This window comes from Lonchura striata, chromosome 13 (genome assembly GCF_050655825.1).
Source record: "Lonchura striata isolate lonStrDom1 chromosome 13, ASM5065582v1, whole genome shotgun sequence".
Lineage (NCBI taxonomy): Eukaryota > Metazoa > Chordata > Aves > Passeriformes > Estrildidae > Lonchura > Lonchura striata.
Genome location: NC_140715.1, coordinates 13,236,757 through 13,307,691, shown reverse-complemented (window position 1 = coordinate 13,307,691; position 70,935 = coordinate 13,236,757). Strand labels below are relative to the sequence as shown.

General features: G+C 41.0%; 2 protein-coding genes across 4 annotated transcripts; both read left to right on the top strand.

The window, feature by feature from the left end:
- Positions 1-11,932: 11,932 nt before the first annotated feature.
- Positions 11,933-29,324, top strand: GFPT2 (glutamine--fructose-6-phosphate transaminase 2). The gene is made up of 19 exons (XM_021552154.4): positions 11,933-11,986; positions 16,414-16,521; positions 17,126-17,224; positions 17,920-18,045; positions 18,616-18,674; positions 19,175-19,309; positions 20,721-20,782; positions 21,985-22,064; positions 22,343-22,460; positions 23,073-23,236; positions 23,757-23,852; positions 23,951-24,048; positions 24,390-24,510; positions 24,680-24,837; positions 24,975-25,089; positions 25,710-25,837; positions 26,477-26,644; positions 27,075-27,236; positions 27,837-29,324. The coding sequence occupies exons 1-19, from the start codon at positions 11,980-11,982 to the stop codon at positions 27,879-27,881; spliced, it is 2,049 nt and encodes a 682-aa protein (XP_021407829.1). The 5' UTR covers positions 11,933-11,979; the 3' UTR covers positions 27,882-29,324.
- A 734-nt stretch (positions 29,325-30,058) lies between these two features.
- On the top strand, positions 30,059-56,399 carry MAPK9 (mitogen-activated protein kinase 9). 3 transcript variants are annotated; one of them, XM_021552277.4, is made up of 12 exons: positions 30,059-30,208; positions 33,986-34,160; positions 38,009-38,138; positions 39,276-39,334; positions 40,206-40,344; positions 40,566-40,731; positions 41,975-42,046; positions 45,875-46,057; positions 46,567-46,691; positions 47,211-47,274; positions 48,756-48,827; positions 49,546-56,399. In XM_021552277.4, exons 2-12 carry the CDS (start codon positions 34,039-34,041, stop codon positions 49,686-49,688), a joined length of 1,275 nt encoding a protein of 424 aa, XP_021407952.1. In that variant the 5' UTR covers positions 30,059-30,208; positions 33,986-34,038; the 3' UTR covers positions 49,689-56,399. The 3 variants fall into 3 exon arrangements, with proteins under 3 accessions (XP_021407952.1, XP_085447438.1, XP_021407951.1); XM_085591312.1 differs by having other exon boundaries at positions 49,541-56,399; XM_021552276.4 differs by lacking the exon at positions 41,975-42,046 and adding an exon at positions 41,685-41,756.
- Positions 56,400-70,935: the final 14,536 nt, after the last annotated feature.

The following is a 70,935-nucleotide window of genomic DNA, read 5'->3' as shown; positions in this document are numbered from 1 at the left end:
AGGCTTGGATATAGCCTGGCCCAGAGCTGATAAGAAGCAGTTAAACCCAAGAATGCACAAGTCTGAATAAGAAAGAAAGAAATAGGCTTCATCTCTTTATCCTCACTTATTTCAACTCAGGGGATGATCCAGAGGGTACCCCTGGGGCCAGGCTCAGGACCTGCAAAGCCACAGCCAGGTGATGCAGGGGCACAGCCACCGGAGCTGCTCCCTTTGAGCCAGCTGGCAGCAAGGCCTGATGGATGCAACGCTCACAAATGCAGCTCATGCTTCCAAAAGCTCAATCTCATCCTAGCTCCTCAAACCATCTCTGTGGAAAATAGAACTAAGGTTCCCAAAGCAGCTGGGGATCTCTCCTTGAAAAGCTGGCAGTCTCCACCTGTGAATTAACTCAGCTGCTGTAGATCAGGTAAATCACTTCTGCTGTGTGGCTGAACTTCTCTTATTCATGGTGACCCTTAGCTATATTTTATTTATTTATGTAGTCATCACCGGTTTTACCTGACTGATTATGTCTATGAAGGACAAATATTTATTTTGCTGTTTGGTTTTGTGGGTTTCTTTGTATATTGAAAATCCATCAATTTAACGGATAAGAAAGAAGATTAAGTTGATTAAGTATTAGCAGATACCAGGTTCAGGGCAGTGAATAAGCTGTGGTTTACACCATTAACACAGTACAGAGCAGAAGATTTAGTATTGCAGTTTGTATTTTGCTAGTCAGAAAAATAACCAAAATTATATTTATTTCTGTTCATGGAAATTTACAGGAGCTTTGTCCCTAAGAGGAAAGATATGCTCTATTCAGAGTTGTGCTTTTTCCCAGTCTATCTGGAAAAAATATCTTCATGTAGGCTGTAACAATGGAAACACAAGCTATTTATGCATTGATAGGTATTTCTGACTTGAAATATTTGACAGTCTCTATGTTAAATATCTGGTTTCAGTTTCTAAATGTCTCTCTCAAAGCTTATCTTTCCCCTGTGCCTTATTAAAAAAAAAAAAGACTGTAAGAAATGAAGTGAGAAAACTTGAAAGTTAAAAACATTCTAGCAGTATGTAGGAAGCCTTCCAGTGTATCGACCCTCCTTGACCCCTAATTAATATATTGAGTTTCCTATATTAATTTTCTTGATCAATTAGTTTGTGTTTCTTTTAAAATGATAGATGCTTCTAGGACTTTTTAAGACAGAAGTTGGCATTAAGGACAGAGCTCTGAAAGATATCAGAATCAGACTTACCCAAAATTTTATTTACTTCACAATATTTGCCTCTGCAGCCGATGAGGATGTGTTTAATGGGCTGAAGGTGAGCAGCAATTGCTTCAACTGTGTCTGTCTGAAGAAAATTTTGTTAGAGACCACTTTCCAAAGGCAAAAAATAAACCCCTGACCTATCAAGAGGAGCAGCAGGCTGCCTGCTGTGTTTTGTGGTGGGAAGGGCTGGCTCAGGTCGGTGCCTTTGCTGCCGAGTGCCACTGATGCCACCCAGTGTGTGAGCAGGAACCCTGTGCTCCTGGAGCTGGAGCTCCTGGTGTCTGCAGGAGGGCACAGGAAGGTGGGACTGAACCTCCCAGAGTCCCTGAAGATCCTAAAGAGGACAGGGCTCAGTGCAGATGCTGATCAGGTTCTTCCCACCAAATGCTGCGATGGGGCTGGGGCTGATGGCTGCTGCTTTTGCAGGGGTGCTCCAGCTGCCAGCAGCACGTTCAGGGAGCACTCCAAACTACTGCCCTGACTCTGCACACAGCCATGAGCAGGCTTGGATGTCCCTGATGGCAGCAGAGCTGGATGAAACCATTTGTCTTGTTTGCAATTATTTGTTTTTTTATGGAGACATCATAAGCTCAATGGACCTTCTATTCACAGTTACTGTCTCCTTGGAGCTGCTGGGCTGCCTGGACAACAGCAGAAACTGAGCTATTGAACACCAGTAATGTGCAGCATCCCAATTCCTGCCTCCCAGGCTGGCTGGCGGAAGCCCTGGTAGTGTGCTTTGCCATCCACTGGATCTTTACTGTAAGAATTTTTTAAAACAATGAAAATGGTTCACCTATGTAACCTGTCTGTTTAATGTGATCAGGGTAGTGCTGCTGATTTTTGCAAAGTTAAGGGTAAAGCCTTGCATTGGACCTGGTGGGTTTCTCTGCTATTCTTCAATAACCCTGCGAATCTGGGGGTGTAGAAACACAAGTAACTGCAATATTTTGTTACCCTTCATACAGCTGTGCTTAGTTGTTGACAACATGACTTGGGAGAAAGCAGATGGTTTTGCAGTCCAGAAGTCTGGAATTCATTAGTGGAAATTTTCAGACGTGGGTTATTTTTCTGGAGTTTTTTAAAATTATTTTCTGGCTGAGCTACAAAAAGTCAAAACAAACAGAGCTGAAAATTCATCATGAAGGGTGCTAAAGAGTTTCTTTGCTCTCTTTCACCAAAGAAGTGATTGGACAGGAAAATCACTTGAAAATTACTTTTTCCTGGTTTGCTTTATTTGTGACAGCAAACCCTTTCCTGAGAAGAGAAGCTGTTAAGTTTCTCTTCCAGTTAAGAGGAGCTGCTCTGGAATTCAGGTTTATTTGTAGAACATCAGCTAAAGCCTGCATTTTGTACTAACCTCAGAAGGGAAAGGGGAGGAGATAGAGAAGTGATGTTAATTTATTCACTGAAGAATTCAAACTGTGCAGTTTTTCCCCTCCAAGGAACTTTTTCTCCTGCTCAGGAACAGAAACTGCTCAGCAAATGTTAACCTGTGACATCCTGACTCGAGACAGGAGGGGATTGCTTTGAGTTTGTTTTCTAGTGAGAGCACACTGCAGCATTTCAATACTGCAACGGCCTAGAAGAAGATGAAGGTGGAATTTGTTTGGCAGGAGTGAAAAATTCTTTGCCTGAGTAAAAGCAAAGAAGTGCTGAGTCCTCCTGGGGCAGCACCAGCCTGGCTGCTGGTCTGGCAGTGTTCTTGGCCAGGTTCTGCCTTGAGCTCCCTTCTCAGTCTCATACCTATTTCTTCCACTTTGTAGGCTTTTCCTCCATTTCCACCATCTAGATTTGTTGCTCTAGACTCCCTGTCTTTAGGGGCAAAATGGCATTGTCTCAGCTCCTGGCAGCTTCTTTCTGGAGTTTTTCAAGAGATCCTGTGCTCCAAGGCTGCCCCAGCATCCACCCTTCCCTGCTGTTCTACTTCCCATTATCCTTCAGACAGCAAATATTTCCTGTCTTGTTACACTCCTGTGATGCTGAGCCCTGGGAAAGGCTGGGCTCTGCTCCAGGGCCAACAGCTTTCTGACAAGCACAAGCAACCCCCTAACAAATAATGGGGCTTTGGAGAGCCACCTTTCCATAAGGAAACGGAGGTGGAGGGAGCAATCAGGCATGGGGAACCTCTCCTGCTCAAATATTTCAGCACACACTGGGGATCTGCTGCAAAGGATGTTTCAACACCAGCTTCTGGAAGCTGTGCTGCTTGTGAATCACGAGGTGGTTTACACACCCCTTAGTCTTGGAAAGCCTTTAAGCCTTAGGTAAATACAGGTTAACAAAAGTTACACTGCCTGGTACTTCAGAAGTGTTAGGTAAACTCTGGAACTGGGGGAATTGGTTGTTAAAAAAAAAAAAAATTAAAAATGCCTGTTTCTACTTCACATTTTTGGGCCTCTTGGACATCCAAGCTGATTTAAGTGTTACCCTCCCATGCAGACAGGGAAGCAGATTTGGTGTGTCATAGCAGCCTCAGAGCAGAAGTGATGTCATAAGAAAGTTTTGCCCCAATCCAGACAGGATGATGACTCTCTCTGGTTGGACTAAGGACTAGCTAAGCCCCTGGCAGCCCTCCTCTCACATCTAATACATAGAGAAGGTGCTGCAGCTGTTATTTAACATCTGTGCTCCTCGCACTCAGCCAGTAAACGATGTGACTAAGACACAACGAAATTGGATTTTTTTTTTTTTAAACTGTAATGTGTAATTATGGCAGATGATAATCCCCCGTTTCTTGGAAAACGGAAAAGTTCCTATGTGGGACTTTCTTAGTGTGACACAGTTCAGGAAGCAAATGACCTTCCACAGAATTCCCTGCAAAAGTAGCAAATTTCTGGTCCTTGGTGCCAAGGATGCTGGTTCTTGTGAACTGACATGCTTCCTGTCGGTTTCCAACATGGAAATTCTTGTTGCAACTCCAGTGGCAGATGCAGGGCAGACTGTGAAGCTGTTTCTTCTGCCTTCTTTTACTGCTGCTTTTGGTAAATGAACTCAGAAGATATGTGATATAAAATACAATGGTTCCTTATTTGAAAATTTTTCATGAATTTATTATATTTTTAGCACATTCAAGTTAAAACTGCATTCATTTAGGTTGCTTAGAAGCAATTTAAATTTTTCATTATAGGTGGATTCATAAATGTGGAGACTAATGTTAAATGTTTCCCATTTAATTCAACACCTATCTGTGTTTGAGATAATTTAAAATGGAATCAAGCTGTATTATAACAAGATATCCAAACTTTGAGCCTGGATTGACTGGATTGCATTCAAATCTCCCTTGCAGCAAGGCTGTGCCTGTAGCTGTACAAGCACCAACTTAAACCATTGCTGTGGTTAGAAGACTTTAGCAAAACTTCTTCTGAAACATGGGCAGAATGTTGTAGGCTGTAAGGACAGAGGAGGCTTGTGACCATTCCAGATCCTGCTGCAGGACCCCGAGGTTACTGCCTGGATGTAGAGTTGATGTCCTGCAACTTGATCATCTGAGAGGGGTGGAGGAGAGCCCAGTGCCTGCAGCTGTACAAATAAGGGATTTAGCTGCTTGGGTTTCAAGTTTGCCAGCCAGTTTTGGTCAACTGAGTTGAAAACTGACTGTCTTTGCTGTCAAAATGTACAGCACAAAAAAAAAAAGGTCTCAGACTTGAATTGAAATTAGATGTTTTGACTAGGGCAGAATATTTTTTAAGAGTAAATCTCTTCATTTTAAGATGTAACTCAAACACAGAAAACAGAAACGTCTATTCCTATTTAGTTTTCTAGCAACCCCCAGCTCTTGCTTAAATTTTGTCCAAGTTACCATGAGTTAGTATTTTTTCCTCTTTAAATTGCAGAAACAATAGGAAACATTTAAGAAGTACATGTTCAGTTTCAGCACACAGCTCAAAGAAGCACAGTTAAAACTGGAGAATCAAAACCATCATCTTGTCTCCCACTTGTCCAGCTAAAATGATGAGGTAAACTGTAGGTTTACTAAAAGCAGAAAACTCAGTTTTAAAGCAAAACATTGTCCTCAGCTTACCCCATCTGGTATGTTCAGACCAAAGTACCCAGAGCCCAATGACAATACCACAGGAACTTCATTTGCCAAAGGCAACTTCGCAGTGCAAGAGCATAAACACCCCCACAGGGATGCCATCCTTTCATGCATCCCATGGGATACTCTAAACATGAAGTTCTAAATCCATTCAGCAACTGGAGCAGTTAGGACTAGATAGAGACCATCTGAGTAAGAGAAACCAAAAGAAGATTTCTAATTTTACTGTAATACAAGTTTCTGTGCTTAATAGAAGAAAACTATACTTAAAACCAAAAAAGGAAAAAAAAGCCCAAAAAAACCCCAGAAAATACATGGAATTTTTACTGGCAGTAAAACAGTGCAATTCATAGCTTGGCTATGAGAGCTGTTTCACTGTGTAGCTGAAGTGTCAGGACAGATTTACTCTGCAGCCCGAGGGGCAGTGGCAGCAGGGGAGGTGCTGTGGGATGTGCACTTGAGGTGACACCGTGGGGGAGCTGCCATTTCACTGCACAACTTTTCCTCCATTCCAGGCTCACTTAAGGATAACATCCTGCCCACTTGCACAGGTTGTAGAGCACTGTTTCTGTTAATTATCTACTTGTGGCTTCTACTCAGTGGTCTCTATCGCCCTGTTCTGCAGCAATGCTGTGTGTGTAGTAAACAAACAGATGCTCTGCATTTTTTTCAGGTGCTTCCTAATCTCTAGTACAGAGGAACTGCACAAAAACTGAACTGGTTTTGCATATGGCTGGTGATAGAAAAGTTATCTTGGAATCCCCTGTGTGCAATATCTATATTTCTACCAATGTTGGTGTGCCCAAACCTGATTTTGACAATTGATAGGTTATGGCAGATCTAATAAGCCCAAACCCCTGGAAACAGAGATGTAGATGAGACATTAATTGTCAGTGAAAGAAAATGACTGCTTCTATTTAAGCAGAGTTAATGCTATTTTTCTTTGAATAAGCTGCCAAAAGAACAAGATCACAAGCTGTTAGAAAAACAACTTGAAGAAATTGTAGCTGTGATTTGTGTCAAGCTCAGAAGGAGAAATATAGAATCTGTAGGCAAGAGCAGACATCATCAGAATAGCTGTGACTCTGGGACAGAAAATAGCCCACCTGTGGGAAGAGTTTTGTTCAATACTGTATCAGTTGCTAAAAAACAGCATCACATATCTATCACAATTGTTTTTTATTTATTAAAGCTGGGGAATGTCTGATTACCTGTGTTTGGGCTTAAGGTACTATATTTTCACCCTCCTCTAAAATAAAGAGTAGCACTGGAGCTGCAGTGTTAAATACATCAGTCCTAAAAAATTACTGTTGTAGCTTAATCTGGCTCCCCTCATTTATTTATTTTAATCAAAAATGGGAGAAAAGGGAGAAGAGATGGTGTTTAAGTTCCCAGTATGTAGTCAGTCCTTTGAGGCCTATCTCAGCTAGAAGGAAGTGATAGGGACAGATTAGGATTTGGGGATAGAGATAGATAAAACAAATAGATTTGAATGTGTGAGGTAAAGCCAGACGCATCTTCTTATATGGGCTGCTTTTAGATACTCAGATGTGTTTTCTTTCAGCCTAGAGCTGCTGATAACTGGAGCTGTCTGGAAGTGCCTCCCATTGCCAGCACCTTTCCTCCCTCCAACTCATTCCAGCTGCTGCTGTAGCAGCTTCTTGCTGGGCACTGGTGACAGAAACAATGGTAGGGGTGAGACTGGAGAAAATTGGACTGTTACTCAGCTTGGCTTTGGGGAGAGTACAGATATGTGTTCTGCAAAACAACAGGGATTTATTTGCAAAATCAGAAGCTTCTTGCCAGAGAGCTCTTTAAAGGGCAACCCAGAGGGCAGCCAGCAGCAAAACCATTTTGTAGCTTCAGAGGTGTTGTTCTCAAGGGCCAGTATAAATCCTTGAAGCACGAAAGTTGTGAAAATGAGAGAAGAATGGAATGAAATTGTTCTTACCAAAATAGCAAGCCCAGGTTCATATGCTTAGAAATAAAATTACCCCAGAGCAGTGCAGGAGTTATACCTCACCCTGCTCTGCTCCGTGGTGCTGAGTGAGGCAGAGCAGCTGGGGGAGAGCACAATTATTGCACACGGGGAGAACAGAATTATTGCACACGGGGAGAGCACAATTATTGCACACGGGGAGAGCAGAATTATTGCACACGGGGAGAACAGAATTATTGCACACGGGGAGAGCACAATTATTGCACACGGGGAGAACAGAATTATTGCACACGGGGAGAGCACAATTATTGCACACGGGGAGAGCAGAATTATTGCACATGGGGAGAACAGACTTATTGCTGCTGCCAGGAGGGCTCCGCAGGAGTTGGGGAAGGAGGTTGAGGCTTTCCTTCAGTGGAGGACAAAGAGGTGATGCTGTGGTTTGTGTGGGATGTGAAGGAGCTCTTTGGGCCATATGGAGAAGCTGTAGCAGCTTTTTGGTTCTCTGACCAGTTCCTTGCCCAAACACTTTCAGCCAAGCCATGTTCTGTGGAATCACTGGAGAGAATTCTCTTCTTGCACTGCTTTTTTCATCTCTGGATTTTAAGCTTCTCGACTTCTCACATGGGGATGCTTCCTGCAACTATTGTAAGTAGCTAGCTTTGCTCCCTTCAACCCAATGTAAGCGGAGAGAATCTCAAATTTATGAAAAATAATGAGCAGCTTGATCTGGTCCCCAGAAATGGGGCAGGGGAGGGAAAGTATTTAGTCTGTCGGCATTTCTCACTTTTGACCTGAAGGACCACACAATATGCTGAGAAAACTAATCCAGCACTGAAAGCTGGCTTTCTTGAAAAAAATCTACAGACTTTTTCAAGAATTTATTTTTCTCTCTGATACTTGCCATCAATTTATTTGCAGCTCCTATTATGAGGAATTTACATCAAAACCTCAGGAAACCACATTTTGCTTTTTAGAGCACAATGCTTTAGACGAATTATTACTAAATGTGCCTTAATGTTTTTTAAAGTATTTAAGATCTAGTTAATTAGCTGGGTTGGTTTTACATTACATATGCTCCCTATGACTCTCAGCTGAAAAGCCACCAATGAATTAAATCATGGTTACTTAATCCTCAGTCATAGGTATGATGTTGATTCACATTTATGTGTAACTCCTCCTACCACACATAATTTTTATAATTTCAAAGTCCACTTTTTGATAGTGATAAATGACAATTAACTCTCCCCATTCTCAAATTAAAAGCTGTTAATTACTATTTCATACTTTTAAACTGAAAATACCAATGTCTTAGCCCTACACAGATCCTAGGTGAGCAGCTAGTTGACACCTCCATTGAATCGTCAACATTGCAAATATTTTTTCCCTCTCTTTTGAACTCTCAGCAGAAGAAAGGTGTTGCTGTTTCCACTTCAAAAGTATTGCTGATTGTTTTCCAAACTTGCTGTGGAGCTGAGATGGATGCAGAGGGTGTCCTGAAGCTCAGCCCGACTGTCTTCATATGCCAGCAAGGTCAGCACTTCATTTTTATGTTTTCTGTTGGTGAAATTCAGCTTCACTGGAGTGACTCCTGGTTAACAACACTCATCATCAGACTGGGAAGAAATCATAGAGATCCAGACCAAGCTGTCAGCCCAAATACTCCTAAGAGCCTTGGTAGGGAATAAGACTGTCCCATTTTGTTAAGATGAAAGTGATGTTGATGAGAGTGTTCAGAATTTGTCCACGTTTTAAATATTTTTTTATTTTTTTATTATACATAAAAAGTGCAGAAGCCTAATTGTGGGGGATGATGATCAGTGTACAATCACTGCTTTTAGGCTCTCAAATTCCTTATTCTGAAGCAAGAAATCTCTAAATAAATAATAGATAATTATATGTAACTGATAAATATATAATATATAAATATATATTACATAGATATTTATATGTAAAATATAGGTTGAATATATGTATGTTAAATATATGTAATATATAATATAAACTAAAATAACAGATTTCAGTGTTAATATAAGAACTTTTGCTGTGCATTCTATTATGAATGTAGAGACAGGCTACTAGTGATCAGAAAATGTAGCCACTCAAACAGCAGCTCAAAAAGGCAATTTAAAAGGAGTTTTATAACCCAGTCATAATCATGGAAGTTGCTGGAGTTGGAAGGGATTGCCATTTGGTCACCCCTTGTCCTTCACACCACACACAGGTCACTCAGTGGTGACTCACAGGACAGGGTCTATTCCAGTGGTGTCACCAGAGAAAGGGCCATAATCCAGCCTCTGGGAGCTGTTCCATTGCATAACTGCTCCTCCTATTTTTTTTTCCTGATATTTATCACAGTTCCTCCCTTTTGCACTTCACATTCACTACTTTTTTCCTGCCCCTGTTTACTAATGAGAGGAATTTGGTCCTTTCACTCCCTGGGACAAGGGAACTTACTGAAACTCCTCACCAGGAAATTCAGTCCCCATGGGTGTCAAGGAACAGAACAAGGTATTCAGAGATGTATCTGGACCTCTTGAGTATGCAAATGCAGTTTTAAGTAGCTGTTCTTAAAATGCTGATGGCTGCTTTTCAGGGAAAATCAAATGCTGTGAGAACTAGTACCTGTATTAGTCTCAGAGGGAGCAAAACCATAAATCCCTCCTCTTTCTAGCTACATGCTCCATGATTTTCATTACACCTCACCTTTGCCTATTGGTAACTGAAATTTGCCCAGGCAAATTCCTTGTTACCTGACACTAAAACAGTGTTACAGTGCTCTTCACTCTGTACTGTGTCCTACTTCTATTTTTGATCACTTGTGTAAAGACAGAAATAAAAGTGAAAGATGCAGCTGGGCAAAAATTCCTGATCCTTTGGGTGCTCCTTCAGGTTTGCATTCAGACCTTAGTGGGAAGTTGCACCCCTTGACCTCCTTATTGCTCATCAGTTGTGTGTCTCTTATGACAGGAAAACTGAAACCTTCAATTTGCAAACTCTCTGTCAAAACTGCTCTCATTTGTTTTCGGTTTTTTAATGGTCTCATGGGAAGAGCACTTTTCCCGAGTATGGCAGAATTTCTGGATGCTTATTATGTTGAATACAGTAGGTGATATTTTTGCTTTTAGAGTTTAAGAAGTTCTGAGATGGAAACAGTTTGATCATCTTATCTGAGTACCATAAAATGTGTCCTTCAAGCCAAACAAAACCACCAGTAAAAAAAAATTAGTACTCTCTGATGCACTTCCAAAAAGTCGTGATAAAGCCAAATGGCCTCAGGCAGATGCATCTGGGAAGTGTTGACTGATAAGTTATCAAGGTGATGCATTAACCACTAATTAATGCAGTTCTTCCTAGCAGTTGAATCTCATTTTGTTTAATTTTCTCCCTGGGAATGTCACATGGAAACATGAAATGTCTTGCATGAATGGAATTTGGGGCTCTAACTCGTGATCTTTGGCAATTAGTATGGCAGTGATGTTAAAAAAAAAAAAAGTGTTTTTTTCCTACTGTCTGCATTACTCATTAGTTAAAATGCTCACAAGGAGCAAATAAGTTTTCCTTTATTGTATGTAACTTAATATAAATAAGAATGCTACTTAACACATAGAGCCGCAATTAGGAATGTCCCTCTTCACTCAGGCTGGGCTGGGGGAAACAGCCCGGAGGTGGTGGAGTCCTCATCCCTGGAGGTGTTGAAGAAATGATGGGATGTGACTTTTAGCGCTCTGTTTGACCAGGTGTGAGCGGCCAAAGGCTGCGCTTGGTGACCTGGGAGGGCTTTCCCAAATTTAATGGCTCTGTGACTCCCCGTGCGCGGAGCCCGGCACGGCCGGCCGGGGGGATTCACCGCGGGTCCGCCGGGCTCTGTCCCTCCCCGGGCTGTGTCCCTCCCCGGGCTCTGTCCCTCCCCGGGCTGTGTGCCCTCCCCGGGCTCTGTCCCTCCCCGGGCTCTGTCCCTTCCCCGGGCTCTGTCCCTCCCCGGGCTCTGTCCCTCCCCGGGCTGTGTCCCTCCCCGGGCTGTGTCCCTTCCCTGGGCTCTGTCCCCTCCCCGGGCTGTATCCCTTCCCTGGGCTGTCCCTTCCCTGGGCTCTGTCCCCTCCCCGGGCTGTGTCCCTTCCCTGGGCTGTCCCTTCCCTGGGCTCTGTCCCCTCCCCGGGCTGTGTCCCTCCCCGGGCTGTGTCCCTTCCCTGGGCTCTGTCCCCTCCCCGGGCTGTATCCCTTCCCTGGGCTGTCCCTTCCCTGGGCTCTGTCCCCTCCCCGGGCTGTGTCCCTTCCCTGGGCTGTCCCTTCCCTGGGCTGTGTCCCCTCCCCGGACTGTGTCCCTTCCCTGGGCTCTGTCCCCTCCCCGGGCTGTGTCCCCTCCCCGGGCTTTGTCCCTTCCCTGGGCTCTGTCCCCTCCCTGGTCTCTATCCCTTCCCCGGGCTCTGTCCCTCCCTGGGCTGTATCCCCTCCCCGGGCTCTGTCCCGCCGGGCTCTGCTCCCTGTGCTCTGTGCCTCCCTGGTCTCTGTCCTTCCCCGGGTTCTATCCCTTCCCCCGGCTCTGTCCCTCCCTGTGCCCTGTCCCTCCCCGGCTCTGTCCCTCCCCGGCTCTGCCCCGGGCCGTGTCCCGGCGGGCAGGGGGCGGGCGCAGCCCGGCCCGGCCCGGCCCGGCCCCACGAGCGGGGCTATAAGAGCCGCGGGCAGCGGGCCCGGCGCGGCGCCCGCCGCGTTCGCCGGGAGCGGAGGGAGCGAGCGCGGCCACCATGTGCGGTGAGTGCCGGAGCGCGGCCGGCGAGGGACAAGGGCGGCTTTGTCCCCGAGCCCGGCGGTGTCGCGGCTGCGGGTTCGCTCGGGACTGGCCCCGCGGCATCCTTTTGGGGGGTGGGAAGGACAGGCAGCGCCTGGCAGGTGAAGGTGAAGCCCCTCCGCCCGCTCCTTCTCCCGAGGAGAGGCGATCGCTGCTCCGTTCCTCCCTCCCCGAGCCCCCCGTGCCTGGCGGCGTGTCCCCGGGTCTTGGCATGGAAATCGTCCCGTTCCCACCGCCCGGCTGCCCCGAGGGTGCCCGGGGTGCCAGGTACACCTCTGCTCCTGGTCCTGCTGCCGCTGATGCACGGGATGCGCTGGGCTCTGTCTTTCCTGATCCGGGACTAGGGATTGATTAATCGTGACTCACTTCCGAGCTGCAGCAATAAGGGAGAGTTTGTGGTTTTCAAACAAAGGCAGTGAAGGAGCTTAATTTTTAGCTGTTGTGAGTTTATTCACCTCATTTTTTCTAGTAAAAAACCATAATTCCTACATCGTGTACACAATTGTTTGGATATGCTTCGGATCAAAGTATGGGCTCAGAAGCTGCTAACGCGATTGTATTTGGTTAAGGAGGAAAGTTTAGTGAAACTTTGCCAATCTGTCCCTGACATCTCCTCTCAGGTCTGATGAAAGCAGAAAAACTTGCACTTGTACTTCTTAGTCGTCATCAACAAAATCTTTTTTGTGGGTTGCAGACTGAAAGTGAGTTGAATTACTTCTCCCAAAATTGTACTTTCTGAATTAGGGATCTTTTCCTTGCCTCCACATCCTTTTTAATTGTAACCTCAGAAAGAGCAAGGAGCTCGAGAATTCTCTTTCACTTGAATGGGGACACGAGGTGATGCTGTTTCAGCTCCTATTGTTTGAGCTCCTACGTGACAGATCACTATCAAAGAGACAAACTCGGTGCCTTCTAAACAAAACCCCTCCAGGTGATAGACCTGGCTCAGTGCTGAGCCACCCTGGAGAATTCACAGCAAGCCCTGAGACATGTAATGGTAATATCAAAACCTTTGCATGTCTGGACTGTGTATTGATTGGGAAGTGAGGGTGTTAACAGTGTTCAAGGAGTTCAGTAGAACATCTAGTTTGGGGTGGAGAAAATGACTCAGTATGAAATGTCAAAGAGCAGCAGTTCATGAAGGTTAAGTGCTAGTTTTTTTCCCATCAGCATTTAGAATCCTTTTCTGTTACATTTGTTTTAATGAAAGATATCCCTCAGCCTGCTATGCTGATCTCTGTAGGGAGTGTAGGAGTTCTAGAGACTGCAACTAGTACTTTCAAAATTACTTTTTTGTTGTTTTCGTTTTTTCATATCTTTCCAGGTTTAAGTGCTGATAATGGACCCCATTGTGTTTTCTTTGGCTTCAGGTAGCATGTGAAGATTTATAGCCCTTGGTTTATGTTTTGAAAATACACAGGTCATAAATTCCGCTATAGACATGCTTGTAAGGAAGTAAAGTCGAGATGTCATCATTCTCACATGTAAGACAGTATAGCCAAGTATTCAAGCAAAAGTATTCAGGATTCAGAAAACAGTCAAGATGCACTTAAACTGATGACCTCTTTTAAATCAAGGTTAGTTTCATCAGGATATGAAGCTGAGACTTTTTCAAAGCTAAGTTTCTGGTATCAACAATGTGCTTAGAGGTATCCTTTTATTTTTCAAAAAGTAAATATTTTTTCTCAAACTTCGAGTATAGGCTGCCCCCTTCTTGATTTTGGTGAAGCCTTGCAATTGCAAGAGTTCTTGTGGAATTTTCCCACCAAAAAATACTCAATTTACTTTTCTTCCTTTTGATGCTCTGCTTGTAATCCTGAAAGATGAAGCTCTAAATTCTTGATATACATGTAAAGGGATTCAGTGTCTTGCTTTCAGTGTCTGCATGTGATTGAAACTGGTTTTAGTAATGTTTTAGCAACCTTCTCTTTCTGTTATTAGTACCTGCTTCTAAAGGTCAGCCATACATGACTGACCTAGTTCATCCTTCTAAGCAAACTGTGATTATGGAAAGATATAAACTAGATTTAACATTCAGATCAAGAGGACAATGTCCTAGTAAGACACTTCTTGGGTGCTTTTCCTGGATTTTATGTTTTTGAGTCTTCTTAAGGAAGCAAGATCTGGAAATGGCATCTAATATCTTGGGGAGGCCATCATAAAGGAACTTGTTAGCATCACAAAATTCTTATCATAAGATGATTCAACTGAGATTTAGTCATACTGGTGTGCTTCCAGAAAGAATTAAGATACAAGGAGTCTTTATCACAAGTAGTTTCTACATGAGTTGAGTAATGTTCTTTAAATGGGGCCAAAATGACTGAGGAGGGGGAAAAAATCGCAAGTGGAATCATGAAACAGAAACTTCCTAGAGAAAGTGTTACTCTCAGTGCTTAGACTAAGACTTATTTTCCTTAACTGGAAAAGTTTATAACATGTTCTTTGAAGTCAGACTGCAGCTATTGTTTTCATTTTAAATGGCCTCTGGTGACTTCTACATCTTCTAATGCACGTGTGTGGAAGTGCAGCTCCAATTCCCTGGAAACAAGGATCTTTTTAACAATTGTAGCACACTGGTAGCATTGTAAGGATGGTCCCAGAGGAAGGTTCTTCCTGGAGCTCTGTGTAGTGAAAGATGCCACATGGAACATACAAGGATGTTGAGGCTTAAATTAATTGTGAAATCTGGCCTAGAAAGTAGAGCTGGATCTGAAACGAGGTGTGGCAATGTTTTGGAATGATGTTGAGAAATTCATATTGAAGAATGCTGCTTTTGAGGTTCATGGTTAGTGCCAGAGAACGGCAAATATCTGTCTGGAAAAATGATCAACAGGCTCTCAGTCTAAAGTGACTGCTTATAACCAGAGGCATTATTTTTTGAAGCATCCATGAAGAACAGTATTACGCAGTTCAAATTCTCAAATAGCTCCTTAAATGCAACTATTGTCTTAATGTCTCTGTTAATGTTGGATGCGCTAGAAATAATTAGGCTGAGCTCCTCATAAATCTCACTTCTGAAGCAGAAAAGTATTATTCACCCTTTAATCTTTCCAAAATAAATTCAGAAGCAAATGTAATACTCTCTTTGTCTCATCAACAGTATTAATGTCTTATAATCCAGTGGAGTAACCAAATTCACAGTACTATTTATTAGGGAGATTTATTGGTGCATCATTATAACAGCTTCTTCACTATGGCCATTTACAGTTCAAAAGCCTTAATTGAGGGGGAAGAGGGTGTTAAATTTCAAACAAAGGCTTTCTCTATCTAGAACACTTGTCTGAACTGCTTATCTGTAGAGCTCTTCAAGTCTGGATTTTTTTTTTTCCTAACTGTAGTCTCCAGTCCTGACTTGTTGCTGGAAGAAACTGTTGAAACAGTGAAATTAGTTGTTTCTGTTTTATCGGGATACAGATTTGCAAGAGTTAATGAAAAGGCCTAACGTATCCATATAAATACCAGAGTCGCAGGAAGAGCAATAGGCATGGAAAAGGAATAGCTGTGTTTTCCTTTGCAGGTGACTCTTTTATTACACCTTTTCTAAAGATAAAACAACATCCCTTCTAATAAAAAAATGCCTGTGTTCTTAAAAAAAAAAAATAGGGTGGAGGAACCAAGCCCAAAACTAAAAAAAAGAAGTCTCTTCTTGGTCGATGCCTGGTCTATTAAAGAGGAGGGGGATCAGGGAGTGAGTTCAGGGTGCCCGGGGGAGCTGACGGGGCTCAGTGCCCGCCTGGCTTTGGGATTGTGCCGTGGCAGCGCAGGGGGAGTGCTCATGTTGTGGCTGACCCTGTTTTGTACCTCCTGTTTCTTTCCTTTTATTGTCCTACCCTATTGACTTCTGCCCTTTCCTCGTGTTTGCTTCTCCATTCTCTTTCTGCTGAAGTGGCTGCTGCATACAGGATTAAGCTGGAGCCTTTCAGAAATAGATGTTGTGCCTCGTACCTACCCATGGGTATTTAAGGCCACGACTTGGATTACAAAAGTCTCCTTGTGTTAGTACTGGTGAATATATTCCTTCTTTGAATGCGTGGATATGTAATAGATCACAATGTTCCCATTTTCAGCTGTGGTTTTCATGAAAAGTAGAGTTTTTTTAACCTCTCCTAACTGTTTAACTCTTGGTGGGTAACACGAGGAGAATGAAACTCACCAGTAAAGTTTGTGTTATGTGTTGAAATTAGGCTTCTGAGTCCTTTATTGTACTTGAATTCTTTCCATTTCAAAATGCATTAGAAGGAGGTGTACTAAACCAGGAGATTGGGTGCCCTTGGGACTTCTCCCTGACACTAGTTTTAAAGACTTTCAAATTGAGTCTGAAGTGATGCAAATTTTTAAAATAACCTCTTTGCTTCTTTTCCCCCCTCCTTCCCCCTTTCTCTTTAAACAGGAATTTTTGCTTATCTAAACTACAGAGTGCCTCGAACTAGGAAGGAAATATATGAAACCCTGATAAAAGGATTACAGAGACTGGAATACAGAGGATATGACTCTGCAGGTATGTTAACCAACTCAACAAATTAATTTTAGCAACCACTAGCTCGTTCCATGACTTCTGGGTACTTTCAGTGTCTGGCCTCTTGGATTTTTCTTTCTTTATTCTACAGATTAACAGATCAGAACTAATTAGGCCAATTCTTGGAGTGCTACAGCTTTCCTCAGGACTTAAAATTGGGTGTTTAGCTCTGTAAATATATGGTTGAGGTTAGTACCTGTAAGCAAAACAAACAGGGTGTGGAAAAAGATCTCTATACAGGGCCGTGTAGTTTGTATCAGCCTTTTTTGAGTATGTGAATCACAGTGAAGGATGGGGAAGATTAAACTTGTCTTAATTTTGAGTTGGATCATTTCATCAGGCAAAATATGTCTGTTGTTAAATACAATTTGAGATGGCTCATGTATGTTTTAATCTGTGCAATGGATATAGACTTGATATGGTTTCATTTGAACATGCACAGCTTTAGCAACAGAGTTCAAATTTAAAATTCAAAGGGTAATTTAACAATACTAATTTCAGCGGTGTGTGTATTTTCTCAGCATTTTCCTCATTCTAACGTATTTCATGCTTTAAATAACACTTATGACTGTGTCCTGTGCTGTAGGAGTGGCAATTGATGGAAATAATAATGAAGATAAAGAAAGATTCATCAAACTGGTTAAGAAAAGAGGAAAAGTAAAGGCCCTGGAAGAAGAGTTGTACAGTAAGTGTTAAAAATGACCCCTTTACTTTGGCCTCCCAGTCAGATACCATCTGCATTTCAGCAGAAAGTCAGACCATAAAATTGCAATTATGATTTTGCATTAGCAATAACATCAATGGGAAATCCAAGCAGCTAAATTTTTTGTGCCCCTAAAATCTGCACTGAAAAAGCAAGCTGATCTTCAGATCTAGCAGTGGGGAATTTCAGTCTATTCTCCCTTTTTTTGGTTGCTCCTTTGTTCAAGACCTGGGTTGTTTGGCTCTTTACTCATGTGATTTCTGTGCTGCATGGCTGAAATGCTGAAACATGCACTCTGACAGAATTTATGACCATTTAAGCAGCTGGCTGTCATCACAATCTGCTTTATGCAGTGCTTCCATCTGTGAAAGGCTGAAGTTGTGTTTTAATACGTTTACATTATAATTTGTAGTAATGGGGTCTGTTAGCCTGTCTGTTAGTATTGGCTAAAAATGCTCATGTCTTGGCAAACAAGGTTTTAATCACAGTAGCTGAACTTTCTGAAGTGTCATGTAAAGAAAGCAAATGGTTAAAAAAAAAGCCAAACAGAAGATATCTTTTAAATTTTTTGCCTGTAGGAATTGTCTTTGTGTTTTACTAATAGTGTGTATGTGAGAGAGAGAGAGAGGGAGAGAGGCAATATTAATTACTCAGTAAACTGAATTTCTCCTATATAGAACAAGATGACCTGGATTCAAAAACAGATTTTGAAACCCATTTTGGAATTGCTCATACTCGCTGGGCGACCCACGGAGTACCAAGTGCAATAAACAGTCACCCTCAGAGATCAGATAAAAGGAATGGTACGTAATCTCTGCAGCACTTGAACCACACAAATCTGAAATGATTCAATCCACTGAGCACATATGTTCTTAATATTGTTATGGTATCTATTTTTTATAGTAGGGCTAAGCTGTTGTTATTCTATTTAGCTCAGACACTTTTAAAACGAAATAGCCTCTTTTCAGGCTAAAGTAACACTAAAAATTAATGAGATCTGTTCTCTGAAAATTGCAAGCTAATCGAAGTAGAACACTCTTTTTTTGAAAGGTAAGACTGAAAATATGAATGTGTCAATATTGCCTGGTCCAGAAAAGGGAGATTTATTATCATTCTTTACTTGAGATGGCTTGGTGCTCTACTAGGTGTAGTTTAGAACCCTCTCAATAATTTGGAACTGCCTTTGTATACTTTCAGAATTTGTAAGATTCTGCTTGCAGTTGCCCGTGTTGTTGTACACTGCAGGTCTGAAAGCTATAACAGGTGGTTTCAAGTGTACTTCTAAGCTTTTTTCCCTTGTAATTTTGTGTTCTGAATTAAATATCGTAATTTTTTGTTGCTCATGAATATATATATTTTTTTTTTTCTCTTAGAGTTTGTTGTCATCCATAATGGAATCATCACAAACTATAAGGACCTGAGAAAATTTCTGGTGAGTCTGTGGGAACTCAATTCTAAAACTAGAAAGTGAATACTCCCCCAGACTACCATCAGGTCATTCATGACTTCGGTGGAACATGAATTCAAGTTTCTTGATGTCATCTATAAAAAAGCTGTGTGAAAGGGTCTGCCTAATAACGATACTCAGGAGCTGATGAAGTGCAATATGTCCTTGTAATCCTAAATGCAAACTATTTATGAGCAGAATAGCAGTTTGTGCTGAGATTCTCTGAGAGGGTGTGTGGAGTGGGCTCCCTCCTGTCTCTTTCTGCTTCACAGATGCCAAATATGTCTTACTATGGGTTTTATTCCAGCATTTCCCAAAGAGTATCTGTGACATGATAAGTCCTTATATTTTATCTATAGTGATTTTATATCCACTGGTCCAATGTAGCTCTGACTGAAGTTTCTGGTGGGAGGCAGCTGAGAGGCTCTTCAGTGTTTGTTGTCTGAGGTTGGACACAATTTTTACTCTTCTATATGATATTTCAGGAGAGCAAAGGATATGAATTTGAATCTGAAACAGATACAGAAACAATCCCCAAATTGATCAAATACATGTATGACAATAGAGAGAGCGAAGACACCAGTTTTTCAGCCTTGGTAGAGAGAGTTATTCAACAGTTGGTAAGTGGGAAATTACTTTTTTCCCCTGTACAACAGTATAAGCTACCTGTGGGGTTCCTTAGCATTCTGCCTTAGCATTTATATCCTCTGCAGGAGTTCTTAGAAGGTGATGAAAATAACACTTTTAGGCTTCTAAATAATGCTTAATAGACCAAGAAATGAGATTAAAATTTTGGAGACTTCAAAGGCTTTTCACTGTTAAGTCTTTAAATTGCAGTAGCAGCAGGTTTTGTTTGTTGAGTTTTTTGTCTTGTTTTTAGCAAGAAGTTAACACAGCTTTTTAATGAAGCTGTTTAATTTTAAAAAGTAATAAGAGCCTCTGGGGCTTCAAATCTCTCATAAATGGCAGAGTGTTCCTAAAGGTTATTCTGATCGTGTTGAAACACTGCTGTGATTCAAGTTTGGCCAATGCCTTGGCTTTCCTATTTGGAAATAGATCTAACGAGCTGGACGGGTTTCCAAACTGTGAAGTGGGAATCTACTGTTACTCAGTATGTGAATGCTTAAAAACTTTGATAGATGCATTGCAAACTTGGAGAAAGCTGGCTTTGTTTCCTCCCCCAGTCTCCGGGCAGATGTTTTCCCTCCCCTTCCTGCAGTTTCTGACTCTCTTTTCACCTCCCGTCTCCTCTTTAAAGCAGCTCTGTAGGATTCCGTGGAGGAGGCTGGAATCCACACCAAGGCAAGGCCTGTGTGGGTCAAGGAGCAGCCCCAGAGCTGAGGGGAAGGGAGGCTTCACCTGACCCCAGAACAGGGGAGAGCTCTGAGTGGAGCCCTGGGGAGGAGGGAATGTCACCATCTCTGTCCTGCTGGCAGGGTGGGGGGCCTTGGTTCCTGCTTTGGGAATCCTCCTCCAGGAGTTTGCTAGCTGTTTCTGGTCTTTTGTTTGTTTGGTTGGGGTTTTTTTGGGGGTTTTTTTTGTTTGTTTTTTTTTTTTTCCTGGTGGATTTTTAATGTTTTTTTTTTTTTTAATACATAATGAGAACTTGCTGCTTGAACTAGAAACAGTAACTCCAGGTTTTTAGTTGAAACTGCATGGTAATGCACTACAAGCAAAATTCTGATTGACCGTCTTACAGAAAGTAAATGTCTAACAATCTTCATGTTGATTATGAGTACCATCTCTGACAGTTTTATAGCATTTGGATTCAAGTTTATTGTTTTTATTTATAAAGAGAGGCTAAGTGCTCACTTCCTGGTTTTTTAGCCATTGCACCTTTGGTGTGCATGTCAGCTTGCTCTGCTCCATGGCCAATTCCTTTAAAGGTGCAGTCAGCCCTCCAGGAAGAGACTCCTGATAGCAGCTCCTTAGTGCCCCTTCAGAGAGGGGCCCCAGTTTAATGAGATGCAACTATTTGAGATAAGTTGTTTAGGATCTTTTTTTTTTCTCCTTTGTATTAATGGTTTCCAGGAAGGTGCTTTTGCACTGGTTTTCAAGAGCATCCATTACCCAGGTGAAGCTGTTGCTACCAGGTTAGTAAAAGTCCATTTTATACATAATGCATGCTTTTTATTAGGTTAAAAAAAAAGCCAGCCTCTTAAAGATACTAAAATATTGATGCTTAAAGTGCTTAATTAACCAAAATCAGTGCATCAATAAAGAGCCTCAGTGTATCTTGTGTTTCTAAATTTGTATTAAGAGCATGCTAACACTTTTTGTATATCAAAAAGGGGCGAGGAAAGGGATATGGTTCAGTTTTAGCTCCCATTGAGTAAAGATTGAGATAAGTACACTAATGTTGGCTGAAAGACCATCACAGTAACAGGTTATACAAATAGTGTTCTATAGCTGTCATAGCATTTATGGTGTCTTTCTGTGTTAAGTTCTACTTTTATTTATGACTTGAAAACAACTTTCAGGAAATGTAAAGATATTAAAATAGCAACTGACATAGCAAGTGATTAAAATAGCAAGTGATGGGAATAAAGACTGTTTTATATTACAACCCAAAAGCCCATTGCTTCGGTGGTCTAAAATAAGACTATATTAAAATTTTGAAAAAGCCAGCTGTACCATCACTCCAACTGGAGAACATCTTCTGAAATGAACTATTCTATATGTGGTTCAGATTTGGGTTTTTAGGGCTGAGGGATTTAAGAGAAGCTAATCTTGTAATCTGAGTGTGACTTGTTCTTTTATTTCTGTGATGATTTTTTTTAATAAGGTCTTCAGTGACATGTAACCCATTTAATTTAAAAATTGTCTTAATATTCTACAGTTTCAGAGGTACAGTAGGGATGGTTGATGTTTCTGACTTTGAAAGGCTAAAGAGTGTAACAGTACTTCAATTCTAAAGAGTACGGGAGCTTACTGTTGTCTCACTTTAGAGGCAAAGTAAGCTTTGGTTCAAATTGGTCTCTGTACTAAGATGTTTTCTGATTACTAGAAAGAAAACAGCTGGTTCATATACATTTTCCTCTGCCTGGATATAGTTTACAGGTAAAGAATCACCAAGGCATGTAGTAATTACTTATTTAATAATATTTGGTGAATTTTACAGAAGAACAAATTTAATAGAACTCCTGCCATATAATGGCCTTAGGATCATGGTTGAAGGAGGCTGTTCCTATTTAGGAAGCTAGATGGGATATTGTCTTTTCAGTTTCACCAATGTCTGGTAACTTCTTTGCATGCACATTTCTCTTTACAAACTTGAGTGTTTTCCTTTCTCTAGGAGAGGGAGTCCTTTGCTCATTGGGGTTAGGAGCAAGTACAAGCTCTCAACTGAACAGATTCCAGTTTTGTATAGAACATGTAAGTTGATAAATCAAAATACATTATTTTTAAGAACTAAAATTACCATCACTTTATGACTAGAAATTAGGTTAATTGGTTTTTGTACCATAAAGCTACCAGCTGATGCCCCAAATAGCTTCTTGGCTGGGGAAATTTTTATACACTGAATGTGTAGTTCGTGTGAAAGTCCCATGCCCCAACCTATTTCTGTAACTGTGGTACCCTAAAGCTGTGTAGTCTGTAATCTTAACTGAACAGAATGGGTTTGCATTTAAAATGTCTCATTTCTTTAATAGGCAACATTGAGAACGTGAAGAACATCTGCAACTCCCAAATGAAAAGACTGGACAGCTCAACCTGCCTTCATGCTGTTGGGGATAAGGCAGTAGAATTCTTCTTTGCTTCAGATGCAAGGTAGTAAAAGTACTTCAATTTTGCTGAAAATACTGGTTTTTGGTTTTTTGGGGTTTTTTTTTTTGTTTTTTTAATAAGTGAGATAGTTCTGGAAATTTAAGCTGCCTTGACCTTCACAAGTGCAATATCTGCCAGCTGCTGACCTCTATGTGAAATACATCCAGTGTAAAAAAGTAATTTGGGTACAAATGGGCACTCATCAGCTGAGCATTTGGGCAGACTATAGGTTAGTCGGGGTTGTGATATTTTCAATACAGATACTGGAGGAGGAAAATAGAGGTGTAGTTCCAAGCTGGGCAGGAACCTGGACATCAGGCACACATTTATCTTGGGAAAAAGAGTGGAACCTTAGCAGGATCCATCAAGGCCACTGGGAAGCATCTTCAGACCAGCAGGAATGGATGCAGTGGTTGCTGAGCCTCCTGCTGTGGGTTGCTGTCAGGGTGCAGGAAGAGCAGCAGATGGAGCCATTGCCTTTAGGATGGCTCTGGCTGCAGTTCTGCCCAAAAGGAAGAGAGGCAGGGCTGGAAGTGCTCGTAGCGTATTTAATTGCTTTGTTATTACCAACTCTGATGTGTCAGGTTTGTCTTGCTTCTGTTTTTTTCTCTGTAGTGCTATAATTGAGCACACCAACAGAGTGATTTTCTTAGAAGATGATGACATTGCAGCTGTAACTGATGGGAAGCTCTCGATTCACCGTCTGGAGCGTTCAGCTAGTGATGATCCTTCCCGGGCCATCCAGACCTTGCAGATGGAATTGCAGCAAATCATGAAGGGTGGGTTGAAACATCTGTAAATGAGTATCATCAAAATGGATAGTTACTGTTTGTGTAGTAGATGAAGCAGAAAACTGTTAATTTGTTGTGACAATTACCTTATATGCAAACCGTTTGTACTGGGAGCTGACAATTCCAAGTTTTGAGACCAAGAGAGAATGGGCAGCCTGGGACCCTATCCATTTTAGCCTTGGAAAAGTCATAGATACTTCTATTCATTGCAGTATCTAGTGAAAATGTAACTAATGTTAACATGTTGTAGTTGTTGGCAAAGTTTGACTATAAATTAAGAATTGAAGGGGAGCACAGATGTTTCCTTATGAAGGAATTTATTTACCTTGTCAGTACTGGGAAATGGAACCTACCAGATAAAGTGACCTATCCATCCTTCTTTTCTTCTTGCTTATTCTAAGCTTTTATTTAGGCTAACACAGTCAAGTTAGTCTTAAAAGGTCTCTTGGTAACTGGAATAGATGTAAAGTAACAAACCTAAGTATTGTCATGTCATGTTTTTATACAGGTAACTTCAGTGCCTTCATGCAAAAGGAAATCTTTGAACAACCAGAATCAGTTGTCAACACAATGAGAGGCAGGGTGAATTTTGAGAGCAGCACAGGTAAAGGAGAACAGCCTTTCAAACTTCACTAAGTTTGAAATTTGTAAATATGCTATCTAGAAAATCAAAACCGCCGTTGTATATTTATTTGTTTGCAGTTCTGCTGGGGGGACTGAAGGATCATCTGAAAGAAATCAGAAGATGCCGAAGACTGATCATTATTGGCTGTGGGACCAGTTACCACGCTGCAGTGGCTGTATGTTCCCAGCCTTGGTCGAAATGCATTTATAACTTAATTGCTGGGCTTTCAGACAACAGCTTTTCATCTGCTTTTTCTTCTATCTCAGACTTTGTCTTTCATTGAGGGGTCTCACCCTTTTATTTAGCTTTACTTATTGCCACATTCTTTATAAATGCTCCAATGCCACTAATTACCATGCTAGAAATTAACTTTTTCCACCTTGGTTTTAAAGCTCTGGTGAGCTGTACTTACCAGCTTTTCTAATAAGAATTCATTTAGATTTTCTCTGACCTGTAAAATGTCCAAATGTTAGTGGGTGGCAATATTAACAAATATTGTGTTCTGCTTGAATACAGACTCGACAAGTCCTGGAAGAATTAACTGAATTACCAGTGATGGTGGAACTTGCCAGTGACTTCCTGGATAGAAACACACCTGTATTCAGGGATGATGTGTGCTTTTTTATAAGCCAGTCAGGTGAGCTGCATTTGCTGTTGAGTGAGCACTCTAAGATTGCTCTCCATTGCACTTTGCATCATGTAAGCTTGGGTACAGTTATCTAGAACACACTTGTGTAGGCTTTGATGCTTTTCAGGAATCATTACTATCTCTGCCAACCTGAAGTGTAGGTGTGAATGTTTTCCAGGTGAAACTGCAGATACACTCATGGCCTTGAGGTATTGTAAAGAACGCCGTGCTCTGACAGTCGGCATCACAAACACAGTTGGAAGTTCAATATCCAGGGAGACTGACTGTGGTGTGCACATCAATGCAGGGCCTGAGATTGGTGTGGCAAGCACAAAGGTAACTGCTGTTCAGTGTTTGGCTTTCACCCTTCAGCCCTGTGGAATACAACTCAAATTTTAATTGCAGCACTTCAACCTGAAATCATATTCACTCTCTGCAGAATTAGCTGCTAAATGGTTTTGTTTTGTCTGCAGGCCTATACCAGCCAATTTGTGTCTCTTGTAATGTTCGGCCTAATGATGTCTGAGGACAGAATTTCCTTGCAGAAAAGGAGACAGGAAATCATAAGTGGACTAAAATCATTGCCAGGTATATTGATATTTTGGGTTTGAGGAGGCATAGGGGATGTTTGCAGTGTAAAATACTACTCAGGGATATTTCTTTTTCATTTAAGTTTCACCCTCCCCCTCATCCTGAAAGGCAGACAATATGAGAAAAATGGACTGTTCATTTCTCCACTGTTTGCCAATTTTAAAAGTGCCTTTCCAAGAAACTTGGCAGGAAGATTGGAAATTTCATGGGGTGGGTTTTCTAATTAAAATAAGGTAGTTTTGTATGAGAAATATTACTTGATCTCCTACATTCATGGTTTGAAATTTTTAAAACCTCCCATTTTAAATCAGGACAGATAAAATGAAACTAATTCAAGGTGATTTTCAAATGGAAATTTAACAACTTCCTTTAGAAATTCAAATGTGATTTATGAACACTGTTTAAACCAATAGTTGTTTTAAATTTATTACTGTAAGTAAGGCTGGAGAAAATATCCTTAAACTGCAGTCAAAGTTGCTAAGTTAATGGTTGAATTACATTAAGTGTATTTGTCCTATTCGATAATTAGAACATTCTGTACATTCTGTTCATTCAGTACAAATGAACTATTTTTTCCAGTTAAAAAAATCAATTTTTGTTTTTCTGTACCTCAATAGAAATGATTAAAGAAGTCTTGTCCTTGGATGAGAAGATACATGATTTGGCTCTTGAACTGTACAAACAGAGATCATTGCTGGTTATGGGCCGTGGGTATAATTACGCCACATGTCTGGAAGGAGCTTTGGTAGGAACTTCTCAATATTCTTTGATATTATTTAAAATAATATTTTGTGGATTCTGCAAAATAGGTTATTTCTATTATTTCATTACAATTTAATTCTACTGCAATAAAACTATTTATAACTAGAAGTATTTAAACATACACATAAGGTGAACCTGGATGTGATACCACTTTCTTGTTTCTTTCACATAATAAACACGGTGTTTAATTAGTCTATTTAAAATCAGGAAACTAGCAATTTAAGTTGCTGACCCATTTGAAAACATCAGAAACAGTGTGCTGATGTTGAGAAGAGATGCTCATGCATGAAACTCATTAATTATGTTATGAACACTGGTAAAATGGACACATACCCATCACTCAGAGGAGTTTGGTGTGTTAAAGATAGACTGCAGTAGCCAAGGTTGTGCTGGGTGTTTGGTTCCTAAAATTCCTTGTTGGTTACTCCATGTGCATGGGCGAGCTCTGCTGCTGGCCACAGCCTGCTACAAACCCCAGCAGCCACCCGTGTGCTTTCACTAATGCTTGATGCTGGGTACATGAATTTAAGTGGCAGCGGTACAGTCTGGGTGTTTTGATTTTTGTGGCTCTTGTTTCTCAGCTGATTTAGTAATAATTTGAGGCTTTTTTTTTTTTTCCTAGAAAATAAAAGAAATCACCTATATGCACTCAGAAGGTATCTTGGCTGGTGAGCTGAAACATGGGCCTTTGGCCCTAATAGATAAACAAATGCCTGTTATCATGGTGATCATGAAGGATCCTTGTTTCACCAAGTGCCAGAATGCTCTGCAACAGATCACTGCTCGGCAGGTAGTGTTCAACTAATTAACTTCTCCTGTGTCATAGGAAAAGAGATTGTGCCCACTGCACTGCTGCTGACTGTGCACCTGGAAAGGGATGTACTGCTGATTATTGTTAATTATTAAGTTATAAATAAGATGCTACATCTGCATTGAAGGTTTTTATTACAGGTTAATATCAGCAGTGAAAACTGCTTTCAGATGGCTTGTTTGTTTTGGGGTTTTTTTGTTTTGAAGCAAATGGAATAATGTTAAATCTCTACAGGGTGAAAACATTCAAATCTTACAATATAGGGAAAGTCAAGAGTCATTATGCAAGACTGGCATTGCCTTTGTTAGCTACTTGAATGTCTTCAAACACATACAGGCATGCTGTGAACAATATTTCAAAGCAATTCTAGGCTAGCTCTTCACTTAACAATGCAAAAATTTATTTTCAGGGTCGCCCAATCATTCTGTGTTCTAAAGAAGATACTGAAAGCTCAAAATTTGCCTACAAAACTATTGAGCTGCCTCATACAGTTGACTGCCTTCAAGGAGTGTTGAGTGTCATTCCTCTACAGTTACTTTCATTTCACCTGGCTGTTCTCAGAGGATATGATGTAAGTGTTTTCTATATTTAACACTTGTTTTAGTGCAGTTTTGAATTTCCTTCTACCAGTATAAATTGACAGACACAGTTATATGGCATATCTTAAGATTTACTAGCTATGAAAACAGCTAGTGAATCTCATAGTGAGTGTGCTTATAGAGGTGACATTTCAGTGCCAATTCTTCCATTTTGTCTTTTTCAATTAGTATCCTTCTAAAAAATTGCAAAGCTCTTTAGCTGTTTGGTTAGTTAAGAGTGCAAATGGGACTTTTCCAGGGAACCTAATCTTGAAATGCGATATTGTACTTTAACTTAAAATAGGTCAGTGCTTTGTACACCTTGGTTTGTTGATGTGTCAGTTTGACAATGATGACTGCTTTGGAAAGGTATCCTATGCAAAACGAATATGTTTTTGTTAGGAGGGTTTTGGAAGCACAGATGAATTCAGCTGCAAGTCATTACCTGCAGATCAATAGCCTGCTGTGTGTGTTAATGTGTATAGAATCAAACAGAACTCATTAGGAAGTCAGAAAAATCACACTGAAGGAACTTTCAAATGCAGAATGCCAGTATTACTCTGTCATACTGAAAGACTGTCTCTTCATTCCAGGTGGACTTTCCAAGAAATTTGGCCAAATCTGTTACTGTAGAGTGACAGCCAAGAACAGCTGATGTCTTTGTCACCAGACCTCTGAGTTATACTTGTAGAATGTGTTGTTCTGAATTGATAGGTAAATGTTTTTTCTAAAGAGAATGATAGTGCTAACTGGAAAGTGTCAGAAGGATTTATCTTGCAGCTTTAAAAGCTTTTGATGTGCCTTGTACCCAAGTGCTTTTGCTCCCACCAAATACTCCTCTAAGTCCTGAAATTACCAAAGAAGATAAAAGTTGTTTACACATGGTATACTGAATGAACTTTTTTACTGTGCAATATATATATATATATACAGCTCTCTCCAGAGTAACTGTGAACATTTTTTTAGCCCACACTACATAACTAGTTTCAAAGATATAGTATTTATAAGTACAATTTGTATAGCTTTTTTAAGTTATTTTTTTAGTACATTGCTTATCTGTAACATTGGTAATGCTCAGAATGTAAACACTGAGCGTGTTGATACTTCTGTACAGTTATTAGGGATTTTCCTCCTTCAGCCTCAAACTGGAAATTTGTTGTCCCCTCTTCTTTCCCAGCTTCCCTTCCCCCATTGAATCTGTGTTTCATATTTAAAAAGTCATTTGCAAAGTTCTTCTGTGGCTGTAAATTCCCAGCTATGTTTTCAATTTCTGCTTCTTTTAACTGTTCTGAAAAGTCAGAACGACATTTGTTTTGTATGCCACCCTAGCTTTTATTTGCATAACATGTATACTGCAACAGAATAAGGGAACTGGATGTCTCTCAAGTGATATTTTTGTTTGAAGAGGGTACAATGAAATGACAATGCAATTAAAAGATTATATAATTCTTCTTACTTTGTGGTTTGTTTCTTTGTGTGTGTATGTGTGTTTGGGTTTTTATTTATTTCATTTTTGGTTTTTTTTTAAAACTTGATGACTTTTATCTCAAGTCTGAAGAAAGTCCTATTTTAGTAGCATATAGATTTGCAAAAACACACTGATAGTTGTGAACCAACTTGCAGTAGTGAAGAACCTATAAACCTGCAAAAAAAAAAAAAAAAAGGCAGATACACACAAGAAGTTCTCTGCTCATTTGTTTAGTTTTTATTTCTAAATGGCCAGAAGGCATAGTATTTAATTTTTCTGCATTTTATTAACTAAAAAGTAAAGTTAGTTTAACAGTAAAGTTTATGATATTCCTCTGCAGGTTTGGTTCTAAATGGAAAAAGTGTTTGAATGTTTACTTAAGAGCTTGAAAGTGTTACACTAGCTTATTATAATAGGATATACTTTCCCTAGTACTTTTAATAACAATAATAAAACCAAAATCATAACAAAAAATATACTACTAACGTGACCTAAATGCCAAGAATATGTAACTCTGTATCTAACATGTTTTGGTAAGTCATGAAAAGGCCTGTTTTACTCTTGATCTAGAAGTAATATTCTCTTCATATTAAAAAGTGGAACTATAAAAGCATATTGAGGTCATCTGGTCTATTTGTGACATTAAATTGATTTATTTAAAAAATTACAGGTACATTTTTCTAAAATCATCTGTGGGAACAGAAATCACAGAAATGAAAGCGCTCATCAGTCCTAGGAGAGGTGGCAAATTGAGTTTATTTTTAGGCAGCACCTGTTTTAAAAACAAGCACTCCTCGTGTCGGGGCGGGGGGTACGTAATGGAGAGAAGGCTTCTGATTTTTGCGTGGGGTTGAAAATAGCTCCGGGAGGGAATGAATCCCTTCCCTCCGGAGCCATCGCTCGGGAAAAGCTGAGGGGAGGCTGTGCTGCAGGGCTATGGCAGCCCCGGGGTCGGGCCTGCTGTGGTGCGCTGTGCCGGGGTGCCAGGTGCCACCGGGAATGTCACCGCTGCCACCGGGCCATGCCACCGCTGCCACTCTGGGGTGCTTGTGCAGGGCAGGGTTCGCCTCAGCCACGGCTTCTGCCGGCCTGCCGGAGCAGTGAGGAGCCGGCAGCAGGATGGGCGCCACAGCACTGCTGTGAGGTGACATCACGACTATCGTGACAGGCTGACGTCAGGCGGTGACATAACTCCCGTGGCGCCATGACGTCATGCATGACATCATGGCAATCGAGAAACGATGACATCACGCAGCGACACCCCGCCGGGGGCGGGGGCCGAACTGCCCCGTCACTGCGGTCCTTCAGCGCCCTGCCTTATATAGTGGTCAGTAAGATCCACCCCCAAGCGCGATTGGCTGAGCTGCTCCGGCGGGAGCTGTGATTGGCCGGGGCGGCTGTCAGTCAGGGGCGGCGCCGTGCGGAGCGCCGGGAGGCCATTGTGGCTGGGGCAGCGGGAGGCGGCGGCCGGGGCCGGTCCCGCCGCGTCCGACCCAGGTGAGGGGGCGGCCGCGAGGGGCGTGCTGGGGCGGCGGGGCCGGGGCGGGACGAGCCCTGCGCCGGCCGGAGCGCTCGGCTCGTCCCGCGGCGCGGGCAGAGCCGGGGCGCCCCGCGGGCCGCTGCCCGGGCCCGGGCGCGCTGCAGGGACGCGGGGCAGCGGCAGGGCCGGGCCCTTCCTCCTGCGGCCGATCCCCGCCTTCCCCGAGCCGCAGGCCCGGGCCCGCGGGGCCGCCTCTGCCCGTCCTGCTGCCCCGTCCTCCGTGCCGTGCCCGGCTCGGCGGCCCCGGAGCCCCGTCCCGGAGCGCAGCAGCGCCGAGCGCCGCGGGTCCCGCGGCCAGCCCGGGCTCTCTGCAGCCGTAGCGATTTCTTAGCAGAAGTTTTAGGAAAGATGCGGGAAGAATCTTCCTGCTCGCTTCCTACATGAACGGCGAAATTGCTTGCAGCACATGCATGTTTAAACTTTTTCTCTCTTTACACCAGCTTGCCCTGGCAGAGTTCTGAGATCCTTTCAGTGCGTCTGTGTGTAATAGCTGAATGCTATTCACTGTAACAGGTAGTGGTGAAATCTTCGTTTGGCCAGTAGTAATGTGGGCTGCTTAAAGAAAAAGGTCTACTCTCCAAGAGTTTCCAGTTGCAAACTGTCTCTAACTGCTGTAATCCTTGGGGGTTACCCAGCTAGTGCTTTGTTACACTTTCGTTCTAAAGAGTCAGTAGAGGAATGAGGTCTAGCTCACTGTGATTTTGTAGTTGGACTATTTCCTTTTGATATATACTGCTGTAAAGATTAAAAAAAACCCCTTGATGCTATTGGGTGATAAAACTTAAAAGGGCACACCTGAATTAGAAATGCTTTAGCAAAGGTCAATAAGAGAATGGGGGGAGATTTTTCCATATGTTTTCATAAATACACGTGTGTGTGTATATCTATTCATTGTGAATATTGTCAGCAGTAGAATTTTAGCTTGAGGCTTAAAAATCCAGGCAAGCTTCATGTTGTTCTTGTGTTTTGTTGTCAGTATAACATTTCTGTAACCAAAACAGCCCTGGGAATGTGTGCCCAGTCTGTTTCATAAACTTTTGACTTGAAGATATCCAGAGTACAAATCTGGTTAATAATAAATTGCCATTTTAATAAATACATTTTAGGGAAGTATCTGTTTAATGCAGGATGCATTCTGTAATGCAGTTGCTTCCAGCTTCTAAAGATTTCTCACTGCAATTGTGTATAAGCCTACTACTGGCAGGTTTGGTGTGTTGGTTATTTTTCTAGAAGGAGAATAACAGGTAAATACTAAGAAACTTATTTGACAGATATACTTCTTATTTGCACAGCAGGAAATCTATTTTTATTTGGGGGTCTTGCCCCCAGAATGGATTGTCTGAAGTGCTGTGAACAGCTACAATTGCATGGCAGCTAATTTTACAGTAGTGGGTACGTCTGAAGTAATATATGTCCTGATGCATTCCAGCCAACTTGAAGCCTGAGTGAAAGTCAAGACTCATGAAGAGCTGCTTTGCAAAGAGAATTGTAAATGTGTTCAAATACATAAAACTTGAGTGTTCTGATATCCCATTTCTCTCTTTGGGGCTTTTCTAAGGAGCTTATGCTCATCTCCAAGTGATTTTTGCAAGGTGGCTTTGTGCAGACAGTGATTCTTAAAGGGAAGAGTTTTTCAGAATCAGGATAATTTTGTTTTCCCATATTTCTTTGTCCCTGTTACAGAAATTTTTTTCATTAATTCCTGAAGAGGTACAGCATTGTTCTTGTGTAGCTAAGAAGTTGATATCCTGTAACTTGGTATCTGTACTTTTTTGGTTTTGTCTCTTAAGTCCTTGCAGAGGAGGATCTTGACCTTCCAGCTGTACTTTTCTTACAATATTGAAGATTCAGTGAAAATACCATAGGTGCCCAGGAACTATTAATCAAAACACTTGGTACCTCAGAGTGCATAGCTGTGGAGTAATGAAAAGGGTTGGAAGGAAGGCTGTGATGTACCAGGAAAGTCTGGGAGCTGCCTTTGAGGCATCCTGTGGTCTCATGTTAGTGCTAGCTGGCTGTGGAGCTGCATCTGACTGCCTCTAATATTATTGTGTAGGAGATACTGTGTTCTTCCTCCTTCTCCCTGTGACAGAGCAGAAAGTTGGTAGCCCACATTCTCCCTTTGCTGATCCTTTCTCCTCTGCTTTTTTCCTAAAGCTTCTAAGAGGAAATGTCAGGTAAACTGACTGTCTAAATTATTGCCGGAGATGACCCAGTTGAATGTCTGCCTCTTAAAATGCTGCAGAGATTTTGAGAAACTAGAAGGTAAAAGGGACTCTAGACATTTCTTGAGAATCTCTTAAAACTATTACAGTTTGGTTTAAACTCAGTCTTTATTAGGTCTTGGAGGTCTTCCTCCTATTTTACTGCAGATTCCTTGAGTTCCTCAGCTCACTTAAAACATGGAAAAGATGCTGCTGCCTCCTACATGCACTGAGGAAGACAGAAATCCTAATTTTTGAAGGAACTAAGTGTTATTTGTGTGGCTTTGTGCCCTTCTAGGGTGGGTGTCTGGGTTGTCCTCGAGGCTTTTCTGTTTTGCATTGGCTCACAGATACTCGGTGGGGCCAGTGAAGAGAGCTCTTCCAGTAACCAAAGCAGACAGCACAGAGCACAGATGCTCCGGGGGAAGGGGCTGCTTGCATTTCCTGTTTTAAGGAACAAGTTTCAAGTGATTTGCCTGTGCAAATCACTCTGGGCTCTAATGGCACTATCTGTCATAGTGAATGCAAAATTATGAAGGGGAGAATTTGTTAGAGAGCTCTTCAGCAATTACTGAGGTAATTTACTTGTAAGGTTTGGAAGAGGGATGGACACCCAGGAAAACTGTTGGTCTGTGCTCTTGTTACTGTAGCACTTCAGAGCTAAAGAAGTTGAGTCCATTACTGTACTCTCTGATGTAATTACTTACCTCTTACTCATTCTTGACAGATTAATTTAACTTACACTATTGTGGCAGGAAAGTCTTTTCTACACTGTAGCACAAAAGTCTTATTCTGTAGTACTACAAGGACTACAAAGTCTTATTCTGTAGTACAACAAGGACTCTGACTGATAGTGCAGGGTGTTGTGGTGTGTATAAATTGGGAAGGAGAATGTGTTGCCATAGGTCTGGATCAGGGAAGGGTTGCCTGGCAGAGCCCTCCTTGAAATTTCTTACTGAACAAGGCTGGCAGGGATGTTGGAGAAATTGCAGCAGGCACAGGGTTTTGGGGGGCAGTTTTGTTTTAAACTTGTTTTGCTATTTTAATAAAGTTTTATTAAAACCCCATTTCCCTCTGTCCATGGACTCCATGGATGTCGGTTGTCACTTTTATCTGTATTCTCAGTGTTTGAATAACATACTTTTTGATTTTTTTTCCTGTAATGCAGAAATTAGTATAGTCCTAGCACAGAGCAGTAGTTCTAAGTTATGGAGTTGCCTTCAAGGAGTAGAGAGTTGTATTTGGGTGGTTTTGTTTTTAGTGTTGTTTACTTAGATGCTTTTTGTTTGAGGGATTAGAGTAGGAACACACATTCCCTTTAAGCTGTGAAAGCTGTAATTGCTCTCTGTCTACAAGTATATTTCGTTAGCAGTGGTAATGCACAAAACTGAAAATGTTTGTTTATGAATGAATGTTTAATGGTGTGCTGTTGAAAAATTCATATGTATTAAAATATGTATAATATTTCCCATCTTGTGTGCATGAAATTAGTGAGATATTGAACATTTGTTTTCTTTCTTTTTCTTCAAGATCTTGAAAACTTTGCCAGGTCCCTGAGAGAGAAAACTACATGACACTACACCATGACTGACAGTAAATGTGATAGTCAATTTTACAGTGTTCAAGTTGCAGATTCAACATTCACTGTACTAAAACGTTACCAGCAATTGAAGCCCATAGGATCAGGGGCACAGGGCATTGTTTGGTAAGTAATAATTACTCTATTTAAATATTAAAAGCTATAAATATAAAGCAAAGTTTGCATGTATTTCTGATAGAGGTACCAGAACATAAAACACTGATAACAAATTCTCTTGTTACAGGGTTATGGACTAAATAAATCCTAAACCAATTGCTTCCTATAGTTCATGTGCAAACCTCTTTTTTTTGTTCTGTTTTTAGGCAAAATTAATATTTGAATAACTGCATAAATTAGAATGGTAAACAAATTTCTTCCTTTCTCATTAATCACTTTATTTCTCTTTCTAGTTCTCCCATTGCCCTTGTAGTTTTGACATTGCAGTGTAAGGTATTACAGTGATGAGAGATTCTGGGTTTTACTCGTTTCTTCATCATGGCCCCCTTTCTTCCCCCTCTTTTATTCCCAATCACTCCTGTCCATTTCTAGGAGCCATCAATGCAGTGCCTTGCCATTAACTGGCAGGATGAGGCAAATCAGTGTCATTGTCACTCCATGGATTAACCAGAAAGGGATGCTGTGTGAGGGGCTGGGCTGGCCTGCTCTCCCTTGGTGTGTCACCCCAGCTTTGTGTCCAGCCTCCACTGGCCCAGGACGTGGGAGTCTTTAGGCTGATCCTGAACCTTAGTCTCTTGTATGGCACCACACCTCTGGGCCAGCTAAAGGTAAACACTTTCAAATGTTTTTTAGACTGCAGCAATCCATTCTGCACAATTTAGTGCCAGCCCATATTTTGTTGGGCAAAACTTACTTGGTAACAGCAGAAATGTTTATTGATGTGGCTTTTCATTCCATAAACAGGGGAGCAAACAGATGTACTCAGGGACTCTATGATACTGACTTCATCACAACACATGGTGGGCTGTTCATGCTCTGAATTCCAGGCTGCAGTTTGTCTTCATCTATAAAATCTGCAGAATAAGTGTGATGACTCATGTGCTGTGAACAGCTCCTTAACAACACCTGCCCATGTCTTCTTGGCCTTTTCATAATCATAATAGTTATATAAGTAGGGAAAGAGTGCATTTCTGTGAGACCATGCATTTATTTTAAAAATTTTTATCTACCCTTCTTTCCCTGCTGATCGGTGACAAGCAGTCAAAATGAGAACACCATATTTCATTCTTTTTCAGTGGGTTGAGTGATGAGGGGGTCCTAGATCTTGGTCATATAGGATTTGGGAAAGATTTAGTATAGTACTGACATTCTCTAGGTGTTGGTGTTATCAGAGCTATGCTTGGTTGAGATGGCGTCCAGGAATTTGGGTGCTTCAAAGTGTTTCTCCTTTCAGTAGAAGCAGAGCATTTTTAAGCCAAATTACTTGGTCTGGATCTCTGCTTCAGAATTAAATGCAAGTAGTGATAAGGTCATCGTGTTGGGAGGAAGAAGAAATTAGTTGATTTATTGACTTCTTTTAAACTACTTGATTTATGGAACAGCAGAGTGAAACATTGCATGAATTTTCATCTTCATGTCAAATAGCTCAAATTGAACAAGGTGCAACAGCTTAGTTTCTCCTAAAATCTTTATGCAAGGGAAAGATACATTTTACTTCCCAGTTTTTTGTAGAAAAATCATTGTAAGATGAGTGCTATCCTGCTATGTTTGGCTGAAAAAAATGTCACAACATTAGGGTAACACACAGATGTGATAGCTTTTTTATCATCCCATGTTTAATATAAAAAATAGGAAAAGTTTTTCTGTGGTTTTCTGTCTAGATTTAATTTATTTTATGAGGAATTCTTAATACAACCTGTGTCACTTTAGCTAGGAGAGGTCTAAATTTATGCTTTTTTTCTCATTATATTAGTGGGATACTCCATTGGTATTGCTCCATGTAATTTTAACTGTGATACTAAAATGTTGCAAAATAAGTAGTTTTAAAAATATATATACTTAGGGAAAATGGTAAATGAGAGCTCTAGGAAAATGAAAAAGTAACTCAGTTTTTATGTTGAGGATATTTCTAGCTCACACAGAACACAGGCCAGGAGAGAAACTGGATATACCTTTTGTATTTTATGTACAAAGTACACATACTTAACGGACTGCACTTTGTTCCGAAGTATTAGTACATCTAAAGTCTGGTAATCCATTTTGGACTGAATCAAAATAACTTTTGTCTTTAACTTCCTGACATCTTTTTTTTCCCTTTTTGTCCTTGGTTTCCTAAATTTTCTAGTCAATCTCCAAAATAAGAGATTTAGGTGGAGTTCTTCATATTTGCTAAGACTGAGGCTTGTCATACATCTGATTTATCAGATCACAGAGGGACACTTCCCCTAAAATTATTCCTCTGTCTGCTGCTGCCCTGTGATTTACAGCTAATTCATGCAGACCCTGATGGTTACTGATTTGATACTAATTCACAGGTATAGCCATTAAGATATGGAAGTCATTAAACATTAAAGGCATTAACGTATAACATTTAATTTACATGTAACATCTTTTGGGTGAATACTGAAATATCAGTGCTTTCATGTTTGGGAGGAAAACAATTTCTCCAACTGTCTGGCCAGTTGCTTTTCTCCCACTCTGAGTTTCCTTTTGCACAGGCATAAAGGGTTTAAATCAGAGACTTACTGTAACATTCAGCAATGACTTGTGCACTACACAGAAGTAAGCTGAAATAAATGGTAGCAGGTCTTCAGTGTAAGTGGCATGGTTGTTCAAACTGGGAGGCATGTCCCAAGAAAACACATCTCCTGGGTGCGCCCTGCTTTGTGGTGGTATTGCTTTTTTCCAGGAGGGAAAACAGTGACTTCATGCTAGGAAACTTGATATAATTTGAGTATTGTACTCACAGAGAAGCTGTACTTTTTGTTAGAATACTGTAGTGTGATGGCCCTTTTAAGTCTGGTGTCACATATAACTTGATGAGATAGGAAAGGATCTCACAAAGAGCTTAAATGTGCTTGGAAAAAATGTGAATGAGAATTCTTTCCTACCCTATGAAAGTAACATTAAATGGAAATAGGGTAATGTGGGAATCCTTATTTAAAACTGTTTAAAGACTGGAACTCCTGAGTATCACGTGCTAGGAATTCACATGTATTTTGCCAAATAGTCTGTGTTACTAATGAAGACTATTCCCACTTTAGTCTTGTCTTGTTTATACAGAACTTTAGCTTTAGATTGTTTCAGCTATTAAAGTAAGTGTAACTTTGACCTCAAACTGCAGAGGGAAGGAAGAAACACAAGTGAAAAACAGAGTAAATTTAATGGTCATGATCACTTTTAAACTCTTGTATTCCTCCCTTCAGTCTGAGTTTTCCTTATTTCTCAATTCAATGCATTTTTTCCATCCAGCAGATAATGAATGCAATTTTCTGCTAGGCACTATATTTTTTTATCATTGCAAACTATCCACGTACAGGAGAATATTGATCCCATGATCACATCATGGAGACGTGGTTGTGACTCTTCTTTAGCTAAAAGAAATTTCTGCTGTAAATACTAAATGATTGTCAGTCAGCAAAGTGTCCAAAAAATACTCCAAATATACAGATTAGGCTGCAATGCTTCTTGATTTTTAAACAAGCCTAAAATATTTTTAGATCTTGCAATTTTGGTTTTGAGTCTCAAGTCAGCAGTTTCAAGCCTGAAAACAAAAAGGAGAGCAGGAAGACTTTGATGAATGTCAGTGCTTCTGTTTGACTTACTTGTATTTATTAAAGATTGTGTAGTTTTTAAAGGATGTTTCTTTTCTGAATTAAAATCAGGTGTAGTACCAACAAGCTAGTGGGTATACTTTGTCTTAAATCTTGATTTCTTTCCTTCCTTACTCTGCCTCTCTTTTGCCCCCTCCTCTCCCTTAAACAGACTTCAACTTGTTTGTCTTTGAACACTTGTAGTGCTGCATTTGATACAGTGCTTGGAATCAATGTTGCTGTGAAGAAGCTGAGTCGTCCTTTTCAGAACCAAACCCACGCCAAAAGGGCCTACAGAGAGCTCGTTCTTCTAAAGTGCGTCAATCACAAAAATGTGAGTCGGGCTTTGTGTTCTCTCCTTACTCTGCCTTATCAAAAAAGCTCAGGGTTTGCTCTCTCACTTGCTGTTAGTAACCACAGGAATGGAAATAGAGATGGGCTGGAAAGATTTGCTGTGGGCAATGCAGTTCTCCACAATGTATGGCTGAGTTTTTGGGTGAGGTGCTTGGGGTCTGAAGTACCGAGGGGAGGAGGTTCCTGCTGCCATCAGTGTCTGTTAGAGACCAGGCCTTGCTGGGTTGCATTTGTCCTTTTAAGCTACGTGCAGCAAAGCCTGTTTGACACTGGGGTGGGTTGTGGGTTTGACCATTGTAACTTTGCATTTAAATCTTCTGAGTTTAGGCAAGATTTTATTAAATACAGTGTTTAACTGCTGAGGTTTTCAGGGCTACAGCACTGCCTACAAAATGCTATGGACAATACTTGTGAATTTTGAAGTCTTTAAACTCTCTAAAGTGAGCCATGATGTCAATACTTCATTATTCAAATACAAGAATATCAGAATTTATCTGACTGCTGTGTGCTAGTATTAACATGAACTAGAAACATTGCTGGTCATTGGAGTTCTGCAGTCAAATCTCAAACTTCCTGCAGTCAATTAGCCTTTCAGGTTTGTTTTTAAGTAAGCTTTTGGTGAGGCCCAAATGTAGCAGAATAAAAGCAAGGTGGTTATTAAAGATGGCAGTAGAGCAATTTTAGCAGTTCTGGAAATAGTACATCATAATCTAAGTTTAATGGGATGGCGTGGGGCACCTCTGTGCATGTGGTGTTGGACAACCTTGGTTAAAATTCCTTGCACGGCATATGATTTAAAATAAGAGATTATTATTTGTGGGGAAAAATGGGATATATTTCAGACACTGGGGAGGGAGCTAGAAGGTGACATATAACTTAAAAAAAAGAAAGTAATTTTGTCCTGTCTTGATTCCCGTGGCACACATGCTGCAGTTTGGAACTATTTCTGAATTGGCAGTTTTTCAGCATATGCGATTTAAGTGCAGCCAAGTAACATTCAAATTGTGTATATAATAACAGTGTGCACTTTATTTTGCATAGTAACTTCTGCAGTGTTAGGGGTTTTATATGAATTAAAGCAGAAGTTTCTTCTAATGTTTTGGTTTTTATTTTATAGATTATTAGTTTATTAAATGTATTTACACCACAGAAGTCACTAGAAGAATTTCAGGATGTGTAAGTACTAGATTTTTTTTTCATTTTCTCTGAGAAATACTGGCGTAAGCACTAGAGATGGATTTCCAGTATCCTACAGGCTTCATGCTTTGAAAATCAAGAGTAGCTAAAAGCTGAAGTGGGCACTGAAAAAGGGATATTTACCTTTTGTTCATCAGTCTGCCATACTTTGCTTGCACATGCATCTGGTTTATCATCTCCATGGATCACCTCAGGATAGTAACTTGGTTTGGATAATGTGAGAGCAATTTTTTACTGTACCAGTCACATCAGCACAACAGTATTTTGGCCTCAGTTCAGAACTGAGTATGTTTCCTTTTTATTCAAGCATTATCTATTGGTTTAGAAAGGATTCAGGGCCATTTGGCTGGTGGGATATCTCTAGGTTCCAGTGAATGGGCTGTTGAAGTTTGTGAATGGGCTGCTTGGGTAAATGAGGAAGTGTTTGTTTGAAGAGGGTAAGTAGATGACAAATGAAAATTATTTTATGATTATTAGTTTTCACTGTGGTTATCCTAATTTTCTTATTTTTTAGAGTAAAATACAGTGAAAGAGCATTTATGTTGCAATATCGCAATCTCTACATCAATTCACTCAGTTTTTCATGATGCATAAGGATAGAATTATTCTCTGTATTGCTGTTGATAAAACTAGTGGATTTTTAATATTTTGTGATTGAATATTCAACACTTTATTTTTAATAGATATAGATAATTTTTCTTTGTAATTGTGATAATGCATGAGTTTTTTTATAATTTTTTTGACACTTAGGTTAGCAAAGGTGATTTTTCTTAAATATCTCATATGCTAAACTTAAACCTATGAAAAATAAGATTTGAGTTTTCTTAATACTTTCTTTTTTGTGCTTTAGATATTTGGTTATGGAGCTGATGGATGCAAATTTGTGCCAGGTTATTCATATGGAGTTGGATCATGAAAGAATGTCTTATCTTCTTTACCAAATGCTATGTGGGATCAAGCATCTCCACTCAGCTGGTATCATCCACAGAGTAGGTAGTAGTAGATCATTAACAATACTCTTTATGAAATATATACAGTTTTTATGAAATATGGAGGAAGGGAGGGGGTTGTATAAATAAGCATATACACCAGGGCAGGAAAATGCACTTGTTAGTAAAGTGAATTTTTGTCTTATCCTGATTGTGGAGGGGGTTGTGTGGGTATTATTCTGTATGTTAATTCTTCCTTAACTGAAGTAATTTCTTGTTAGGATTTGAAACCCAGCAACATAGTAGTAAAATCAGATTGCACACTAAAAATCCTTGATTTTGGGCTGGCAAGAACAGCATGTACTAACTTCATGATGACTCCATATGTAGTAACACGGTACTACAGAGCACCAGAGGTTATCCTGGGAATGGGATACAAAGAGAATGGTAAGCTGCTGGAGTAATGCTTTAAATCTTCTGCCTAAAGTATCTCTCTCGGAACATAACTGCTTTAAAAAGAGGAGGGAGGGTTGCTTCCCCCCTGTCAAGTTTGTTGTTAAAGTATTCTAATCATGGTATTGGAAATTAAAATTATTACAGTGTAATTTTTTTGTTGAAAATATGATAGTTTTCTGTATGCTTTTCTTCATTTAACATTAACTATTCCCTCTCCCCTGCTATAGTTATATATTGTCATATATTCACCATTATCTTTTTGCTATGTTTTTTATTCTCAAAAAAACTGTTGAGACACTGATGGTGGCTGGTATTAAAAAAATCCAAACAAAAAAATCAATATATTAATAATAAACCCTTTAATCAACGTAATTTTATTCTGAAACACCTTCTTTTTGCAGTGTGTCCCCTTTTGCCTCTCTGATTATGAAAATACATTGCAGATCCCTACCATAAACCATGCCTGATATTCTCTTAAGTCTGTTTGGTGCTCAAAGAGGGTGGGTGTTACATTATTAAAACCAACACAGCTGTAATATATTGAACACTGAGCCAACAAACTTGCTGCCAAGGATTGTCCTTGTGTTATTGGGGATTTTACCTTCTGACTTTTACTAGCACAGGACTTGTATGCTCTTTATCACAAAGGCTTGTGGATGCCATGATTTTGAGAATCTGTAATTTTGTGTGTGTAAAAGAAGGGATTTGTGGCATCTTGCTGGGCCCTTGATAATGATAAAAACACTTTATTTAGTGCAGAAGGCAGCTTGTTGTACAGTAAGTGCTGATGTGGAGCAGAGCTTCAAAAAGATTATTCTGGTTGGGACAAAAATAAATTATCTGCAGGACTGTAGGAATACAGTGTGAGCTTTCAAACAAATAATTGTGGTATTTAAAAAAAATCTCTTTAATCTTTTGTCCTTGTTGCACCTAACATATGATAGTGGATATCTGGTCTGTTGGGTGCATTATGGCAGAAATGGTCCTCCATAAAGTCCTGTTCCCAGGAAGAGATTGTATCCTTCTTCATGGTGGTTTCACAGTGTAAACACTGACTATGTTTTACAAAATACAAAATTCAGGAACAGTCAGTTGGTGTTGATATGATTGAAAATTCATGTGAACAGTTTGGTTTTCCACATTGTGTTTTACTGTAGATGCAGATGGTTTTGTTTGTTTTCCTCACATTTGTTCATGATACTCCATAATTTGATCATTTCACTTTTATTTTCAGTTGATATCTGGTCAGTTGGGTGCATCATGGGAGAATTGGTGAAAGGTTGTGTGATATTCCAAGGCACTGATCGTATCCTTCCCTAGTCATCCCTGAGTCCCATTCCACTTCCAACAGAAACACAATTATTTAGATCTGTATAAAAGCACAAACAATATTTTTAATAATGTTTTACTAGATCCACTGTACTCTTTGAAATTAGTGTCATTAACCAAGTTGTTGAGCTTTCAGTTTTATTTTCTTAGTAGACTATATTTCATGTATTTTATAGTGGTTGAATCCAATGTGTTACAAGCTTCAGCTTTTGTAGTTTAAAAGACAGATACTGCTAGGTTTGAAAAATAGAAAATAACTGGTTTTTTACTCTTGTTCTTTGTACATAAGTGTTTTAAGCAAAAGCCTATAAAGTTACTCCTTTAATATGCATGGGTTTTGCTTATTATTTGTTTGAACAGTAGACTAATTAATTTTTTTTTATTGCACAATTTTTTGAGTTTTAATCAGATTTTTTTTCTTATTTATTAGGGCTTGCTGGGCAAAAGTGACCTGATGGCAAGCACACTGCATGAGATGTTTTTTTTATTATTATTTAACAGAAAAAGCAAAACTTCCTGGATGTTCCTTTTTTTCCCATTTTATGAAAATTTTATTTTGGACTGACTTCTTCTATAAGACAGTTGCTCTTCCATTTCTCCTTCCAATATTTTTCACCAAGATTTCATAGAACCATAATCTCAGAACAATTTGGGTTGTAAGGTGCCTTAAAAGCTATCTTATTCCAACCCTCCCTACATATTCCACTATCCCAGGTTCTTCAAACCCCATCCAGCCTGGCCTTGAACCCTTCCAGGGATGGGGCAGCCCCAGCTTCTCTGGGCAGCCTGTCTTCATAATTGTGCTCCAAGGTTTTGAAGCCAATATAATGCTTTTGCTCATCAGCAAGGAGCAACCACCACTAAAACATCAGGTGCCTGTTCACAGATACTTGTGTATCTTATAGAGGATAATTTCCAGTTTTAATACTAGATTTCATGACACTAATCTTCAACAGTTGATCATACATTATTTAGTAGTAAAATGATTAAAAGTTAAACAAGTATCTTTTTTTTCTACCTTTCTTCCTTTCTATATTTATTATTTTAACTTTTGAAGCCTTCAGACCAACCTAACACAATTCTTCATGGATGTTATGTGTCTTTCACCTGCATGTAGTTAGCATCTTGATTTATTCATGAATAAATGAAGGAAATTTTGTTCAAGCTTTTTGAATATACAAATTATCATTTGTGATTCTCTCAGGGCCCCTGAAGCTCTACCAGTCTATGTTTCAAGGAGTCTCCTCCCCTGACAGGGAAGTGCATAGCTTTGCTTACAGGGATTTTTGCTTCTTGTAAGAGTTTCAGTTCTCTTTAATGTGAGATACTGACAATTGTTTGTGTTGTTGAGGCCTTTCCTGGGTGATCACTGGGTGGGTCAGGTTGTCACCTTAAGCTTCAGGATTGTCTTGGCAGGGTGGTTTATGGGCAGTGCTGCTGTGCATGGCCATGAAGCATTCCTTTTGTTGATGGTGTTTGGGGTTTCTTTTGTTTGGTTGCTTTTTTTTAATTTAAATTTTAAGATGTCTTAGTATTCAGGCATTTAGAGGAGGGTGCCAAGTCCAGCATATTGCCCAATGCTTGTCCTTGACTATCTTCAGGAAAATCTGCTCCTAGATTCAGTAAATTGTATTTTCCCAGACGGGGTATGAGAATTTCTGGGATACTTGCAGCAGTGTTCTGGGTGGAACGAGAGGCTCTGTGTTGCCAGGGTGATGGATGCACAGAACCTGCTCCTGACTGTGCTGGGGAAGCCTGAGTTACTGCCAGCTCCTGTTGGAAATGAGAAGTGGAGAAAAACCAGGGAATACAGGCACCTAAGGTGACATAGTGGAAAAGCCTGGCAGCAGCCATGTGTTTTTGGTGTTCTTTCTGCCCATATGGAGAAGAAAACGGATGGCCTGACCAATGCAAAAAGCATGAGGGATATTTGTGCTTTCCTGGGAAAAGTCATGCTTTTTTATGGTTGTAGGAAGGATTCTTGTTTTCAGCTTCTCTTCTTGCAGAGTCCCAAAAGGCAAATAGACTTGGCATGGATTAAATGCCTGGTTCCTTCTGACCCTGAAGCCTCTAGAATGGGGAGAGTGGCTTTGTGTGAAGGCTGCCAGGTCAGTCACAGAGCTTACTCTGCCTGCTTTATACTGAAATCCCACTTGGGTTTCTGATAAGAGGCTTATTTTAAATCTGTCCTATATTGAGAATTTTTTTGACTTTCACCATCTGTAAAGCATTTTAAAACTGAGATACTGGTTTTTGCCTGTTTTTATCTCTAAAGTGGGATGGGTCATTAAGTTTTCTGCCCTTTCCTGCAATCTTCTGAGGCCTCAATAAACTGGACTTTGATTTTCTGACTAACCAAGCTGCTGTTTCTTAAAGGAAAAGCATCTTCTTGAATCTAGATTGGTGGAGCTCTCACATAAATCAGTTTCTCAGCTAGAAACAAAATTTCCTGTTGTATGTTAATTTTCTCTTTGTCTGTGCTTTGTTTTAGCATGACAGTTAACAATGTCAGTTCTGAATTTTGATTTTAGTATAGCTTTTCCATTGGAATGCATTTAATAAGCAAATAAAATTTTCAATCTTTGTATCAGAAGTCTAAAGTCTTAGCATGGAGCAGTGACTATTCATATATTCATAATTGTATTCTAGGCACACTAACTGAAATAGAAGCACCTCAGTGTTTTTTAAATACATCTTTAATTCAAAGTACAGCATGTTTGTTGTTTAGTTGCATAGTCTGTCTGTAAGAAAGGATAGGTTGAAGTGCTAGATGGTGAATTCAGCTATGAATTTTTTTGCAAGGTCAATGGATAGGCTCTGCTGGAATTGCATATTCTTTTTATCAGGAAAAACTAACAGGTATAGATCTGAGTTGACTTAAGTGTTAGGAATATTAATGCAGTGTCTCCTGAGTGTGATAAATGAGCTTTGTTTTCCTAGCTGGGCTGGTTTAGAGCAGGCTCTGGTATCTCTGTAACGAGTGTCACCATGGCTGGGGAAAATGCCTTCACTTGAGAGGGGGAGAAGGGACAGTCCTGAGGAAACATGAGGCCAAATTTCAATTTGTGGCTTGTAAATACTATTCTTACAAAACATTTGAATTTTGAATTATAAGAACAGAATTATCTGTGAGTATAGCATGATGGTTGATACACTTAAACAAAAGAACTTGCTATAGAACCTTCTGGAATATGGATTTCCTGTTCAGAACTCCTCTGGGCCTTTTCTGAAGTTGAAAAAGAAATCAACCCCACCCAAACACCAGCCAAGAAAAGCCCCAAACCATCCAACTACACCCCTGCAAAATGCTCCAACTCAAAGTTTCATTTCCTTAGGAGACAGGTACAAAGCTCCTTACTTCAGGTGGGATGCATTTGTGCTTTACGTTTTTTTTGTGCATTTTTCTCTACTTTCAAGAATCTTCAGTGTTCGTGATGTTACATTGCACTTCAGAAGATTCCACAGCAGCCTTTCTTTTCTGACCTTAGAATAGTTTTCTGTGGATACAAGTACCAAATAAAGCTTCTTTTGGATTCTAGAAAAATATTATAATTAGAAAAAGATACTTAAGCATAATGCATTGTGCAGCACTTCCAGCCTGTCCTTCAGAACACACTGACACAAAAATAAGGCTCAGATTTTGTAGCTTTTTGCATGGCAGCTCAGAATACTGCTGATGCTGCAGTCAAGTTCATCTTTGTGTCCTCTGTTCAAGTTCCTGTTAACTTCTCCGATTTTTAAGTGGTATTTTTTTAGAATGCAGACTTCAAATTCTTCAGCTGATTTTCCTAAAGATATGGTGCAGATATTGATCAATGGAATAAAGTTATTGAACAACTAGGAACACCATCAGCAGACTTCATGAAGAAACTGCAGCCGACAGTGAGGAATTATGTAGAAAACAGGCCAAAATATCCCGGTATTAAGTTTGAAGAGCTCTTCCCAGACTGGATATTTCCATCAGAATCTGATCGGGACAAGTTAAAAAGTAAGGCGAGTTTTTTCTCTCTTTTTTTCCTATGAAGTTAATTTAAAATGTGTGCAGCACACTTAATTTAAAGCCTAATGAAAATATTTATTGCAGTAGATGTCAACATTAAAAGCTTCATACCTTCTGTTTCTTTCATTTATGATAAGTTCTCAGATCTTCATAGTAGTTACTAAATATTCCTTCTCTGTCTCAGGATTCTATTTAATTATCTTAATTTTAATCCATTGAATAATGTTTGTCATTTAGTGTTCTCCAAAAGTAATACTTTTTATTGAGATTGTTGATCATCTTGTTCTAAGTGCATACAGCCTATGTGAGTTATACTTTAGATAATTACTGAGAAAATGAAAAGAAAAAACAAAACAACAATCTATATTATTATATTCTGTAGAACAGAAGTGAATATTTGCAGTGCATGCCCTGTGTTTCCAGTATTTATTTCCTGTGTCAGACATTAAACTCTACAGCTCTTTTACATGTGTGTTCTTTTCACCTTTACTTTCTAGCCAGCCAAGCTAGAGATTTATTGTCAAAAATGCTTGTAGTAGATCCAGACAAGAGAATTTCTGTAGATGAAGCCTTACGTCATCCTTATATTACTGTCTGGTATGATCCAGCTGAAGCAGAAGCTGTAAGTTTGCAATTAAAATAAATTTTTAAGATTCCAATTCTATAACTCTAAAAATAGTCTCAATTTTAGTCAAGAGCATGCTTTGAACTCACTGGCTAGCAGGAGCCACGCAGAAAACCTTCAGGTGAGCATTGGGGCAGAATCACCTGAAGGACAGCTGCTGGTGGGGAGCTGATATAATTCTGAAAGTGGTTGTTAATACTTTGTTTTATTTACAGAAAGAGGTGCCTATGTGGTGGCAGTCCTGGGCTTTTAAAACAGGGTCTTGCTCTAAGGCCCTGTAAAGCCTTACAATGAATTTCATTTTGGTTGATGCTTTTAAACAACCTTTCAGTGTGAGGCAGGACTTAAAAGCAGATTCTGGAGTTGTAAAATGAATGTGTCTTTGAAGTATAGGGAATAAACTGCCAACAGTGAAGGTAAAAATGCTAAAAAAGTTGTCATTTTTAGATTTTTTTAGTTAAGATTGGATGTGCTAACCTGATGTATAGGCATTATAGACTTTTCTTTTCTTTGTAGCCTCCACCTCAAATCTATGATGCACAACTGGAAGAAAGAGAACATGCAATTGAGGAATGGAAAGGTAAGGAGTGAGCATGACAAATTACATTTATTGTAGTATCTTGTGTTATTAGTGAGTGGCTGCAGTGTGTGCTGGGTTGTGTAACAGACTATTCCACATAAGTAGTACTGCCTGTGGCAACAGGAAAGGAAATCAGTGATGGAAACATGCTGTGTGTGCAGTGAATACATACCTAGGTGTGTGAATACTCATATATACATGAAGTCTGTTCAACAAAATGCTGCAGTTTTCTTTTTTCCTTCCCTTTTTGTTCTTAAGTGCCTATAACCTATAGAGCTTTTTCCTTGATAGAGAGTTCTCTGAAAAAGAAACATGCCTCTTCTCAGTATGCATTGTTTAAGCCATATCTCTTGACAATATTTACTACTTCATTTGTTCTAGAAATCTTAAATAGCAGGAGAGTCCTTTGGTGTAGTTTTTTTTCCTCTAATCTCATTGCTTATTTATTGACCAAATAGATTAAACTGTTGACTTAAACAAAAGAATAAACAGCACTGTGGTATTAAAATCAATTTCACCTTACAGTTCTAGTCAAAACCATTGAATGGTGAGGCAGTTAAAATTTTAACATCTGCTATCACAAGACCAAGCGTAATAGGCATCTTTTATGACTACTTTGAAAGCTGCTTGGTTTTGTAAAACAGCATTATAAACTTGAGATATTGATTCTGGCTGATCTATATGTATGTTGTCCTTAGGGCATGTCTGCACAGGTAGGTAGGCTTCAAATCATCTTTGATTACTGCAAGGTGGAAAAGTAAAATGGATCCACTAAATGTAATTGAATGCGTTTGTAAACATTGTTACTCAGAATTGAAGAGTCCTGAATCTATTTAGATATTGCTATCTAAGTTACATTAAGACTATGGGTACACACACAAGCTTCTGTGATTTTAAGTTACAGCTCTGGATTTTTCTGGGTGTTGTTCAGGTGACTGTATCCTTAGTTGTCCTTGACTAGTAAATGAGGGTTTTCATAAAATATTTTAATTGTTTGATCTTCTTCAAACTATCCAGACTTTCCTCAATGCACCCATGGAGATGGTTCTTCAAGAATAAAAAATTGTGTATAATTTTGTTATCAAAGTAAAGTTTCCAGAGAGTTTTACATAAAATCAGATTTTGAATCCAAATTTGGTTTTTATTTTTTTTTAAAGTTAACATTAGTGCATTGTAGGTATACATAAAATTTTGAGGTGAGATATTTGTTATTTTTAAGTGGACAGCTGTGCTATTTATATGATATGTTGATTTTGGTACAGTCCTTATGTCTTTCTGTGATGCTTGAGAAAATCTGTGTAATTCTCTTACCATTGCTGTAGGCAAGATGACAAATCAATACTTCTACAGTTCTACTTCCAGACTGATCCTTAACCATTTCCTTGTACCTTGATGCAAACGTGAATTACTTATAAAATCCCCTGTGATCTTACAGTGCTTTTCTGTCTCATTTTTCTTTTGTCCCACTGTTCTCTTGTAAGAATTAATATACAAAGAAGTTATGGATTGGGAAGAAAGGAGCAAGAATGGTGTGGTAAAAGATCAGCCCTCAGGTTAGTCATTGTTTCAGTAGTTCTGTAACTGTCACACGTAGTGCTGTGAATGAATGAAGAAATCTGCTCAGTAATCCAGGTAGGCAAAGCTTTTGTTGTTTGGGACTCTTGAGACTGATCTGTCTTTGGAGATCCATGTGCTCTGCTTTTTAATTGGTTCTGAACTTGGTCTTGCATGTCCCACACCCTGAGCTGCTTTATCCTAAAGGGCTCAGTCATCAAATGAAATTATCAGCACCAGTGAGCTCACCTGGAGCTCAGGTAACTGTGCTGAGTGCTCAGCATCAACCCCTTTCCTTAGGGCTAAACAGCTTTAGGGCTCCCTTAGGATACTTAACAGTGCTAAGTGTTTGTGCCCATGATTTAATCCTTGTGTTTGCTGCTGTTCTCACAGCTCAGTAATCAGAATATTGTACTGTCTTTTATTAACTATATATGTTCGATTTCATGACACTCAAGTCATTATTCACACTATGCATTGTTAGTCTTTTCTTCCTTTCCTCCACAGAGGGGAAAAAAGTAAAAATCTCTTTAAAGGTCACCTTGGCTTTTGAGTGCTAGGGCCCTTAGTGCTTGCTTTTCTCCTTTTTTATTAATTCCTTGATTTTTCTAAGGATTTCTGTGGGGAAAGTGCTGCTCACAGCCCAGAAGAGTGATTATTTGTGACTGTAATATTGTCTTGCCTCAGATTTTATTATGTTTGGTTTTCTTAGCACAGATGCAGCAGTGAATAGCAACACCAGTCCTTCCCAGTCATCATCTATCAATGACATTTCATCCATGTCAACAGAGCAAACATTGGCCTCAGACACAGACAGCAGCCTGGATGCCTTGACAGGACCCCTCGAAGGATGTCGATGATCAGCTGTGATTGCAGACTTGACTTTGGAAAAGAACTCTACTTTCCATTGGGCCTGAATTGCTTGTAAGTTAATGGAACCAAGTAGAAAAACTCCATGTTCTGCATGTTCTGCTAAAGTAATGCCTGTTGTTATTTTTACTCAGTTGTTATGAAATTGCCTGCTTAATGTTGTAGAATGGAAGCAAATCAATGTCTAAAGAACAAAAAAAAAATTTAGACACTATTAGAGGCTTTTCTTTGTTTCAGCCTATTTCAGGTGAGCAGTTATAATAGACTTTTAGCCAATAACTCCTCTTAAGTGGCTTCATCAATCTCCAGTCCCAGCTGGCAGGCTTCTGTGACACAGTGGTTGTTTACATTTAGTACAGTATTGCTCATCAGCAGGTTTTTTGAATGTATAGTCCCTATGAAGTTTGTTTTACTGTGTGACTGTGGCAGTTTGATTTATTTAACAACCAGAGTGTTGTGTGTGTGAGCTCACATGTGGAATGCTCTCAGTACTATGTTTAAAGGGCAGTTTTTCTTCCACATAGCACTTTTTTTCTTTTACTCAAACCCCTTATCTTCACTTTTCAGTAAGTCTCTCTTCTTGTAGAAGAGATAAACATGAAGTTTAAGGCATAAAGCCATTACTTTGTATTTCACCTGAGTGTCTTTTCCAGTCTTTTAAATGTGGACAGAAGATACAATGGCTTAAATAAATACTGAGGAAGGATGAGTGACTTTTCTGTGAAGCAGTGCCTGTTTAGAAGGAGACTGTGCTAAAATGTTCTGTATTTTCTAGCTTGTGATACTCATCCTTTAACAGAGATGAACAGAAATTTTTTCTGTGATGCTCTTCATTCACTGCAAGCTCAGATAAAATGAGAGATGACTTGGAGATACTTGCAGCCTCAAAAAGCTGCATAAATATTTTCCATTTTTTTTAATGGGTCCATTCTATCTAGTGAGTAAGTAAAGAAATAACAGTACAGTTGTTCTGAGTCACTTGTAAATTAAGCATTTAGGTAACAGCTCAGCTCTATTCTCACCTTAGGAAAGTCTGTTTGTAGTGAGAAGAAAGACAATGTTTAATACAAATTTTCTAAATGCAATGTCAGACAAGAGGAGGAGATTATTTGCTGTTTCCATACAGATTTATCAATACAGTTTTTAGAATCAGATAATACAAAATTGCCTGTTACATTGTACAATCTGTTGAATTAGAAAATGCATTTGCAGTAGGGTAGGGCTTAAATTGCTTTGTAACACACACTTGTGACTTGGTGCACGTTCACTTTGGAGTGCACAGGTGTGAAGTTTGCTACAGGATCTCATGTGTGCATGTGTGTGAGTGACCTATAGAACTGACAGAGTAATAGACATGTACAAGATGAGGTAAAACACCACTTTCTTAAAGGCACTATATTTAGCTGTTGATCAGATCCTCTTGTCTTGAATATATAAATAGAACCTGTAAAATACACTGGCCTAGAGAGCCACTGACATTACTGACATACTTCTCATGTAAAACACAATTGTCCATTGTTCCAGGCCTTATGACTTGAAAGGCAGCACTTTCTCCTTATGCAAACTACTTTTTTATTAAAATTTTGCCCCTTTTTAATAGCTTAATTTGCTGTAGTAAAAAATACCAAGATTTTAGTGTCCCAGAAGATTTAAAAAAATTAACAAAGTAGATTATGTTAATTTCAGAATTGTATTCTGGCATATCTGATTTTTAAAATCATCTTAAATTGAATTGCAAGATATTTGGGGCTTTTGTTTTTTCTTACTGTTTGGTTTTCAACCTATGGATAGTTTACTTTTATCTTTAGATACTGACGGTATATGTGAAATATTTTTCCTGCATTCTTGTCACTGGAAACAGTTAAAAATACCTATTTACCATATAGCAGAAAAGTACACTTTGCTGTTCTTCGCTTTTTTTAGTCCATGTGCAAATTAAAATAGCTGAAAACACCTATTCACAATGACCAATTAGTGATTCATTATGGAAGTCATCTGCTGAATTTCATTTTTTCAAGACTTTTACATTTTTCAGCTGAAGTTGCACTGTGCTATGTTCATTTTAACAGTTTCTGCTTTAGAAGACTTAAATATTTATTTCTTTTTCCCTATGTGATTTGAAATCTCACAGAATTGAATTTTTCCTGTTGAACTTGGGCTGCTCAGCACAACGGAGGGTTGGACCAGATGACTTCCAGGTCTATTCCAACCTAAATTATTCTGTGATTCAAATTGTCTTTTAATGTTTTTAACAAAACTGTCCTGTCTTCATGACTTGAACTGGTATCTGTCCTTCTCCTAGTACATACTGTTAGCTTGAACATACACTCTTGGAACAAGAAAAGAAACCCCAACCTTGAGATTAAATGAGTTTATTTGTAAATCTTGTAGGAAAAGCTGTCTCATACCTAATTTTTTTGATGTCTTTTTGCTATGGCATACATTGAAGCTTAATTACAGAATGCCTTCAGAGCATGCATGAAATGCTGGGAATATTGTCGATTTGGACTCCAGTTTAATTGAAAACCATGGTGCAAATGCACATATGCAGACAGTACCCACCAGACCCAGCCAGGTGCACGCTGCAGTTCCATCCCAGTGTGCTCATGTGGGCCCTCCATGCGCTGCATGCAGCTTCTCCCCCTGGCACTGCTCCTGACTGCAGGGGAAGTTCAGTGCCAGGTTTGTGACATGGTTGTAAATGCCACGAGAACCTCCCCCCTGATGGAAAACAAAATCCAATGTAACTTGACAGAGGTTTAAAAATTAAGAGAGTTTGGTGTGCAATGTAATCGCTTTTATTCCTAATACTAAAATTATGTATGTAAAGTGATGCAGTTGACCGTGTTTTTGCACTTTGGCATTTATAAATATTTATATGTATTTAAAGATTAAGAATATTTGTGTGTATACATATATATCAAGAAAACAGCTCAGTTTTGTAAACATGAATGTTACTTTCCTTTGAGAGACTTTGTATAGCCTTGACACTACTGCAGCATACATAGACAATTTATGAACTATGACTAAAATAAATAGTGGTCAACATAGGTACAATCTGTAATCTTAACTGCTCACCTGAAAAAGAAAGGGATCTTTGGCTGTCAATAGATACTTTACCAGAAATGGTTAAACATCTGAACACTGAGTAGCTGAATGGCATTGCAGAAATGGAGTATATTTTAAACAGTTCATTTCATCTGTGCTCATATCATTTTTCCTCAAAAAAGCCTTTGGAAAGAGAAGCTTGGCATTTTGCAATCTGGGTAAGCAGCCTGTAAGTGTACTTTGAGGAAATACTGTGATATGACAAGTCTAGGTCTTTATGGAAAAAGACAAGAAATGAATGTCAAAATTAAGGCTTTGTCTGCATGGATCATACAAATTAAACCAGTCTTAGGACTGGAAACTACAGTTTGCAAACAGCCTTTGAAGTTTTGTAACGTTTCCAGCAAGGGCTTGCATTTTCTTGTCAAAATAATGAAAAAATCGACTAGAAATTAACTAGTTGGTTGGAGAGTTTCAAAAGCTGTTAGGAACCAGAGGGCTCTTGAAAGAGGTTTTGTCTTATTTTACATCCTAACAGAGCGTATGTGTTTACTCCAAATTAATTAAAAGAAAAAAAAAAAGTTATTCCATATGTTGAATTTTTCTTTCTTAAAGGAAGGACCTTAAATGCTAAATTGCTTTCCTTAAAATTAAAATTTTATGAATGAAGTAGGGTTTAGCTATTCCAAACACAGCTGATGTATGGAGTCTCCAAGGATGGGGTGGGTGAGCCTTGTGTTGTCACAAGGGCCACCCTGCAGCTGGGAATGGGCTGGGAGGTCACAGCTCCAGGTGCACACAGACCTTTGTGGTCCCTGGGGAGTGTGGGTTCAGCCTTGCAGAGTGTTTGGGTGAGTGCTGAACTGCATTTTGTCTGCGTGTTCTACGTGTGGCATGGATTCTAGCAGGGCTTGATGCTAAACCTAGGGAGGTCATATTCTGGGAACCAGATTCTTTCCTGGGATGCGTGTTGTGTCATTCCTGCTCAAAACTGGTTTTGATCCAGGGACACCTGCATCCAGATGCAGAATTTGGACTTGAGTTCTATAATGAATCTAGTGTTTTCTTCGCTTTTCCAGAGTGTCTTGAATTATTTTTTTTAACGTGTTGAAATATGACAAAAAATTGTATTCTGGTTCATTATTTTACATATTTTAGATTGTTTTTACATGAATGATGTTCTAAAACCTTCTTACACAAGCTGTCAAATCAGTTTTGGTTTTTGCCCACTCCGCATGCTAAAATAATGTCTGGGGCTAAAATAATGTTTTAAGTAAACCATCTTTTCTCATGTTAGATTTGGAGGAAATTGGAGAGATAATGTTTTTTTCTGTTTGTGTTTTATAAAATGATTATTTTTGCAGCTAAAATTTCAGTTGTTGGACTTCAATCCCACAGTGTTGCTTTGTGGATATAAATTTCCTGGGTCCGCTATTTCAAATGTATATAACAAGTCCGGTATAAAATTAAACTAATAAAATGCACTCTTCTGCAATTTGTTATTGAAAACATGGCAAATCATTTCGGTCCAAGAATTCATAACAAAATAGAGAAAATACATTTAACTATATAAGTTTATTCAGTGATGCTGCTGCTTATTTTTTTAAAAGGTGCTTGCAGTTTTGCACAAAAGAAATCAACTTTATTAATTGCTGGGTTTGAAGCACTTTAGGATTCTTCTAAATACAACCATATATGGTGTGAAAAGGAATGACATAACATGCTTACTGTATTTAAATTTTGGTTGTAGCCTTTGCTATTCTGACAGATTTGATCAGCATGTTTAAACCTATTTTCAGAGATTAGAAATCAGAAACCTTTTGGGGGCTGAAATTTAACACATGGTAAGAGATCATTTGAAAAATACCTTCTGAGTGGGTGACTTGATTGGCAATGTCCTGGCCGTCTATTAAAGACACAGTGATGTCTGTTCCTGGAGCAAGGGCAGCTCGCTGTGAGCACTGGGATTCATTTTTTAAACAAAAAAACTTTTCTTAACTCTTTGCTATGCATCATGAAGGTGTTTGTGCTGTGGCGAGGCCAGGACAGCTCTGTGGGACTCCCCTGCAGCAGATGCTCACTCTGTCCCTGCTCTGCAGTGCTCCAAACACCAAACCCCTGGTGTCTGTGGGATGTGCTGGAGCAAATCCTGTGTTTCTTTCCCTGGTGGGCAGTAGCTCAGCACTCCAGAGGCTCCTTAGGATAACAGAAGCAGGGGAGGAAGGAGTCAGCTGCACAGAGTGTTTGGTGCTGGCTGCCTGAAGCAGAGGTTGTGTTTGTTGCTGATCACAGAGCTCCTTATACCCCTGAGCATGTGCTGTTGTCTTGTCTTCTAATGGGGAAAACCTTTTTTTTGAAAACCCAAGTGTGTCACGTTTTCTATGAATTCAGATGCTTAAAATTGGTGCTAATTTTTTAAAAGAAAATGTAACAGATGGTTAGCACTGTATTTGTCTGTTTTTGATACCTATATTTTCTTAACTGGTAGCAAGCTAAACTTTATAAAATGACTAATGTGCATTTTCAGCTTCATCAGATTCCCAGATTTTCCTGAAGTAAAATGTTTAAACTTCCATGGTAGCTACTGCTTCTTTGGAGCCATTTCTTTCAGGTGTTTTATACACTAATCAAATGAACACAATTAGAGCAGACAGCAATACCTAACTATCCCTTTCTTTAAATCACAACGTGGTTCCCCAGGTGGTTTTAGCAGTTTAAGATGCCTAATTAAGAGCAAATTAGAGATACCTGTGTGCAGTAAACTCAGTATATTGAAGCCTTACCTGGTTGTTAAGATAATTTATAAAGATTATACAAATGTTCATCTATTTTAAAGAGGGAATAACAAGCAGAAATAATTAACTGTTTTCATACAAATTAAATGTAAATTCCAGAAAATATATTATTTAATATATTACAGAACATGGGCTACTAAAGAGTGTAATAGGTTCATTAAGTGATTAGTTATGAAATCCAGTTTTATCCAATGACTCAAAATAAACCCCCTCCAAAATGTAGTTCTTTGAGATTTTCTTTTGAATGCCTTCAAGTTTAACTCCCCTCAGAATCAGTTTTTGGTTTGGTGTCCTCTTTCCTACCTTCTGTTTACCAAAAGTCACCAAAAGTAGCATCAAGCCCTATCACTTGTTACAGTGTTCTGGTTTTATGGCCTTAACATTAGTTCTAGTCTGGTCTATAATTTCAGAAGAAAAATGTGCTTTGAAGTCTAACTATAGATACATGTGGCCTCTTCTGCCTATGGAATTAGGCTTTGATTGTCATATCTCATTCTCAATGCTTGTGCAATAGGAACATATTCCTCTCAATGCAGTGGCTGTTTTGTCTGATGCTGGACTTTGGTTTCAGGATGACTAGAAAGTTTGTTTTAGGTTTGTTTGGTTTGTGGTTTTTTTTTTTTGTTTGTTTGGGTTTTTTTAATGGACAGCAGTCATGCTTCATTGGCTTTTTGGACTGATGCTCTTTAGGAAACTAGAATTTCATAAGGAAAACTGTCAATAACTAGTTCTGTAGTTCTAGTTAAAGCCTTGTTCTGAAGCTTTTGGTTGTTTGTTTTTTTTTCTTTCCAAAACCTTTATTGTAAAACAGTACTAAAGCCACTGTAAAATTACAAATAAATATGTATACATAAAGGATTTGAGCAGTCTGTCTTATTTACTGTATTTTTTCTTACTTATTTACTTATATTTTGCTTACTTACTTGGTTCTTCCTATGTTGAAGTAGAATGTTTTATGTAACCAATGATGTATGTTTGTTTAGATTACTTCTTTCAAAACATGAAGTTTCAATTACCACTTTAGCTTCCACTTAATGGAAATGTAGGTGTTGGCGTGAAAAATGAATGAAAAAACTTAAAGAAATTGATTGCAGCATCCTTTTCCTGAACAACTGGAATATTTGGACACATTAACAGCATTTGGTTTAACTACCAAGTGTGTTTTGAAACTTATTTAGGGGGTTTTGTTGTTGTTGTTTAAATGGCAGAAGCTTTTAAAAATTAGTTCCACTGTGCTTCTTTTGAGGATGATCTGAGTATTTTTGCAAATACAGTGATGAGGTTTCCAGGCACCTTGCAGAGCTGTCTGCTCTGACTCCAGGGAATGGGAACTAAAACTGAACTGCTTTGATCTACTGGATTTAATGAAGGGTTTCTGATATTAAAGGGAGCATTAACAGCTGCCTTCCCAGATCCAGGGCAGGGGCTCTCAGCCAGCTTTTGGTGTTGTGAAAGCTTCACCTGGGACAGTCTGAAATTATTTTTACAACCATGTTTCTTTCTTGTGTGGAGAAGATGGAAGTTTTACCTCTTCTTTACAAGGCTTTGCAACAGAGTATGTGGATAAGGCAGGGATGCCCAGTACATCCCAAAACATCCCATGTATTAGATGATGGGATGTTTTTCAGGGTGCTGTTTGATCTACAAGGAAGATCTAATCCATGAAATACACACCAACAGCAGCAAAAAAAAAAAATTAAGCAGGATGATGTGTGAGCAGGGAAGTGCTTTGCAAAGCATTACCCAAGAACATTCTTCACTTAGGCAACACCTTTTCTTTATATTTCCTGCAAGTTCTTGATGCTGGCAGGGCAGTTTTTAAAACGTAAGGAGGGAGTGATGTGATTAAACAAGACTCATATATTTTTTTGAGGAAAGTGGTACTTCAGAAGCTGATTTTTCTTATACTAATAAGGTCCAAAAAAGAGAATGCAAATGCTGGAATTCAAATGAAAAACCTGCTCATTTGTGATTGCTTGGTGTGAAGGTGGCAGTGAACAAGCTCTTGTTCAGTGATGCACATGCATGAGTGCATGGAAGGGGTTGGCCAGGAGGCACTTGGGAAGGAAGATGCAGAACCCTCAGCAGAGCCCTCTGCATCTTCCTTTGCTCTCTGCATTTCTCATCCCCATCTCCCCCAGCCTGTACCACTTAGGCTGCTGTCCCAATTTCCAAAGCATCCCCTGAAACTCCAACTGCAGCGCTTTGTTCTGCTCCAGGCTGGTAGAAACATAGATGCTGTAAAGCACAAGATTAATTTCCGTCTTAGAAAAGCTCTAGTCTTTTAAAGTTAGCCTTTTTAAACATATGTTCCCATAAATACAAGTATTGGCACCCCCAATACGTTTCCAGTCTTTAGTGTTTATGTATTAAAAGCTGCAATTTTCAGTTACCCTAATTTATAGTAAGTATAAATAACCATATGGCAAATGGAGTCAGTTTGTGGGTTGATTGGTTTTTTAAGGGTTTTGTTTTCGTAGTGGAATACTCCAGTAGTGTAACAGCAAATGGCAATGCAACATATTTTAGGAGACACTGGTGATTCTGCTTAAATTGCAGTTCCCTTGTACTGCAGGGGAAAACAGAAGAAGACTACAGCAAAGATATTAAAAAAATCCCTGAAATGCTACAAACAGTTTCTTTACTAAGAAGAAATTGAGGAATACTTCAGAAAATTAAATGGATCTTTTCCTTAACACAAAGAAAAGTGTAATTTGACATTACCCACTTGCCATCTGTTGAAATGGAGCGTGTTGAGGTATTTTCTGGTCTATGTCAATTTGCATGACATACTTGTAACTTTTAACTAATTAACAATGTTATATCTTAAACATTCATTCATTTTAACTACACAATAGCAGAGCAGCACTCTTTGGAAAGTGAAGCCTGGAAATGTTGCTGGCTTTTGGCTTTGATAACAAGCTATGAGTAAATCTCCATTCAATTTCTAATCTTAGAAATTGGGAAAATACTAATGAACACTTTCCTCAGAGTTGTTAAAATTCATGATTTGCAATTTGTAAAGAATAATGACTTACTGCTAATGCTGCTGAGTAGCCTGCACATTATTCCCTGGAGAAATGCTTAATATTGGATTAAGGCAAAAAGGGAAAATACACAATAGACCAGAGGCTTTTCAAGAGCTCTGTGCAGCCCTGCAAAAAATCTTTTAGATGCTCTGGAGTTCCTCAAGCACCTTACTTGAAAATGAGTTTGGATAAGGCTGAATAATTGCCTACCTAATCCTGTAATGCTGGATCTGGTATAGGGAGGCATTGATGCAGGAACCACAGACCCTGCTCCTGGTTACACACAGTGGGAAGGGATCCCTTCCCTGGAGCCTCATAGCGTTTAAAATCCTTTACCTTGCAAGTACAGATTCAGACTGAGCCTTTCATCTGCCATCAGCATCCTCAGAGCTGCCAGGTGGTGCTGTGAGGGTTTGCTGGCGAGTCCCAGGGCAAGGGAACCTGTCACTGCCATTCCCTGGGACCTGTCCTGTCTTTTTCTGATCCCACAAAACATGACTTACAGCTGTCCTGGTTTTTTGGGAGTCTTCTGGCCAGGCAAGTTGTGTCAGCTATGTTGAGAGTTTTCCCCAGTTGTGGTTCCTCAGGAGGAACCTGTGAGCTGCCCAGCCTGCTGTCCCCAGGCCTTCCAGCGCTGCCACCAGCTCCATGTCCCTTCTGCTCATGTTTGTATGTGTGCCTTGCTCTGCCTTGCCACAGGTCATGAGAGTTTTCTTCCACCCTGCAGCTGTTTGGAGCTTTTCAAGTACTTGAAAAGGGTCTATTTTGCCAGAGCTGGGATCTTATTTCAGCCTCCAGCTTTACTTTTTGTGCACAGCAGGTTGAGGTCTTGAGCTGCTGTACCCATCTGCTGCCCACTCCCATTGTCACCATGGCTGGTTTATTGTCATCTCCAGGAGCTACTGCTGCTTTCCTAGCCCAGCTCTGTTGGCTGTAGATTGTCTGACACCTGCAGGTGGCTCAGCTGAGAGCTGAGCACCCTTAAATGGTTCAATTCGCTGGCTGGGAGGGGAATCCTGCAGCACTGTCCCAGTCCCAGGGCTGTGCAGGGGAACAGGGAGTCCCCTTTGCAGGCTTCAGGGACACAGCTCCTTGCATTCCCCTTCCCACACGGCAGGAGAGAGACCTGTAACTGTGTTTTGGCTGCACTGTATCCAGCTGGTGATGCATGAGAAAAATTGCCTGGATGTGCAATGGCTCAGGCTGCTCATCCCTGGGGCAGCCTCTGCTCAGCTTCGAGCGAGCAAATCACAGCGAGGGGAGCGACTCCCCCGGTCACACTGCTTCAAGGACGAGAAGCTGGAGGTTAAGGAAAAATAGGCCACATCAGCAATATTTCAATTCCTCTTGGAAAAACTTTGATGTGAATAGATGCAGAGTGTTTATTTTAGCTGCCTGTTCTCACAAGAGAATCAAGCACAGCACAAAAATAACTCGGTTATTACTAAAGGAAGAGCAGCCCTTGCAGTTTAAATGCATGTCTCAGAAATAATGGAGAGATGGTTTAAAATAATCTGGAAACATATTTCCTCTTCCTCCTCCCCACATCTTCAGTCTTATGATATAAGAAATTAAAATTAGCTGTTTAAGTGCTGCTGTATTTCTGTAAATGTTTTACAGGTCTCTCTGAAAAACTCTTCAGGCTTTCCTCTGCCCACCTGACAAAGCTGGGATGTGTTCCTGGCAGAAATTTGGTTTGGGAGGTTATTGAGATGTTTTCCCACCTTAACCTGCACTCCCTTCTGTAGGAAGAGTCCTTAGAAATGAGCAGGCATGTGAGTGTTTTGGGAATCTAAAGAAGGCCTGGGGTGTAATATATAAAAGCCAAGTAAGTAAGGCTTTAGCTGTCTGAGGGAGGAGATGCTGTACTGGAGGAAGGTGGGGAGGAATCCACTAATTTGATTTTGCAGAAGTGAAATAATAAACTGGTTTAAATTCCACCATCAACCTCCCTTCCCCACCCAATGCTGCAGTTGCTGCAACCTAAACTTTTGCTCCAAACAAAGATCTTCCTGGAATATTCACGGCAGTGCTTTACAGGAGTTCTGTGCCTATTAATAAGCTGACAGATGGCTGTAGTTTCTGCTGAAGCAGATTCGGTTTCATTGATGAATCTGTTTTCTCCCTGCCCCAAAGGACAGGCACAGCTGTGTGGACCAGCAGCTGCTCTGCACAGACCTGATTTCCACAGGCACATCTGCCTGCCTGGTCAGGAGGCTGGGTGGAGCTGGCCTGGTGATTCTGCTGAGGCAGGATGGAGAAGCAGGGCAGTCAAGGAATCCCCATCTGAGAGCTGAGGCACTGGGAGGAGTCCAACTTCGTGGTCCCCGTTGCAGTCACACTGTTAAAACAACACAGCGTGGGTGAAATCACGGAGTTCAATGGGAAAATCACAGAGCTGACCTCTGCTCTTGGTCATGGGAGAGCCACTGGAGGCAGCAGGTTTGCAGCATATGGGGCTGGGACCTGGGGACAAGCAGCCCTTAGTCCTGTGCCTCTTTTACACAGTGGCTGCCAAGCTCCACATTAGGAGCTCAAAGTACCCCAGAGCAACATCAATGGGGTGTCACAGCTGGAATCTCATCTACTCTGAGCTTCCTCTCCCAGTAATTATCTTGATGAGGCACAGCACCATATTATGTTGATTTCCTCCCCCACATCCCTCTGGATTTACATTTATTCATATGCCATATTCTCCTTTCACCTTCCCTATGGCTTCTCCAAGAAGATTGCTTGTATTAGTTTCCTGACAATGTAAAGGTCAGCAATGAAAAGAGCTGTGGTTTTGTTTTTTTTTTTGCCCCGAGGCAGAGGAAGAGCTCTGTTCCAGACTCTCAGCTTGCAGAAAGCTGGGATGTTTTGAAAAATTGTTTCTTATTTTGGACTGACTTGGGATGGAGCTTGTGATTCTCTGCTATGACCTCTTCCTGGAGCGCAGAGATGCTGCCATGTGTGGTTAAAATTTAACATGCTTGAAATAGTTCCTCCAGGCGAGCTGTGGGACTCAGCCTCCCTCAGTTCTGGTCCTGTGCCAGCTGCCTGTTCCCCTGGAATCGCCTCAGCTCTAGAAGAGAGACCAGAGTCCCCTCACTGTGCCTTTTGTGAGGTATCATTTGCTCTGCAGAAAGATGAGATGTGTCTGTTCCAAAAGGGACATTGCTCAGCCCTGGGACTGTGCATGTCTGGGGTCACTGTCCAGGTAAAAGCTCACAATTTCCTGCACACAAAAACTGATGACAGAGTTAGAGAGTCATAGAACGGTTGGGATTGGAAAGTACTTTGAAGGTATTCCAGTTTCAACCCTTGTCATGGGCTGTGCACCTTTCACTATCACAAGCTTGGTCCAAACTTGGTTCAACCTGGCTTTAAACACTTCCAGGGTTGGGGCAGCCTTTGCCAGAGCCTTACAACCCTCACAGGGAAGAATTTCTTCTCAATATGTAAAATCTACCCACCTTTTGCCAATTTGAAGCCATTCCCTCTTATCCAGTCACCAGCTGCTGTTGTCCACGTTCCTCTCAGCTACACCACTGGAGTGTTGTTGTAACCTGGGTTAATCGGCCCTTTCTCACCTTCAGCCTGGGGCTGGAGCTGAGCTCAGCTGCCAGCAAGGGAGAAAGCAGAGAGAGCTGCACACAGCTGGCAGGGCACCTCCTTGTGCCAGGCTCAGCTCTTCCAGTTTGTTAAAGTAGCCATGTGGTTTGTGCAGGTAGCCAAGAGCTGCTCAAAATGCACTTCCAGGTGTGCACTGGAATGGCTTGGAATGACCTGAACCCAGCACTGTGCTCCCAAACCATCCTGTTCTCCATGAGCCCCTTGTGCAGCTGGGCTGGAGAACATGTCCTGGAATGGGGAAACACTGCTGCCCTCTTCTGCAGGATGCAGTCAGAGCTGTGGAATGAATGACTTTAATGCTTTCTTGCTTTGCCATTGATGAATTGAAAGTTTTGTTCTTGCTGGGTTTGTTTACAGCCTGGACTTCCATGATGTTGGAATAATCAATGTCAGATCCTCATCTCTTGTTTTCCTCTTGCAGCCGAATTAAAAATAAAAACGGTTTCCTGTGGGTTTTTTTCTTTTTTTTTCAAATCCCACTTGAGTTTTAACTCTGAACGAACTATTTATTGTGCTAAATATGAGGGAAACAAATAAAATGTTCTCTGTGCACCTGCAGAAAGAGAATCAGCATGGACTAGCCCTGGCTGGGACAGGCTCTGGGCCCAGGCACCTGCCCATGTCATGAGTCTGCCCTCTGTTAAACTCCTGGCAGCAATCTTGTATTGCTTGATAGCAATCTTTTTACAAAAAATAAATAGAAACAAAGGAATAAAAAGCATAAGTTCAAAACTTGATTTTGAAATCTGATTACGCTTTTAATCTTAGTTTGCCTTTTTATGATGCATGTTCCTATACAAAGGTGCTGCCTCATTCCAGTAGGGGAGGAACAGGTGTGTGTGGCTTGATGCCATAAGGACCTGATCTTTTCAAACTTTTGTCGGGAGTATTGGAGATTGCCCGTCTGCGTAACATAATGCCTTTGTGCATAAATAAAAGTCTAAGGCTGCATCACAGAAAATAAGGGTGCTTGCCTTCGGGCAGCTGGAAGCTGCTTCAAGAACAGCTGGAGTCTCCCTGCTGAGAGCGCAGCAGAGCCGTGAGCGGGTTTAGCTCTGCAGCTCGTCGCAGGCTGGAGCTGAGCGTGGCATCCTCCCCGCCCTGCCCGAGCCTTCCCGCTGGGACAGCGGCACACTTTCGGCTGTGTGGGAAGGGGGAAATGTCCTCTTTTCTCTCCTCCCCTCTCCGGAGAGGCGCAGCGCTCGGCCATCTCCCGCTAGATGTCACGGCTGGGGCTGGGCTGGGGCTGCTGGCGCTGCCGGAGCCAAAAAATCCCACCCTTTCCTCAGGCTCTGTGGCAGTTTGTAAGCGACATCTTATAAAAACAAGCTTAAATTTTATTTACGTTCCTTAAAAAGGGGGCAAAAAGACAGGTGTGGGGAATATTTGAAAAACACAGGCTCCTGGCAGGAGAGGGCACTGTGTACTTGGCTATTGGGAGGCAGTGGCAGGTGGGATGAGGCGTTTGGGTGGAAAGCTGTGCAGCCGCAGAGCCGCTGCCCCGAGGTGTGACAGCTGTGACAGCTGTCCCCGTGCCGTGCACAAACGCTCCGAGGACAAAGCTCGTGAGCTGTTCCTGCTCCTCTTTCCACACCACGCTGGTTTGGGTTAAAACCTGCTTTGCACATGATGCTGACTTACAGGGCCAGAGAAGATGCTGAGGGAATGGGCCGGGATGAAGGCAAAGCCAGCATGGGGAGGTGGGAAACAAGGCTTCATCATAGGCAGCATCTGCATCACTCTGCAACAAAAGCATCCTCACCAAATGTATGCAAATACCTTTAACTTGAGATGCTTTTCCCTCTCAGCAGCTGTGTTTTGTACCATAACCATAATTTACCTGTTCGCTTTAATGTAGAGTTTCCATCTGGGGGAAATGGAGTTTCACTGGAAATGTGTGTTCCAATTAACTCTCTTATCCTTTGTTTTCTTCTGTAAAGTAACTCCTGTTGTGCTATAATGGGAGAAAATTGCTTGGAAGGAACCCTCCCAACCTGCCTGTCTCATTGACTTGGCTTTTCATGGAGGCAGTTTTGATGCAATTCCCTACTTTGGTTTATTTTAGCTCTACAGATCTGCAAGGGAGGATTTCAAGTATTGGGGTTTGTTCAGCATTAAAGACAAGCTCAAGACTTTCTTGTGCTCTCAGAATGACCCTCAAACCCTCACAGGGAACAGCCTGTTTAGTTCAGCATTTGTATTTCTGATAAACACTAATGGGAGCTGCTGGTGTTCAGGCTGTCATTCAGTTTTAAGGATTTTATTTCCCTTTCAGGTTCTTCCCAAGGCATGTTTCCATGTGGGACTTTTGTCTTTGCATAAGGACGAGGCTTAGACTTTAAAGTAGGGAAAATGCTGAGAGCTCCTGGGATCCCTCTGGAAATGATCACTGTAACAAATGCCTGCTGCTCGAGCTGTCGTGTTTAGCTGCATTTTGGATGGTGTCTGTAAACACAGCAGCTGTCTGCATGCAAACGGGACTTTCCAGCAGTGCATAATATGACAAGAATCTTATTACCAGTTAAAAAAAAAAAAGAAAAAGCAAGAAAGGCTCAAAGAGCTCAGATGATGCCAGCTTCCTATCAGCTCCAGCAGCAGTCTAGACATCTCAGGGAGTCATCAGACCAATGTGATGTGCGTGAGGCATTTACAGCTCTGCGTGCCTTAGAGACAGCTGGGGAAAAGCAGCTTTCCTCCAGGGATGGGCACAGCTCCTCAGGGCTCCTGCTGTCCCCTGTCCCACTTCTCCCCCTTTGCTTTCTCTCCTGCCTGGGTTGGGGTGCCAGGGGTCACCTCTCCAGTGAGGCACAGTGTGTGATGATGAATTTCTTTTAGTGTCATTAACCTCGCTGACACTTTGCTCAAACCTCGGGGGTTTTGCAAATGCTCCTGGGGCAGGGCTGTGGTCCCTTCACTCAGGGCTGAGGCTGGGGGAGCTGCAGGGACACTGTCAGGAGGTTGGACACCTCCACTGTCCCCTGCCCTGGGCCTTTCCTCAGGGTGGTGAAGGAACAAAGCCAAGGTCTGACCCCACTCCCAACATTTCCCCCAGCCACAAGCTGCTCTTCCATCTGCTCCAAAAACTGCTGTGCTGGGATACCCCAAGATGGTATCCCATTGTCCTGCCATCCCATCAGCTCTTAGTCAAGTGTCCCCACCACCTCCCGAGCCAGGCTGCTCTTTGGGGCAAGAATAAGCCATCTCCCATTTGCAGGATTCAATTTGTAAAACATTACAAAATTTTGGGGAAAAAAAACCCCAATGCCTTGCTCTTTAGCAAGTAATTTACTTACTTGAGTGTAAAGCCAGGGATCTAAGTAGGTTTTCTGCCATCCCTCATGACTAGCTGAGCTGTCGGATGGATGCCACGGGGAAAACTTGGCTCTGTCTGCACTGAGGAGGTTCCCAAAAAAGAAATACCAAAACACCAGAGGAAAGACAGCTTTCATGACAATTTCTGGCCCATCCAGAGGGAGAAAATGTCAGGAATTTCCCAAGAATATCTGTAGTCTCTGACTTTCCAGCTGAACTCTAGAGCTGTCTGGGATGGGGGAGCACCAGAGATTGCAGGTGTCCTGCCTCTCCTCAAACACCCAGACCTGGCATTTCTCACAGGACTCTTCTTTTAACAAGATTGAACAAAATTTATTTGGTGCTTCTGGGTTTTTAATCTTGTGGTTTGTGTTGACAGGAGCATGTTGGGCTGGATACACAGCTTCATTGTTTGCATATTACAGGGGAAAAAGCAGCAAGAAAATGGGGAGGCTTATAGATAACTAGCAGTTCTTTGCTATCATTTTTGGAAAATACAGCATAGAATTCACTAGTCCCAAGCAAAGGTACTGAAAGAGGGAAGGAGAGAGATATGCCACTTAACATGTTATTTTTCCTAGGCAAAGCAAGCAGGTAGCAGAAAGCAGTGGAAGAAATATATCCGTGTTCTTATTCAAATTGGTAAGTAAAATACATATTAAAAACGCAGTGAGTAATCGCTTTAGGGTGCTTAAAGTTATGGCCCCAAAAAGCCCTGACAACTTACTGTGTGGGGGTACATGACTGAAAGTGGTCCCTGTGCAATCCCTGCCCTGTGAACATGACTTTGCTCTTCTCTGCAGACAGTGCTGGAGTTGGTGCTTCCCTGCAGAGCTGGAATCTCCCCCAGCTCGGGACCTGCAGGGTCGGGGATGCTGAGGTGGGTCAGTGCCTCCCTCTCACCTCAGCCTCGCTCCGTGGAGGGTTCTCATGGCTGGAGAGGAGCATGAGGAACCAGAGAGTGCCTGGTTCAGTACACATGAGGGCAAAATTTTGCTGAGAATAAAGATAAACAGTGAGTGAGCCCTGTCCTGCTCTGAGGCTGCCAGGGAGGAGGAGGTTGAGGCACAGCCAGCGCTGCAGGGCCAGCCTGGGGCACAGAGAGGGACAGCAGCATATTACAGCCTCTGATTCAATAATTTTTTCTTAAATGTCACTTGAAGAGAGTGGTCGTAATGTTGAGTCATTACCAGCCATTTGCATGTACAATAACAACAGGGAAAAAGATAAAAAAATCAATACCAGGATCAATGGAGAGCTCCCTGCTCTGGGTCTTTTGCCTGGAGCTTATCATTAGTAGACACTCACAGAACAGAGTACTATTAATTAGAGGAAGCATTGGCAGTCCACAGGAAATGACTGGCATGTGGAAAATCCTTGGATTTTTTTTTTAACTGAGTTTTTGGAGGTGGATTAGTTTTCCCTTTCTCTTCTGGACTCCTCAGTGCCCTGAGTGAAGTGTCTTCTTCCTACCTGTGCTTTGAAGAAAGTTTTCTCACCTGGAATTATGGAAAAAGATGACTTTCCAAAACATGTGAGGAGAAGCCAGGGACAGCTGTGCTTGAGTTTAACCCCTCAAATCACTGGGCAGTGAGCCTCTGATCCTCCTCTCCTGCACCCCTTCCCCAGCACTGCTCAAAGCCTGGTGCAGCACATAAATAACAAACATTTCTACTGTTTTTCCAACAGCAGCTGATGGGTTTCCAGGAGAGGGGGCTCTGGGCAGGCAGAGCATTCTCCAAGTGCTGCTGGAGGCCTCAGCCCTGGCCTGGGCAGGACCATGGCCGGGTGGGTAAAATGAACACCAGCCTTGGTTTCCATGCAGTTGGAGTAACTCTTGTTGTGTTAAATTTAAATTAAATTAAATTCCTGCAGAAATAACCCCCAGGAAAGAGCCTTGTCCCCCCAGCTGTCCCCAGGCTGTGTCATCCTGCCATCCCCAGCTCATGGCACCATCCAAGGCAGGGTTGGTGCTCTGGCCTTTGGCTGCTCCTCCTTGACCACTCTGTGGCTCTGTGCCAAAATTCAGCTCCTGAGCCCCCAGCCCACCCACTGCAAAGAGCAGTTATAGATCAGCAGTGAGAAAAGTACACAATTAACTGCAAAATATCCAGTTATTTTGCTTATTTTTGACAGTTGTGTGAACTAAAATGAAGACAGAATGCAGCAAATGTGTTTAGGGACAGCTGTGTCATGGCTATGCCAAGGTGAAGCTGTGCCAGGGCAGGGACTGCCCATGGCTTTGTGCTGGGGAGAGACCACTGGATCTCAGGCTGAGGGTGAGGACCTCAGATTTATTTTTTCTTGGTATTCTGGGGGAGTCACAACAAATTTAAGTGTGTGAAAGTGTACACAATCCTGCCTGGACTGGCTGGACTGTGAGCCTGGCTCTTGGCACTCTTTTTGCTTTATTGTCTGTGGTTGTGCATTTATTTTAACTAAGAAACAAACGCTAAAACCACATTTGAGATACTCTTCCTCCTCTGCATCATGGTTTAGCTGATCCCAGGCAGCTGCTATTAGGTGGCTTTGTATTTTGGGGTTTTTTTCCTTACTTGATATTACTACCATGAAAGCATTTCTAGGCTCCAGGGAAGACTGGGAAAAAAAATCTCTTTAAAACCAGCAATTATTCTTAGTAAAATATTCTAAATAATTCATTGCTTACTGGCTGTAGTGCACTATTAAATGCCTTTTAGCTACTACTTGTATAAACTCTTCAAGCCCTGGTTCAAAGCCAAGCTCAGGTTAATGATACAGAGATTTCTGTGGGAAGATCTGTGTGTCCCATAGAGCAGGTCCTGCAGAAGCCCCACGGAGCTGGACACAGAGAGGTCTGTGTGGGCAGGTGCCTGTGTCACTGCACTTGGTTTTGAGCAGATTCTCAGGATTTCTGGACCTAGGCAGTCTCCTCATTCTCTCTGGAGAAGCTGTGTGGACGATGTGCTGTATTGGTGTGATGCCCTTCTCGCAGAAACACAGGGGATTTAGGAACTGACAGCTGCCTGTAGAGCGGGGAAGAAAGGGCCACAAATGTGAAGGCAGCAGTGGCTCAGTTCCCCCCTGCCTCTCCAGCAGCCTGTTCTCCCTCCGTGCCCACGGGAGGCAAAGGAGAGTCCTTGGCAGGCTGGGCTCAGTGCAGGGCCCATCACAGTGTGAGGGTGTTTTTCCTTTTATTTTTCATATGCCTGCCCACCTCTGTCATGTATTTGTTTCTATTTGGTTCAATCCTAACCCAGCACTTCAGCTGCTAAATCTGATCCAAATGAGTCCTTACTTGTCTGACAAAAACTTTACCTCAACACTTGTAGAAAACTGTTTAAGAGGACTGACCTGAGCACAGCATCTGCCTCCAGATCATCTCTTTGAGCATCACTTTTGGGTGCAGCTATAAGGAAAAGGCTGAAAGATACTGAAGCATGAAGATTTAAATTTACATTTCCTACATAAAGCTTTTTAAAAATTGCCTATTAGCAGGTATTAGCATCTCTTTGCATCCTTAACATCTGGGTAAAAAGGAAAAGCTATGACATGGCTCAGCAGCCACCAGGTACATCAGATTCCAAGACCATTTCCATCAGCAATTCAAACAGTACCTGTGCAGTCTGCAGGATGGGATATGTTTCCAGGAAAAATGGCTGGCAGAACCAATTAAAGGTTTTCCAGTTTCATTCCTGTTTAAATGATGAACATTGCGGAGTTTCATCAGGCATGGAACTGTTTATTTTGTCATTTCAAGTGAAAATTCAAATGATTTAAACCTTAGAGCTCACTGCAGAGCTGATCCAGGTTAGTTTCCAAGAAACAGCAATTTGTTGCCCATCTCAGCTGCCTCATCCAGACACTGCTCACCCCATGGCACTGGGATCTCTTCCCTCAGATCAGCCCCAGCCTGGGATCTGCAGGGTTTGGCTCAGGGCTTGGCTCTTTGGGAACCAGCAGGCACGACCTGAGTTCTGTTCCCCCGAAGGTCTCCAAGTATTTCACAAATGGTGACCTTCACTTTATCTCTTGGAGGTGGGTAAATAGTAATATACTAATTTTACAGATGACTAAACAGCGTAGAGAGTTTAAATGATTTGGCCAAGGTCAGAGCAGCCAGCAATGGGGCTGGGAGGAGATCCAGTCCTGCTCAATCCCATCACCTCCTCCCACAGCTCTGAGCAGGCCCTGCCTTTCACAGAGCTCAGTGGCACGGGGATGAATTTAAATGGATCTCAATTTCATTTACAGCAAACTCCAGGATATAAACTGGGGGCTTCAGAGCAAATCTTTTATCTGGCCATTTTTAAAGGACTGTGTCATTTAAAATTGCACTTGGCAGAAATCAGGCTCTTAGAAATCAGAAAATAAGCTGCCTCCTGAATGACAGCTATGAGGGAATGGGTGAGTTAAGGGATTAATTTGTTTGATTAAATCTTTAAAGAGTTTACTGAGAGTGCAGACAGGCCTGCAGATTACAGCATGGGCACAGTGGTGGACCAAGGAGTTATTTAGATAGAGCCCACGTGTTATCTTTCACTTTTCTCAGTCTGTAATTACTTTTAAGTAAAATAAAAGCTAAACCACAACTGAAGCTGCAGAATTAGTTACCGTCCTATTTTTGCTCCCCCAGGATAATAAAATAGTGTGAATTACTGATGGCAAAAGTGCCTCCTTCAGCCACCAGCACGCTGACATGGGAGCTCCAGGGAGAAATCAGTGCCACAGCCCAGATGGGCTCCTGGTAAAATCCTTTTTACTTCCCCAAACATTAAAGCAATCACTGAAAGTGCACGGTCAGGATAGGAACAGGTTGAAGACACTGAAGTTTTTGATCATGGTAATGAGATTTTTCCATTAGGGCTGAGGGGCTGGAATGCCCCATTTGTCTCCAGGTTTTGCTGAGGCCCTGGGAAGCTCTGCAGGAGCAGCTCCTGAGAAGGGGCGTCCATGTCACCAGCCACTGGCGGCTGCCATCAGAAAACATTTATTTAAGCCAACAGTAATTAATGTAGTGCTTTTCTTGTTTTTTTTTGCTATGCTATGCAATGCAGCAGCAGCACAGGTGTCTGCTTTGTGTAATGACTCTGAATGCAGCAGGTCCCTCGGGCTGCGAGGCAGTGGCAGAGCAGCAGCTGAAGGAGCTGGATATTGGCTGAGGCTTCTTCCCAGGGCCAGGAGGCTTTTCACAAAATGCTGACCACGGGTGAGGTGCTGCTAAGCAGGGACACCTCCCCTCCACCAGCCTTCCATGGGACACGTTAGGCACAGGTGAGGCTGGATCCTCTCTCTGCACCCTCTGGCCTAGGGGTGCTCTCAGCTGCATTAATCACTTCAGAACAATAAATCCTTTGCCCAGTTTGCCATCAGCTGCCCAGCCCCACCTGCTGGCCCTGGGGTGGCTATAAATAAGGGACAGCCCCTAAAATCCAAGGCTTGCAGTGAGGTTGGAGGTG

Excerpts from the sequence above, each read along its gene's own strand:
- GFPT2 (XM_021552154.4), top strand. Across the intron at positions 22,065-22,342 it reads TCCAGTTTTGTATAGAACAT|GCAACATTGAGAACGTGAAG; the intron begins GTAAGTTGATAA and ends TTTCTTTAATAG. Across the intron at positions 24,838-24,974 it reads TTGGTGTGGCAAGCACAAAG|GCCTATACCAGCCAATTTGT; the intron begins GTAACTGCTGTT and ends TTTTGTCTGCAG.
- MAPK9 (XM_021552277.4), top strand. The coding sequence starts at position 34,039 with ATGACTGACAGTAAATGTGATAGTCAATTTTACAGTGTTCAAGTTGCA. Across the intron at positions 40,732-41,974 it reads AATGGGATACAAAGAGAATG|TTGATATCTGGTCAGTTGGG; the intron begins GTAAGCTGCTGG and ends TTTTATTTTCAG. Across the intron at positions 47,275-48,755 it reads TGCAATTGAGGAATGGAAAG|AATTAATATACAAAGAAGTT; the intron begins GTAAGGAGTGAG and ends TTCTCTTGTAAG.